Source organism: Malaclemys terrapin, chromosome 5 (genome assembly GCF_027887155.1).
Source record: "Malaclemys terrapin pileata isolate rMalTer1 chromosome 5, rMalTer1.hap1, whole genome shotgun sequence".
Taxonomy (NCBI): domain Eukaryota; kingdom Metazoa; phylum Chordata; order Testudines; family Emydidae; genus Malaclemys; species Malaclemys terrapin.
The window spans coordinates 98,299,626-98,370,247 of record NC_071509.1 but is presented as its reverse complement, the minus strand read 5'-3'; the positions used below and the strand labels follow the sequence as shown (position 1 = coordinate 98,370,247).

General features: G+C 50.8%; 3 long non-coding RNA genes and 1 pseudogene across 3 annotated transcripts in view; 2 read left to right on the top strand and 2 right to left on the bottom strand.

Moving 5' to 3' along the window:
- The window catches only part of LOC128838699 (uncharacterized), a 21,982-nt gene extending 14,221 nt beyond the window's left edge, over positions 1-7,761 (top strand). The window contains exon 3 of the long non-coding RNA XR_008445244.1: positions 7,329-7,761. This is a non-coding gene — a long non-coding RNA (uncharacterized LOC128838699). The remainder of the gene's footprint in view (positions 1-7,328) is intronic.
- An 11,777-nt stretch (positions 7,762-19,538) lies between these two features.
- On the top strand, positions 19,539-23,121 carry LOC128838698 (uncharacterized). Its single transcript, XR_008445243.1, has 3 exons — positions 19,539-19,797; positions 20,219-21,627; positions 22,049-23,121. It is a non-coding gene; the product is annotated as an uncharacterized LOC128838698 (long non-coding RNA).
- Positions 23,122-39,514: 16,393 nt separating this feature from the next.
- On the bottom strand, positions 39,515-41,182 carry LOC128838526 (interferon kappa-like; annotated as a pseudogene).
- A 21,347-nt stretch (positions 41,183-62,529) lies between these two features.
- On the bottom strand, positions 62,530-64,632 carry LOC128837732 (uncharacterized). The gene is made up of 3 exons (XR_008445025.1): positions 64,582-64,632; positions 64,323-64,412; positions 62,530-62,685 (listed from the first exon to the last, which is right to left on the bottom strand). It is a non-coding gene; the product is annotated as an uncharacterized LOC128837732 (long non-coding RNA).
- Positions 64,633-70,622: the final 5,990 nt, after the last annotated feature.

Here is a 70,622-nt window from a genome sequence, read left to right as displayed (position 1 = left end):
TCACCAAGGGCTACAGGCAAGTACCTTTTGGATCCGGATGCTGGGCAGAAATCTGCTTTTATCACCCCTCTGGGGTTATAAGAGTTCCTGGTCCTACCTTTTGGGCCTAAATGGGGCACCTGCCACCTTCCAGCGTCTGGTGGACCAGTTCCTCATTCAGATGGAGAATTTTGCCTTGGCATATAGTGATGATATCTGCATTTTTAGCCAGACCTGGGAGGACCATGTGGCCCAGGTTAAACAAGGGCTGAACTGGCTCCAGGACACAGGTCTGACTATAAAAGCTGGGAAGTGCAAAGGTGGGGGGGGGGAGGGGCGGGAGTTGTGAGAGATGTCAGACCTGGGCCACAAAATGGGGGGCTGCTGCCTAAAGCCAGAGCCGGCTCAGGTGGAGGTGATCAGAGATGGGCCCGTTCCCCAGATTAAAAAGCAAGTCCAGGCGTTCATTGGGATGGCGGGCTACTAGCGGAGATTCGTTCCCCACTTTAGCTTCATAGCCACCCGAATCACTAAGGTATGTATGAAGGGTAATCCAGATGAGGTGGTCTGGCCCAAGCAGTGGCAGAGGCGTCTCTGTGCTCTGAAAGAGGCTCTGGTCAAGGGCTCAGTGCTGTTAAAGCAGGACTTTGACAAGCTCTTTCCGGTGTTCACTGACGCTTCAGAAGAGGGCTGGGTGTGGTGCCAACGCAGATTGACGGGAAGGGGGAGAGACATCCCATCGGGTATGTGAGCAGAAAGCTGCTGTCCCAGAAGCAGAACTCTCCAGCCCTAGAAAAGGAATGCCTGGCCAGGGCGGCTGGGCCTTAAAAAGCTGCAGCCATATGGCTTTTGGTCGGCTTTCCGCCAGGCCAGAGGGGGGCGCCCGCCGATGGCCGCCAGGCCAGAGGGGGGCGCCCGCCGATGGCCGCCAGGCCAGAGGGGGGCGCCCGCCGATGGCCGCCAGGCCAGAGGGGGGCGCCCGCCGATGGCCGCCAGGCCAGAGGGGGGCGCCCGCCGATGGCCGCCAGGCCAGAGGGGGGCGCCCGCCGATGGCCGCCAGGCCAGAGGGGGGCGCCCGCCGATGGCCGCCAGGCCAGAGGGGGGCGCCCGCCGATGGCCGCCAGGCCAGAGGGGGGCGCCCGCCGATGGCCGCCAGGCCAGAGGGGGGCGCCCGCCGATGGCCGCCAGGCCAGAGGGGGGCGCCCGCCGATGGCCGCCAGGCCAGAGGGGGGCGCCCGCCGATGGCCGCCAGGCCAGAGGGGGGCGCCCGCCGATGGCCGCCAGGCCAGAGGGGGGCGCCCGCCGATGGCCGCCAGGCCAGAGGGGGGCGCCCGCCGATGGCCGCCAGGCCAGAGGGGGGCGCCCGCCGATGGCCGCCAGGCCAGAGGGGGGCGCCCGCCGATGGCCGCCAGGCCAGAGGGGGGCGCCCGCCGATGGCCGCCAGGCCAGAGGGGGGCGCCCGCCGATGGCCGCCAGGCCAGAGGGGGGCGCCCGCCGATGGCCGCCAGGCCAGAGGGGGGCGCCCGCCGATGGCCGCCAGGCCAGAGGGGGGCGCCCGCCGATGGCCGCCAGGCCAGAGGGGGGCGCCCGCCGATGGCCGCCAGGCCAGAGGGGGGCGCCCGCCGATGGCCGCCAGGCCAGAGGGGGGCGCCCGCCGATGGCCGCCAGGCCAGAGGGGGGCGCCCGCCGATGGCCGCCAGGCCAGAGGGGGGCGCCCGCCGATGGCCGCCAGGCCAGAGGGGGGCGCCCGCCGATGGCCGCCAGGCCAGAGGGGGGCGCCCGCCGATGGCCGCCAGGCCAGAGGGGGGCGCCCGCCGATGGCCGCCAGGCCAGAGGGGGGCGCCCGCCGATGGCCGCCAGGCCAGAGGGGGGCGCCCGCCGATGGCCGCCAGGCCAGAGGGGGGCGCCCGCCGATGGCCGCCAGGCCAGAGGGGGGCGCCCGCCGATGGCCGCCAGGCCAGAGGGGGGCGCCCGCCGATGGCCGCCAGGCCAGAGGGGGGCGCCCGCCGATGGCCGCCAGGCCAGAGGGGGGCGCCCGCCGATGGCCGCCAGGCCAGAGGGGGGCGCCCGCCGATGGCCGCCAGGCCAGAGGGGGGCGCCCGCCGATGGCCGCCAGGCCAGAGGGGGGCGCCCGCCGATGGCCGCCAGGCCAGAGGGGGGCGCCCGCCGATGGCCGCCAGGCCAGAGGGGGGCGCCCGCCGATGGCCGCCAGGCCAGAGGGGGGCGCCCGCCGATGGCCGCCAGGCCAGAGGGGGGCGCCCGCCGATGGCCGCCAGGCCAGAGGGGGGCGCCCGCCGATGGCCGCCAGGCCAGAGGGGGGCGCCCGCCGATGGCCGCCAGGCCAGAGGGGGGCGCCCGCCGATGGCCGCCAGGCCAGAGGGGGGCGCCCGCCGATGGCCGCCAGGCCAGAGGGGGGCGCCCGCCGATGGCCGCCAGGCCAGAGGGGGGCGCCCGCCGATGGCCGCCAGGCCAGAGGGGGGCGCCCGCCGATGGCCGCCAGGCCAGAGGGGGGCGCCCGCCGATGGCCGCCAGGCCAGAGGGGGGCGCCCGCCGATGGCCGCCAGGCCAGAGGGGGGCGCCCGCCGATGGCCGCCAGGCCAGAGGGGGGCGCCCGCCGATGGCCGCCAGGCCAGAGGGGGGCGCCCGCCGATGGCCGCCAGGCCAGAGGGGGGCGCCCGCCGATGGCCGCCAGGCCAGAGGGGGGCGCCCGCCGATGGCCGCCAGGCCAGAGGGGGGCGCCCGCCGATGGCCGCCAGGCCAGAGGGGGGCGCCCGCCGATGGCCGCCAGGCCAGAGGGGGGCGCCCGCCGATGGCCGCCAGGCCAGAGGGGGGCGCCCGCCGATGGCCGCCAGGCCAGAGGGGGGCGCCCGCCGATGGCCGCCAGGCCAGAGGGGGGCGCCCGCCGATGGCCGCCAGGCCAGAGGGGGGCGCCCGCCGATGGCCGCCAGGCCAGAGGGGGGCGCCCGCCGATGGCCGCCAGGCCAGAGGGGGGCGCCCGCCGATGGCCGCCAGGCCAGAGGGGGGCGCCCGCCGATGGCCGCCAGGCCAGAGGGGGGCGCCCGCCGATGGCCGCCAGGCCAGAGGGGGGCGCCCGCCGATGGCCGCCAGGCCAGAGGGGGGCGCCCGCCGATGGCCGCCAGGCCAGAGGGGGGCGCCCGCCGATGGCCGCCAGGCCAGAGGGGGGCGCCCGCCGATGGCCGCCAGGCCAGAGGGGGGCGCCCGCCGATGGCCGCCAGGCCAGAGGGGGGCGCCCGCCGATGGCCGCCAGGCCAGAGGGGGGCGCCCGCCGATGGCCGCCAGGCCAGAGGGGGGCGCCCGCCGATGGCCGCCAGGCCAGAGGGGGGCGCCCGCCGATGGCCGCCAGGCCAGAGGGGGGCGCCCGCCGATGGCCGCCAGGCCAGAGGGGGGCGCCCGCCGATGGCCGCCAGGCCAGAGGGGGGCGCCCGCCGATGGCCGCCAGGCCAGAGGGGGGCGCCCGCCGATGGCCGCCAGGCCAGAGGGGGGCGCCCGCCGATGGCCGCCAGGCCAGAGGGGGGCGCCCGCCGATGGCCGCCAGGCCAGAGGGGGGCGCCCGCCGATGGCCGCCAGGCCAGAGGGGGGCGCCCGCCGATGGCCGCCAGGCCAGAGGGGGGCGCCCGCCGATGGCCGCCAGGCCAGAGGGGGGCGCCCGCCGATGGCCGCCAGGCCAGAGGGGGGCGCCCGCCGATGGCCGCCAGGCCAGAGGGGGGCGCCCGCCGATGGCCGCCAGGCCAGAGGGGGGCGCCCGCCGATGGCCGCCAGGCCAGAGGGGGGCGCCCGCCGATGGCCGCCAGGCCAGAGGGGGGCGCCCGCCGATGGCCGCCAGGCCAGAGGGGGGCGCCCGCCGATGGCCGCCAGGCCAGAGGGGGGCGCCCGCCGATGGCCGCCAGGCCAGAGGGGGGCGCCCGCCGATGGCCGCCAGGCCAGAGGGGGGCGCCCGCCGATGGCCGCCAGGCCAGAGGGGGGCGCCCGCCGATGGCCGCCAGGCCAGAGGGGGGCGCCCGCCGATGGCCGCCAGGCCAGAGGGGGGCGCCCGCCGATGGCCGCCAGGCCAGAGGGGGGCGCCCGCCGATGGCCGCCAGGCCAGAGGGGGGCGCCCGCCGATGGCCGCCAGGCCAGAGGGGGGCGCCCGCCGATGGCCGCCAGGCCAGAGGGGGGCGCCCGCCGATGGCCGCCAGGCCAGAGGGGGGCGCCCGCCGATGGCCGCCAGGCCAGAGGGGGGCGCCCGCCGATGGCCGCCAGGCCAGAGGGGGGCGCCCGCCGATGGCCGCCAGGCCAGAGGGGGGCGCCCGCCGATGGCCGCCAGGCCAGAGGGGGGCGCCCGCCGATGGCCGCCAGGCCAGAGGGGGGCGCCCGCCGATGGCCGCCAGGCCAGAGGGGGGCGCCCGCCGATGGCCGCCAGGCCAGAGGGGGGCGCCCGCCGATGGCCGCCAGGCCAGAGGGGGGCGCCCGCCGATGGCCGCCAGGCCAGAGGGGGGCGCCCGCCGATGGCCGCCAGGCCAGAGGGGGGCGCCCGCCGATGGCCGCCAGGCCAGAGGGGGGCGCCCGCCGATGGCCGCCAGGCCAGAGGGGGGCGCCCGCCGATGGCCGCCAGGCCAGAGGGGGGCGCCCGCCGATGGCCGCCAGGCCAGAGGGGGGCGCCCGCCGATGGCCGCCAGGCCAGAGGGGGGCGCCCGCCGATGGCCGCCAGGCCAGAGGGGGGCGCCCGCCGATGGCCGCCAGGCCAGAGGGGGGCGCCCGCCGATGGCCGCCAGGCCAGAGGGGGGCGCCCGCCGATGGCCGCCAGGCCAGAGGGGGGCGCCCGCCGATGGCCGCCAGGCCAGAGGGGGGCGCCCGCCGATGGCCGCCAGGCCAGAGGGGGGCGCCCGCCGATGGCCGCCAGGCCAGAGGGGGGCGCCCGCCGATGGCCGCCAGGCCAGAGGGGGGCGCCCGCCGATGGCCGCCAGGCCAGAGGGGGGCGCCCGCCGATGGCCGCCAGGCCAGAGGGGGGCGCCCGCCGATGGCCGCCAGGCCAGAGGGGGGCGCCCGCCGATGGCCGCCAGGCCAGAGGGGGGCGCCCGCCGATGGCCGCCAGGCCAGAGGGGGGCGCCCGCCGATGGCCGCCAGGCCAGAGGGGGGCGCCCGCCGATGGCCGCCAGGCCAGAGGGGGGCGCCCGCCGATGGCCGCCAGGCCAGAGGGGGGCGCCCGCCGATGGCCGCCAGGCCAGAGGGGGGCGCCCGCCGATGGCCGCCAGGCCAGAGGGGGGCGCCCGCCGATGGCCGCCAGGCCAGAGGGGGGCGCCCGCCGATGGCCGCCAGGCCAGAGGGGGGCGCCCGCCGATGGCCGCCAGGCCAGAGGGGGGCGCCCGCCGATGGCCGCCAGGCCAGAGGGGGGCGCCCGCCGATGGCCGCCAGGCCAGAGGGGGGCGCCCGCCGATGGCCGCCAGGCCAGAGGGGGGCGCCCGCCGATGGCCGCCAGGCCAGAGGGGGGCGCCCGCCGATGGCCGCCAGGCCAGAGGGGGGCGCCCGCCGATGGCCGCCAGGCCAGAGGGGGGCGCCCGCCGATGGCCGCCAGGCCAGAGGGGGGCGCCCGCCGATGGCCGCCAGGCCAGAGGGGGGCGCCCGCCGATGGCCGCCAGGCCAGAGGGGGGCGCCCGCCGATGGCCGCCAGGCCAGAGGGGGGCGCCCGCCGATGGCCGCCAGGCCAGAGGGGGGCGCCCGCCGATGGCCGCCAGGCCAGAGGGGGGCGCCCGCCGATGGCCGCCAGGCCAGAGGGGGGCGCCCGCCGATGGCCGCCAGGCCAGAGGGGGGCGCCCGCCGATGGCCGCCAGGCCAGAGGGGGGCGCCCGCCGATGGCCGCCAGGCCAGAGGGGGGCGCCCGCCGATGGCCGCCAGGCCAGAGGGGGGCGCCCGCCGATGGCCGCCAGGCCAGAGGGGGGCGCCCGCCGATGGCCGCCAGGCCAGAGGGGGGCGCCCGCCGATGGCCGCCAGGCCAGAGGGGGGCGCCCGCCGATGGCCGCCAGGCCAGAGGGGGGCGCCCGCCGATGGCCGCCAGGCCAGAGGGGGGCGCCCGCCGATGGCCGCCAGGCCAGAGGGGGGCGCCCGCCGATGGCCGCCAGGCCAGAGGGGGGCGCCCGCCGATGGCCGCCAGGCCAGAGGGGGGCGCCCGCCGATGGCCGCCAGGCCAGAGGGGGGCGCCCGCCGATGGCCGCCAGGCCAGAGGGGGGCGCCCGCCGATGGCCGCCAGGCCAGAGGGGGGCGCCCGCCGATGGCCGCCAGGCCAGAGGGGGGCGCCCGCCGATGGCCGCCAGGCCAGAGGGGGGCGCCCGCCGATGGCCGCCAGGCCAGAGGGGGGCGCCCGCCGATGGCCGCCAGGCCAGAGGGGGGCGCCCGCCGATGGCCGCCAGGCCAGAGGGGGGCGCCCGCCGATGGCCGCCAGGCCAGAGGGGGGCGCCCGCCGATGGCCGCCAGGCCAGAGGGGGGCGCCCGCCGATGGCCGCCAGGCCAGAGGGGGGCGCCCGCCGATGGCCGCCAGGCCAGAGGGGGGCGCCCGCCGATGGCCGCCAGGCCAGAGGGGGGCGCCCGCCGATGGCCGCCAGGCCAGAGGGGGGCGCCCGCCGATGGCCGCCAGGCCAGAGGGGGGCGCCCGCCGATGGCCGCCAGGCCAGAGGGGGGCGCCCGCCGATGGCCGCCAGGCCAGAGGGGGGCGCCCGCCGATGGCCGCCAGGCCAGAGGGGGGCGCCCGCCGATGGCCGCCAGGCCAGAGGGGGGCGCCCGCCGATGGCCGCCAGGCCAGAGGGGGGCGCCCGCCGATGGCCGCCAGGCCAGAGGGGGGCGCCCGCCGATGGCCGCCAGGCCAGAGGGGGGCGCCCGCCGATGGCCGCCAGGCCAGAGGGGGGCGCCCGCCGATGGCCGCCAGGCCAGAGGGGGGCGCCCGCCGATGGCCGCCAGGCCAGAGGGGGGCGCCCGCCGATGGCCGCCAGGCCAGAGGGGGGCGCCCGCCGATGGCCGCCAGGCCAGAGGGGGGCGCCCGCCGATGGCCGCCAGGCCAGAGGGGGGCGCCCGCCGATGGCCGCCAGGCCAGAGGGGGGCGCCCGCCGATGGCCGCCAGGCCAGAGGGGGGCGCCCGCCGATGGCCGCCAGGCCAGAGGGGGGCGCCCGCCGATGGCCGGTTTCCGAAAGATGGTGCTCAGCTAGCGAGGGTCTAATATTGCCCGAAGAAATATGCAGACTGTCTGCAGATGCGGAAAGGAACAGTGTATCAGTAGAATACACTGAGTTTGCGTGCGGCACGTGGCATTGTCGGTTCTCACTTACCCACGCCTTGTGCTCTCTCTCTCTCTCTGTTTCAGACATCATGAAGCACAAGTGAAGAAGAAGGAAGTGTCAGGAATGCCACACACAGAGGAGAAAAGAAGATGGAGGAAAAGGAAAGGAACTCTGGGCACAGTAACCAACCTCAAATCAGGCCTCAGGTCATGTAATTAGACTGTAGGGGAATCTCGAGCCTCTTAATACCTTGAGCAGCGTGACTGCCCTGTCATCAGGGTGCACGTCACCTCCCCCTGTCTTTGGAGGGGCATTGAGCTCTTTGTTAATCTGAGCAATGTGACCGCTCTGTATCTGGGGTCTGGGTCTCTGCCCTCTTGCTCATTTGGCTTTACGCCGTGCTCTGCCCCATTAGTCAGCGTGACAACCCTGTAATTAGGGTCTATGTCACAAGCCTCTCTAGGATAGGACATATTGAGCTCTTTGGTACTTTGAGAGCTTGAGCTTCCTGTCATTCAGGTTATGGTCTCTCCTCTTTGGCTAATGCCAGCGACCACGCTGTAATCAGGGTACAGGTTGCATCTCGCTTTTGAAATCTGGGTAATTAGAATCATTTCCGTTATGTGGGCAGCTTGGCCTCCCTGTAACTAGGGTGTGCGTCTCCGAGGCCCTCTGGGTCTCTTGGCCTCGTGCTGTATTCACAACCTGTTGCGAACGACTTCCCTGTAATCAGGGATCGGGTCTGTGCCCTCTAGTCTCTTGGCACTTGGCCAAATGCAGCCACTGCCCTGAATGAGCACCCTGTAAACAGGGTACAGGTCTTATCTACTACTATTTCTGGCGCCCCCATGAGACTGTGTCCAGAGTTCCGGCCCATCCAACAGCGCTTCCAACATGCCTGGAATTCTGCAGCCAAGTCTCCTGCTTTCTACTCACTTCTTGGACTCTTCGAGACCTGACATGCTATTGGTGGTACGATCCGAAAGTGAGTGTCCGGGGCGGTTTTGGACCGTTGTCGAAAGCGGTTCTCATTTACACACGCCTTGTGCTCCCTCTCTCTGATTCAGGCATCATGAAGCAGAAGTGGAGAAGAAGGCCTAACTTGTGTATTTCTCACACATTTCTAAAAGGAAGCAAACAAAACTAAATGTTCTGGCAACTGGCAGTTACTCTCCGCACTTCACAACTTTCAAACACCTACTCTACTTAAACGGTCACACCAACCAAAGTGTACCACACATTCAATATTAACTTTGCACCTATTGTGTCAGAAGTGAGAGTGTTTTTAGTAGTTGTGTCCATTGGTGGAAGTGGCAGTCGTGGTGTTTTAGTAGTCTTTTACGCTTATTGAATTCAAAGGATGATGATGTGGATGTTTTAGGTAGGTATGTTTCTGTTAAGTCTTGGTATTTGGGTAGAGGTGCAGTATTTTGTGATTATGACTGTTTTTCTGGTATTGGTTTAGTGTGAATTGTTGGCAATTTTAGATGTTTTTGTATCCGTACATTAGTAGATGTCTTTAGAGGGGAAAGCTGAGGTTGCCTGTTTGGTGCAATTTGATTGGTGTGAAAGTTAATTTCGGGTAGGTGTTTGAAAGCACTGAGGTTTGAATTTTTAGCTCAACAGGGATGCAGGACCCACCTGGCTACCTCAGTTCTTACTGTCATTCCTAATTCCAAAATCTTGGATGAAGATGACCAGGCAGAATAAAGATATCTCCAGAGACTTTCAAGAGGGTAGCATTTCTGCAGCTTTAGGGGATCCTTTAAACCTTATTGAGCGTTTCAAAGTGTAATAATTGTGGAAAACTTCCACTTCTGCCAATTCCATGTTGAACAATGACCTGTATTAAAGGACTTACACTGGTAGTTAATTCTGTTCTGTATTAAGATGATTTTGCTAAAATCGCCGCTTTCTGATGTGTGAAATGAATTATCTAGGTCTGATTATACCTATTTGATAAAAGTGTGATAACGACCCCATGTTAAATGCATGGATTGAACTTTGATTGTCATATCACATTGCTTTGCTTTCTGTAACTCCTTATTTATGAATGTATTTGTTACTATTTATGTAATTCAATTAATAAAATGTATACATTCAAGTATAGTCTCAGTTCTTTCTTTGGCTAAACAAAAAGGAATCTGATAAACTTGTGAAGAATTTTGGTATTGTTACGTTTAATTTAATTAACATCTTTTTACCCTTTTCATGCGGTCGTTGGAAGTAACTACCCTGTAGTGGTGCAAGTTTGATTTTTCTCTTGGATCACACGTTTTGGGCAGACTGCAGTGTGATCTTGAGGATGGAGATCGCACTGCCACTTAGGTGCATAAGGTTGCCCTCCTAAAGCTTCTAAGGTGCACAAGAATAGGCCTTTGTTTGGTTCCTTCACTGTTCCCAGGCTTATAGATTGCTTGAGATCTGCAGGCCCTAGAGCTCACTTCCTGAGCACAATATATGATTGTGGCTATGATAAGATTGGACTAAAACTAGCAAGGTCCCCTGGTTTCTGCACCTTTCCCGTTCAGACATTTTTTAAAAAGTAGATTAATGTAATATTTTTATATTTAATTCAATCCCAAGTTTCTCAGAAATTGACTTTTACGGTGCACTCAATTTTCAATATGCTAATACATGTGAGGTAGTGTGGTCTAGTGGTTTAGAGCACTGGCCTGGGATTCAGGCGACCTGGTTTCTATTCCTGCCTCTGCTGCTGGGTCACTGGCTGTTCTTGGGTCACTTGGTGGTCACTTTGCCTCCCTGTGCCAGTGTCCCCCTCCATTTAAAAAAAAAAAAAAGTGGGGGAGGGGAGATGATTGTACTGACCTCATTTGTAAAGTGTTTTGAGATCTACAAGCACTAAACAGAATTTTTACTAAAAATGAGATTCTATAGGGGTGGGAGAGAACTAGAGATTAACTTTGGTAGGGTGCATGAAGATATAATTCACTATGGAGGCATTAATTTTGCTAATGCTGTGAAGAAAACTCTCTTGTGCATAATGAATTGAAACAGCCTCTCTCTCTTTGCATTTGTTAATTCATTTCTCCTATACCAGGTGCTTTTTGTTCCATTGAAATATGCATGGGGATGTGCTTTTTATTTATTACCCTTGCCCTATGATTTATTATTCAAAAGTGGGCAACTTGGAAAGCAAATACTCAATATTAGGTGATTGTTCGCCTGCTGTAGAAAAAGCCCGTGAAGAAGTGTGCAGCAGCTGCAGTTACACTAGGGGAACTCCATGACTTCAATAGATTCAATAGTCGTCTTTTCTCTGTTTACAGGTACTCTGACTTGCCCCTTTCCCCCTTCACTTAAACCCAATTCAGAGGCAGCTGATGAGTCGCAGGTGCACTGGCTTCTTCCTTCTTAGAGGATGAATGGCCCGCTATGAGAGACCTGAAACCCGATGGTATGATGATGAGGGCTTTAATTCAGCAAAGTACCATTCTAGCATACCTCAGCCAGAGTCATCATGCGTACCTAGAAAAAGAAAGGGCTTCCACAGCTAAACAAAAGATCTGTCAGGACTGACTATTCAATAGAATAGGTTGCTGCTAGTTAACCTGGTGTAAAGTTGGTTAAACCTCTCAAAGACTGCATTGGTGCAGGTTGCATTTCCACTGAATAATTACCATACCTTCTGCCTATTCAAAAATTATCTTCCCTGCTGTTTGATTTGTCTATAATGACCTTATTGTTTAAAACTATTGTGTCGTGTTGCTCTCCACTGCTAATTAGCGGAGCTTGTTAGAGAAAAACAATTGCCAGAGTTTGCTCTTTTGTTGAAATTGAAACACACTGCAGGACTGTGTCAATTCTGAAAGAATCCAACAGAAACCAAGCATGTTTCCAATGGAATTTTGCCGGCCAGGCAGAATTCCATCAGAAACTTGCTTGGCTTCCTGACAGCTCAGCTGCCGGGCTCCTTGATAGACCATGTGGCACGCTGCTGGGGAACCTGGGTTTCCAGGCTCCCAGCTCCTCAGCTGCCTGCCTGGTGGGCTGATGGGAAGCTGGGAGCCTGAAAGTTGCGGGAGCCCCAGCTGCCAGGCTCGTGACTCCTCGCCAGGTAGGGCTCTTAGGGTCCATGACTCCAGGACAGCCCACCAGGTGTGCTACCCTGGAGCTAGGTCTTGTAAGGCTCCAAGGATCTCCAGCTTTGGGGCAGCCTACAAGGCTGCTTTAGAGCTCAGTGGAGATCAGCAATTCCATTTCACACAGAATTTCAAAATTTTTGAATATGATTCCAAATCAGAATGAAATCTGATTTTGAAATAGCAAACTCCTCTACAAAATAGAATTACCGTTCTCCCCCCAGTTCTTTCCGACTGTGATACTAGTGGGGCCTTGTAATGAATGAAATCCTGTCTTACTGCTTCCCACATCTTTCCCCCTGTTATTTTTCTTCTTTCATCCCTGTGGAAACAAATATTTCCCTTTCCTATATTCTTCCAGTGTGTGTGTGTGTGTGTGTGTGTGTTCACTCTGGCGGGGTTGGAACAGATGCCCCTGGGGTAGAAGGATCTTTCCCTGCTGCGTTCCCACGTGGCCCTTTTCTTGGTCAGAGCTGCCTGCAGAGCAGACTCCATCTTGGCTATGAGGATGCTAAAGATACATAAACATAAACATAATGGCTGTGGTGACTCTGAAGGGGGTGGGTCAGAGCCTGGGCGGGAAACGCTGAGGTGACTCTGAACTGGGGATGGGGAGGTGAGAGCTGGATGGGAAACACTGAGGTGAATCTTAAGTGGTTGGGGAGCGGGGGTCACAACCTGGGCGGGAAAGTCTGTGGTGACGCTGAAAGGGGGTAAGGTCGGAGCATTGGCAGTAAAGGCTGAGGTAACTCCGAAAGAGTCGGGGATCGGAGCCTGGGCAGGAAAGTCTGACGTGGCAGAGGAGGAGGAGTCCAGCACTTGGGCGGGAAACGCTGAGGTGACCCTAAGGGGGTGGGGAGGTGGGAGCCTGGGCAGCAATTGCTGTAGTGATTCTGAAGAGGGGGAGGTGTCAGAGCGTGGGCTGGAAAGGCTGAGGTGACTCTGAAGGCAGGAGGCCAGAGCCTGGGTAACACCAGAGGAGGAACTTGGAGTCTGGGCAGGAAAGTCTGAGGTGGCTGAGGAGGAGGAGACCAGCACACTAAGGTGAATTTGAAGTGGTTGGGGAGTGGAGGTCACAGCCTGGGCGGGAAAGTCTGTGGTGACTCTGAAGGGGGGTGAGGTCAGAGCATTGGCGGGAAAGGCTGAGGTAACTCGGAAAGAGTCGGAGGTCGGAGCCTGGGCAGGAAAGTCTGAGGTGGCAGAGGAGGAGGAGTCCAGCATTTGGGCGGGAAACGCTGAGGTAACCCTAAGGGGGTGGGGAGGTGGGAGCCTGGGCGGGAAATGCTGTATTGATTCTGAAGAGGGGGAGGTGTCAGAGCGTGGGCTGGAAATGCTGAGGTGACTCTGAAGGGGCTGGTTCAAAGCCTGGGTGGGAAAAGCTGAGGAGACCCTAAGAGGGTGGAGAGGTTGGAGCCTGGGCGGGAAATGCTGTGGTGATTCTGAAGAGTGGGAGGTGTCAGAGCCTGGGCAAGAAAACACTGAGGTGACTCTGAAGGGGCTGGGTCAGAGCCTGGGCGGGAAAGGCTGAGGTGACTCTGAAGTGGGTGGGTCAGAGCCAGGTTGGGAAAAGCTCAGGTGACTATGAAAGGGTGGGTTGGAGCCGGGGCAGAAAAGGCTGTGGTGACTCAGAATGGGGTGGGTCAGAGCCTGGGCGGGAAATGCTGAGGTGACCCTAAGGGGGGGAGGTGTCGGAGCCTGGGCAAAAAAACTCAGGTGACTCTGAACTGGGGACGGGGGTGGGGGGGTGAGAGCTGGATGGAAAACACTGAGGTGAATCTGAAGTGGTTGGGGAGTGGGGGTTACAGCCTGGGCGGGAAAGTCTGTGGTGACTCTGAAGGGGGGTGAGGTCAGAGCATTGGCGGGAAAGGCTGAGGTGACTCTGAAGGGGCTGGTTCAAAGCCTGGGTGGGAAAAGCTGAGGAGACCCTAAGAGGGTGGAGGTGTCAGAGCCTGGGCAAGAAAACACTGAGGTGACTCTGAAGGGGCTGGGTCAGAGCCTGGGCGGGAAAGGCTGAGGTGACTCTGAAGGGGCTGTGTCAGAGCCTGGGTGGGAAATGCTGAGGTGACCCTAAGGGGGGGAGGTGTCGGAGCCTGGGCAAAAAAACTCAGGTGACTCTGAACTGGGGACGGGGGGCGGGGTGAGAGCTGGATGGGAAACACTGAGGTGAATCTGAAGTGGTTGGGGAGTAGGGGTCACAGCCTGGGCGGGAAAGTCTGTGGTGACTCTGAAGGGGGGTGAGGTCGGAGCATTGGCAGTAAAGGCTGAGGTAACTCCGAAAGAGTCGGGGATCGGAGCCTGGGCAGGAAAGTCTGAGGTGGCAGAGGAGGAGGAGTCCAGCACTTGGGCGGGAAACGCTGAGGTAACCCTAAGGGGGTGGGGAGGTGGGAGCCTGGGCGGGAAATGCTGTGGTGATTCTGAAGAGTGGGAGGTGTCAGAGCGTGGGCTGGAAAGGCTGAGGTGACTCTGAAGGGGCTGGTTCAGAGCCTGGGTGGGAAAAGCTGAGGAGACCCTAAGAGGGTGGAGAGGTTGGAGCCTGGGCGGGAAATGCTGTGGTGATTCTGAAGAGTGGGAGGTGTCATAGCCTGGGCAAGAAAACACTGAGGTGACTCTGAAGGGGCTGGGTCAGAGCCTGGGCGGGAAAGGCTGAGGTGACTCTGAAGGGGCTGTGTCAGAGCCTGGGCGGGAAAGGCTGAGGTGACTCTGAAGTGGGTGGGTCAGAGCCAGGTTGGGAAAAGCTCAGGTGACTATGAAAGGGTGGGTTGGAGCCGGGGCAGAAAAGGCTGTGGTGACTCAGAATGGGGTGGGTCAGAGCCTGGGCGGGAAATGCTGAGGTGACCCTAAGGGGGGGAGGTGTCGGAGCCTAGGCAAAAAAACTCAGGTGACTCTGAACTGGGGACGGGGGTGGGGGGGTGAGAGCTGGATGGGAAACACTGAGGTGAATCTGAAGTGGTTGGGGAGTGGGGGTTACAGCCTGGGCGGGAAAGTCTGTGGTGACTCTGAAGGGGCTGGGTCAGAGCCTGGGTGGGAAAAGCTGAGGTGACCCTAAGAGGGTGGAGGTGTCAGAGCCTGGGCAAGAAAACACTGAGGTGACTCTGAACGGCGGGGGGGGGGGGGGACCGGGGGCGGTGAGAGTCTGGATGCGAAAAACTGAGGTGAAAATGAAGTGGTTGGGGAGGGGGGGAGTCAGAGCCTGGGCGGGAAAGTCTGTGGTGACTCTGAAGGGGGGTGAGGTCAGAGTATTGGTGGGAAAGTCTGAGGTAACTCCGAAAGAGTTGGGGTCGGAGCCTGGGCAGGAAAGTCTGAGGTGGCAGAGGAGTAGGAGTCCAGCACTTGGGTGGGAAAAGCTGAGGTGACCCTAAGGGAGTGGGGAGGTGGGAGCCTGGGTGGGAAATGCTGTGGTGATTCTGAAGAGGGAGAGGTGTCAGAGCATGGGCTGGAAAGGCTGAGGTGACTCTGAAGTGGGTGGGATCAGAGCCAGGGTGGAAAAGGCTCAGGTGACTCTGAAAGGGTGGGTTGGAGCCAGGCAGGAAAGGCTGTGGTGACTCTGAATGGTGAGGGTCAGAGCCTGGGTCGGAAACGCTGAGGTGACCTAAGGGGGGGAGGGTCGAAGCCTGGGAGGGAAATGCTGTGGTGATTCTGAAGAGGGGGTGGTGTCAGAGCATGGGCTGGAAAGGCTGAGGTGACTCTGAAGTGGCTGGGTCAGAGCCAGAGTGGGAAAAGCTCAGGTGACTCTGAAAGGGTGGGTTGGAGCTGGGGCAGGAAAGGCTGTGGTGACTCTGAATGGGGTGGGTCAGAGCCTGGGCGGGAAACGCTGAGGTGACCCTAAGGGGGGGAGGTGTCGGAGCCTAGGCAAAAAAACTCAGGTGACTCTGAACTGGGGACGGGGGTGGGGGGGTGAGAGCTGGATGGGAAACACTGAGGTGAATCTGAAGTGGTTGGGGAGTGGGGGTTACAGCCTGGGCGGGAAAGTCTGTGGTGACTCTGAAGGGGCTGGGTCAGAGCCTGGGTGGGAAAAGCTGAGGTGACCCTAAGAGGGTGGAGGTGTCAGAGCCTGGGCAAGAAAACACTGAGGTGACTCTGAACGGCGGGGGGGGGGGGGGGGGACCGGGGGCGGTGAGAGTCTGGATGCGAAAAACTGAGGTGAAAATGAAGTGGTTGGGGAGGGGGGGAGTCAGAGCCTGGGCGGGAAAGTCTGTGGTGACTCTGAAGGGGGGTGAGGTCAGAGTATTGGTGGGAAAGTCTGAGGTAACTCCGAAAGAGTTGGGGTCGGAGCCTGGGCAGGAAAGTCTGAGGTGGCAGAGGAGTAGGAGTCCAGCACTTGGGTGGGAAAAGCTGAGGTGACCCTAAGGGAGTGGGGAGGTGGGAGCCTGGGTGGGAAATGCTGTGGTGATTCTGAAGAGGGAGAGGTGTCAGAGCATGGGCTGGAAAGGCTGAGGTGACTCTGAAGTGGGTGGGATCAGAGCCAGGGTGGAAAAGGCTCAGGTGACTCTGAAAGGGTGGGTTGGAGCCAGGCAGGAAAGGCTGTGGTGACTCTGAATGGTGAGGGTCAGAGCCTGGGTCGGAAACGCTGAGGTGACCTAAGGGGGGGAGGGTCGAAGCCTGGGAGGGAAATGCTGTGGTGATTCTGAAGAGGGGGTGGTGTCAGAGCATGGGCTGGAAAGGCTGAGGTGACTCTGAAGTGGCTGGGTCAGAGCCAGAGTGGGAAAAGCTCAGGTGACTCTGAAAGGGTGGGTTGGAGCTGGGGCAGGAAAGGCTGTGGTGACTCTGAATGGGGTGGGTCAGAGCCTGGGCGGGAAACGCTGAGGTGACCCTAAGGGGGGGAGGGGTCGGAGCCTGGGAGGGAAATGCTGTGGTGACTCTGAAGACGGGGAGGTGTCAGAGCCTGGGCAAGAAAACACTGAGGTGACTCTGAACTGCGGGTGGGGGCGGGGTGAGAGCCTGGATGGGAAACACAGAGGTGAATCTGAAGTGGTTGGGGAGTGGGGGTCACAGCCTGGGTGGAAAAGTCTGTGGTGACTCTGAAGGGGGGTGAGGTCAGAGCATTGGCGGGAAAGGCTGAGGTAACTCCGAAAGAGTCGGGAGTCAGAGCCTGGGCAGGAAAGTCTGAGGTGGCACAGGAGGAGGAGTCCAGCACTTGGGCGGGAAACGCTGAGGTGACCCTAAGGGGGTGGGGAGGTGGGGGCCTGGGCGGGAAATGCTGTGGTGATTCTGAAGACGGGGAGGTGTCAGTGCCTGGGCAAGAAAACACTGAGGTGACTCTGAACTGGGTCTGGGGGCGTGAGAGCTGGATGGGAAACACTGAGGTGAATCTGAAGTGGTTGGGGAGTGGGGGTCAGCCTGGGTGGAAAAGTCTGTGGTGACTCTGAAGGGGGGTGAGGTCAGAGCATTGGCGGGAAAGGCTGAGGTAACTCCGAAAGAGTCGGGGGTCGGAGCCTGGGCAGGAAAGTCTGAGGTGGCACAGGAGGAGGAGTCCAGCACTTGGGCGGGAAACGCTGAGGTGACCCTAAGGGGGTGGGGAGGTGGGGGCCTGGGCGGGAAATGCTGTGGTGATTCTGAAGAGGGGGAGGTGTCAGAGCGTGGGCTGGAAAGGCTGAGGTGACTCTGAACGGGCTGGGTCAGAGCCTGAGCGGGAAAGGCTCAGGTGACTCTGAAGTGGGTGGGTCAGAGCCAGGGTGGGAAAGGCTGTGGTGACTCTGAATTGCGGGGGGTTGCAGAGCCTGGATGGGAAAATCTGTGGTGACTCTGAACGGGGGTGGGTTCGGAGCCTGGGTAACACCAGAGGAGGAACCTGGAGTCTGGGCAGGAAAGTCTGAGGTGGCTGGGGAGGAGGAGTCCGGCACTTGGGTGGGAAAAGCTGAGGTGACCCTAAGGGGGTGGGGAGGTTGGAGCCTGGGCGGGAAATGTTGTGGTTATTCTGAAGAGTGGGAGGTGTCAGAGCCTGGGCAAGAAAACACTGAGGTGACTCTGAACTGCGGGTGGGGCGGGGTGAGAGCCTGGATGGGAAACACTGAGGTGAATCTGAAGTGGTTGGGGAAGGGGAGTCAGAGCCTGGGCGCGAAAGTCTGTGGTGACTCTGAATGGGGTGGGTCAGAGCCTGGGCGGGAAACACTGAGGTGACCCTAACGGGGGGAGCGTTCGGAGCCTGGGCGGGAAATGCTGTGGAGACTCTGAATTGCGGGGGGTGTCAGAGCCTGGGCAGGAAAGGCTGAGGTGTCTCTGAAGGGGTGGGCCGGAATGGCTGAGGTGATGCAGGTGAGGAGCTCAGCGCGAAAGATTTGGTACTTTTCTGACTCAGGAGGGGAAAATTTTATCTGAGAGTTGTGGAGTTGTTGTAAGGGTGTCTGACTAACACATGCTTCTGTGCTCCCTCTCTCTGTTTCAGGCATCTTCAAACACAAGTGGACAAGAAGAAAGGTTGAGGAATGTCAAGCCAAGGGGAAGAAAGAAGAGAAGTCACTGAAGCTGGAGGCAAAGGAAAGGGACTCTGAGCACAGTAAACTGCCTGTAATCAGGCCTCCAGTCATCTTATTACACTGTATGGGGATCTCAAGCCTTTTAATCCCTTGAATAGTATGACCCCCCTGTAAGCAGGATCCAGGTCTTATGCCTTTTCCCTTTTTTTTGGAGGGGAGGAAGCTTGGTCAAGTTTAACACTGTGGGTCAAGTGACCTATTGCAGTGAGCTCTCTTTCTGTTCTGGGAAGTCCCCCTTTCTTTTGTATGTATGTGTATGTGAGTGCATGTGATACAAATGGGTGTGAACATCTGTATTTATTTATTTATTTTGAGTTCTTTCAGTTAAATCACTGCAGTGCTTTTTCTTTACTCTCCTCAGAATTGGAAAAAGAGCTGAATGTGTATTAATATATTTATCCTCCTCCTCCCCACAAAAGGGAACAGTAACAGCTCAGATATCATCTTTTAGTGCATAGGAGAATCTCTCTCCACTTCTGCTTTCTTTAGGTTGAATTTCTATTAGTGGGTTGATGGCAATGAATGGCCTTTAATGAGCGTGATTGAGGTCAAAGGAAGTAAAGCATGTGCTAGAACCTGGACAACATGACCACTCTGTATCAAGGATTTTGGTACCTGCCCTTCATTCTTTTGACAGCATGCCACATCAGCAGGTTGCTGGAAGGCCTCATTTTGTAATTAGGGGAGAGACTGAGTCTCTCTCTCTTCTGGGGGGTATCGATCTCTGTGGAAACCTATGAAGACTGACCGCCCTGTAAGCTGGGTCCCGGTATGTGCCATTGTGTCCTTCTGACATTCTGCTGCGTTATCTGGCTAGTGTGAGTGACTGCCCTGTAATCAGGGTGCAAGTCACCTCCCCGTGTCTTTGGAGGGGCATTGAGCTCTTTGTTAAACTGAGCAATGTGACCGCCCTGTAACTGGGGTCTGGGTCTCTGCCCTCTTGCTCATTTGGCTTTACGCCATGCTCTGCCCCATTAGTCAGCGTGACAACCCTGTAATAAGGGTCCATGTCACAAGCCTCTCTAGCATGGGACATATCGAGCTCTTTGGTACTTTGACAGCTTGACCTTCCTGTAATTCAGGTTATGGTCACTCCTCTTTGGCTAATGCCAGCGACCACCCTGTAGTCAGGGTACAGGTTGCATCTTGCTTTTGAAATCTGGGGGATTTGAATCATGACCATAACATGGGCAGCTTGACCTCCCTGTAACTAGGGTTTGCGTCTCCGAGGCCCTTTGGGTCTCCGTTAACAGGTTGGTGAATGTGACTGCCCTGTAACCAGGGTGCAAGTCACCTCCCCCTGTCTTTGGAGGGGCATTGAGCTCTTTGTTAAACTGAGCAATGTGACCGCCCTGTAACTGGGGTCTGGGTCTCTGCCCTCTTGCTCATTTGGCTTTACGCCATGCTCTGCCCCATTAGTCAGCGTGACAACCCTGTAATTAGGGTCCATGTCACAAGCCTCTCTAGCATGGGACATATCGAGCTCTTTGGTACTTTGACAGCTTGATCTTTCTGTAATTCAGGTTCCGGTCTCTCCTCTTTGGCTAATGCCAGCAACCTCCCTGTAATCAGGGTACAGGTTGCATCTTGCTTTTGAAATCTGGGTAATTAGAATCATTTCCGTTATGTGGGCAGCTTGACCTCCCTGTAACTAGGGTGTGCGTCTCCGAGGCCCTCTGGGTCTCTTGGCCTCGTGCTGTGTTCACAGCCTGCTGCCAACGACCGCCCTGTAATCAGGGATCTGGTCTTTGCCCTCTAGTCTCTTGGCAGTTGGCCAAATGCAGCCACTGCCCTGAATGAGCACCCTGTAAACAGGGTACAGGTCTCATCTGCTACTATTTATGGCACCCCCATGACACTGTGTCCAGAGTTCCGGCCCTTCAAACAGCGCTTCCAACTTGCCTGGAATTCTGCAGCCAAGTCTCCTGCTTTCTACTCACTTTTTGGACTCTCGGAGATCTGACATGCTACTGGTGGTAAGATCCGAAAGGGAGTGTCTGGGGCTGTTTTGGACTACGTCATTCCAGGCAGTATACCTTGTCACATTGATTTAAGAATACTTGTCAATTAATTCCTTACCCCCCTTCATCATTTTATTCCTCCTGATTTTGTATGGAGGCTGCCTGGTGAAATAATTGTCAAAGGGAAATCTGGAGATTGTGGCTTTAGAGGGGAATGGGCCCAGTAGTTTTCTCACCCAGTGCAGCTTGGGAGGAGCGGGAAATGCTTGTGGAAGTGTCTGAGGACCACAAAGAACTGTCTTGGACCTAAATATCCAGACTGTCTGCAGATGCGGAAAGGAACAGTGTATCAGTAGATTACACTGAGTTTGCGTGCGGGACATGGCAGTGTCGGTTCTCACTAACACACGCCTTGTGCTCTCTCTCTCCGTTTCAGACATCATGAAGCACAAGTGGAGAAGAAGGAAGTGTCAGGAATGACACACACAGAGGAGAAAAGAAGATGGAGGAAAAGGAAAGGAACTCTGGGCACAGTAACCAACCTCAAATCAGGCCTCAGGTCATGTAATTAGACTGTAGGGGAATCTCGAGCCTCTTAATACCTTGAGCAGCGTGACCGCCCTGTAAGCTGGGTCCCGGTCTGTGCTATTGTGTCGTTTTGACATTCTGCTCCGATATCTGGCTATTGAGGGTGACTGCCCTGTAATCAGGGTGTAAGTCACTTCCCTCTGTCTCTGGAGGGGCATTGAGCTTTTCGTTAAACTGAGCAATGTGACCGCCCTGTATCTGGGGTCCGGGTCTCTGCCCTCTTGTTCATTTGGCTTTACGCCTTGCTCTGCCCCATTAGTCAGCGTGACAACCCTGTAATTAGGGTCTATGTCACAAGCCTCTCTAGGATGGGACATATTGAGCTCTTTGGTACTTTGACAGCTTGACCTTCCTGTAATTCAGGTTATGGTCTCCCCTATTTGGCTAATGCCAGCGACCACCCTGTAATCAGGGTACAGGTTGCACCTCGCTTTTGAAATCTGGGGGATTAGAATCATGACCATAACATGGGCAGCTTGACCTCCCTGTAACTAGGGTTTGCGTCTCCGAGGCCCTTTGGGTCTCCGTTATAGAGTTGGTGAATGTGACTGCCCTGTAATCAGGGTGCAAGTCACCTCCCCCTGTCTTTGGAGGGGCATTGAGCTCTTTGTTCAACTGAGCAATGTGACCGCCCTGTAACTGGGGTCTGGGTCTCTGCCCTCTTGCTCATTTGGCTTTACGCCGTGCTCTGCCCCATTAGTCAGCGTGACAACCCTGTAATTAGGGTCCATGTCACAAGCCTCTCTAGCATGGGACATATTGAGATCTTTGGTACTTTGACAGCTTGACCTTCCTGTAATTCAGGTTATGGTCTCTCCTCTTTGGCTAATGCCAGCGACCACCCTGTAATCAGGGTACAGGTTGCATCTCGCTTTTGAAATCTGGGGGATTAGAATCATGACCATAACATGGGCAGCTTGACCTCCCTGTAACTAGGGTGTGCGTCTCCGAGGCCCTCTGGGTCTCTTGGCCTCGTGCTGTCTTCACAGCCTGCTGCCAACGACCGCCCTGTAATCAGGGATCTGGTCTTTGCCCTCTAGTCTCTTGGCACTTGGCCAAATGCAGCCACTGCCCTGAATGAGCACCCTGTAAACAGGGTACGGGTCTCATCTGCTACTATTTATGGCACCCCCATGACACTGTGTCCAGAGTTCCGGCCCTTCAAACAGCGCTTCCAACTTGCCTGGAATTCTGCAGCCAAGTCTCCTGCTTTCTACTCACTTTTTGGACTCTCGGAGATCTGACATGCTACTGGTGGTAAGATCCGAAAGGGAGTGTCCGGGGCTGTTTTGGACTAAGTCATTCCAGGCAGTATACCTTGTCACATTGATTTAAGAATACTTGTCAATTAATTCCTTACCCCCCTTCATCATTTTATTCCTCCTGATTTTGTATGGAGGCTGCCTGGTGAAATAATTGTCAAGGGGAAATCTGGAGATTGTGGCTTTAGAGGGGAATGGGCCCAGTAGTTTTCTCACCCAGTGCAGCTTGGGAGGAGCGGGAAATGCTTGTGGAAGTGTCTGAGGACCACAAAGAACGGTCTTGGACCTAAATATCCAGACTGTCTGCAGATGCGGAAAGGAACAGTGTATCAGTAGATTACACTGAGTTTGCGTGCGGGACATGGCATTGTCGGTTCTCACTTACACACGCCTTGTGCTCTCTCTCTCTGTTTCAGACATCATGAAGCACAAGTGGAGAAGAAGGAAGTGTCAGGAATGACACACACAGAGGAGAAAAGAAGATGGAGGAAAAGGAAAGGAACTCTGGGCACAGTAACCAACCTCAAATCAGGCCTCAGGTCATGTAATTAGACTGTAGGGGAATCTCGAGCCTCTTAATACCTTGAGCAGCGTGACCGCCCTGTAAGCTGGGTCCCGGTCTGTGCTATTGTGTCGTTTTGACATTCTGCTCCGATATCTGGCTATTGAGGGTGACTGCCCTGTAATCAGGGTGTAAGTCACTTCCCTCTGTCTTTGGAGGGGCATTGAGCTTTTCGTTAAACTGAGCAATGTGACCGCCCTGTATCTGGGGTCCGGGTCTCTGCCCTCTTGTTCATTTGGCTTTACGCCGTGCTCTGCCCCATTAGTCAGCGTGACAACCCTGTAATTAGGGTCTATGTCACAAGCCTCTCTAGGATGGGACATATTGAGCTCTTTGGTACTTTGACAGCTTGACCTTCCTGTAATTCAGGTTATGGTCTCCCCTATTTGGCTAATGCCAGCGACCACCCTGTAATCAGGGTACAGGTTGCACCTCGCTTTTGAAATCTGGGGGATTAGAATCATGACCATAACATGGGCAGCTTGACCTCCCTGTAACTAGGGTTTGCGTCTCCGAGGCCCTTTGGGTCTCCGTTATAGAGTTGGTGAATGTGACTGCCCTGTAATCAGGGTGCAAGTCACCTCCCCCTGTCTTTGGAGGGGCATTGAGCTCTTTGTTCAACTGAGCAATGTGACCGCCCTGTAACTGGGGTCTGGGTCTCTGCCCTCTTGCTCATTTGGCTTTACGCCGTGCTCTGCCCCATTAGTCAGCGTGACAACCCTGTAATTAGGGTCCATGTCACAAGCCTCTCTAGCATGGGACATATTGAGATCTTTGGTACTTTGACAGCTTGACCTTCCTGTAATTCAGGTTATGGTCTCTCCTCTTTGGCTAATGCCAGCGACCACCCTGTAATCAGGGTACAGGTTGCATCTCGCTTTTGAAATCTGGGGGATTAGAATCATGACCATAACGTGGGCAGCTTGACCTCCCTGTAACTAGGGTTTGCGTCTAAGAGGCCCTTTGGGTCTCTTGGCCTCGTGCTGTCTTCACAGCCTGCTGCCAACGACCGCCCTGTAATCAGGGATCTGGTCTTTTCCCTCTAGTCTCTTGGCACTTGGCCAAATGCAGCCACTGCCCTGAATGAGCACCCTGTAAACAGGGTACAGGTCTCATCTGCTACTATTTATGGCACCCCCATGACACTGTGTCCAGAGTTCCGGCCCTTCAAACAGCGCTTCCAACTTGCCTGGAATTCTGCAGCCAAGTCTCCTGCTTTCTACTCACTTTTTGGACTCTTGGAGATCTGACATGCTACTGGTGGTAAGATCCGAAAGGGAGTGTCTGGGGCTGTTTTGGACTACGTCATTCCAGGCAGTATACCTTGTCACATTGATTTAAGAATACTTGTCAATTAATTCCTTACCCCCCTTCATCATTTTATTCCTCCTGATTTTGTATGGAGGCTGCCTGGTGAAATAATTGTCAAGGGGAAATCTGGAGATTGTGGCTTTAGAGGGGAATGGGCCCAGTAGTTTTCTCACCCAGTGCAGCTTGGGAGGAGCGGGAAATGCTTGTGGAAGTGTCTGAGGACCACAAAGAACGGTCTTGGACCTAAATATCCAGACTGTCTGCAGATGCGGAAAGGAACAGTGTATCAGTAGATTACACTGAGTTTGCGTGCGGGACATGGCACTGTCGGTTCTCACTTACACACGCCTTGTGCTCTCTCTCTCTGTTTCAGACATCATGAAGCACAAGTGGAGAAGAAGGAAGTGTCAGGAATGACACACACAGAGGAGAAAAGAAGATGGAGGAAAAGGAAAGGAACTCTGGGCACAGTAACCAACCTCAAATCAGGCCTCAGGTCATGTAATTAGACTGTAGGGGAATCTCGAGCCTCTTAATACCTTGAGCAGCGTGACCGCCCTGTAAGCTGGGTCCCGGTCTGTGCTATTGTGTCGTTTTGACATTCTGCTCCGTTATCTGGCTATTGAGGGTGACTGCCCTGTAATCAGGGTGCAAGTCACCTCCCTCTGTCTTTGGAGGGGCATTGAGCTCTTTGTTAAACTGAGCAATGTGACCGCCCTGTATCTGGGGTCCGGGTCTCTGCCCTCTTGCTCATTTGGCTTTACGCCGTGCTCTGCCCCATTAGTCAGCGTGACAACCCTGTAATTAGGGTCTATGTCACAAGCCTCTCTAGGATGGGACATATCGAGCTCTTTGGTACTTTGACAGCTTGACCTTCCTGTAATTCAGGTTATGGTCTCCCCTATTTGGCTAATGCCAGCGACCACCCTGTAATCAGGGTACAGGTTGCACCTCGCTTTTGAAATCTGGGGGATTAGAATCATGACCATAACATGGGCAGCTTGACGTCCCTGTAACTAGGGTTTGCGTCTCCGAGGCCCTTTGGGTCTCCGTTATAGGGTTGGTGAATGTGACTGCCCTGTAATCAGGGTGCAAGTCACCTCCCCTTGTCTTTGGAGGGGCATTGAGCTCTTTGTTCAACTGAGCAATGTGACCGCCCTGTAACTGGGGTCCGGGTCTCTGCCCTCTTGCTCATTTGGCTTTACGCCGTGCTCTGCCCCATTAGTCAGCGTGACAACCCTGTAATTAGGGTCTATGTCACAAGCCTCTCTAGGATGGGACATATCGAGCTCTTTGGTACTTTGACAGCTTGACCTTCCTGTAATTCAGGTTATGGTCTCTCCTCTTTGGCTAATGCCAGCGACCTCCCTGTAATCAGGGTACAGGTTGCATCTTGGTTTTGAAGTCTGGGTAATTAGAATAATTTCCGTTATGTGGGCAGCTTGACCTCCCTGTAACTAGGGTGTGCGTCTCCGAGGCCCTCTGGGTCTCTTGGCCTCGTGCTGTCTTCACAGCCTGCTGCCAACGACCGCCCTGTAATCAGGGATCCGGTCTTTGCCCTCTAGTCTCTTGGCACTTGGCCAAATGCAGCCACTGCCCTGAATGAGCACCCTGTAAACAGGGTACAGGTCTCATCTGCTACTATTTATGGCACCCCCATGACACTGTGTCCAGAGTTCCGGCCCTTCAAACAGCGCTTCCAACTTGCCTGGAATTCTGCAGCCAAGTCTCCTGCTTTCTATTCACTTCTTGGACTCTTGGAGACCTGACATGCTATTGGTGGTAAGATCCGAAAGGGAGTGTCCGGGGCGGTTTTGGACCATTTTCGAAAGCGGTTCTCATTTACACACGCCTTGTGCTCCCTCTCTCTGATTCAGGCATCATGAAGCAGAAGTGGAGAAGAAGGAAGTGTCAGTACCATGGCATAACTGTGAATCTGAAATGCATGGACCTTAAACACTCAAGTTGTATAGAATTATAACTTCGTATTATTAAGAAATCATCATTTCCTACTGGAAGTGCAAAGATGTGACTTAAGGGACGGTATACATTTGAATCCTCCCCTCCCCTCCAATTCTCCCCCCAAAACTCTTCAAATAAAGTTAAGGTTCAGAAAATTAACATTTACTCCAGGTAACGCATAACTTGTGTATTTCTCACACATTTCTAAAAGGAAGCAAACAAAACTAAATGTTTTGGCAACTGGCAGTTACTCTCCGCACTTCACAACCTTCAAACACCTGCTCTACTTAAACGGTCACACCAACCAAAGTGTACCACACATTCAAAATTAACTTTGCACCTATTGTGTCAGAAGTGAGAGTGTTTTTAGTAGTTGTGTCCATTGGTGGAAGTGGCAGTAGTGGTGTTTTAGTAGTCCTTTACGCTTATTGAATTCAAAGGATGATGATGTGGATGTTTTAGGTAGGTATTTTTCTGTTAAGTCTTGGTATTTGGGTAGAGGTGCAGTATTTTGTGATTATGACTGTTTTTCTGGTATTGGTTTAGTGTGAATTGTTGGCAATTCTAGATGTTTTTGTATCCGTACATTAGTAGATGTATTTAGAGGGCAAAGCTGAGGTTGCCTGTTTGGTGCAATTTAATTGGTGTGAAAGTTAATTTCGGGTAGGTGTTTGAAAGCACTGAGGTTTGAATTTTTAGCTCAACAAGGATGCAGGACCCACCTGGCTACCTCAGTTCTTACTGTCATTCCTAATTCCAAAATCTTGGATGAAGATGACCAGGCAGAATAAAGATATCTCCAGAGACTTTCAAGAGGGTAGCATTTCTGCAGCTTTAGGGGATCCCTTAAACCTTATTGAGCTTTTCAAAGTGTAATAATTGTGGGAAACTTCTACTTCTGCCAATTCCGTGTTGAACAATGACCTGTATTAAAGGACTTACACTGGGTAGTTAATTCTGTTCTGTATTAAGATGATTTTGCTAAAATCGCCGCTTTCTGATGTGTGAAATGAATTATCTAGCTCTGATTATACCTATTTGATAAAAGTGTGATAACGACCCCATGTTAAATGCATGGATTGAACTTTGATTGTCATATCGCATTGCTTTGCTTTCTGTAACTCCTTATTTATGAATGTATTTGTTACTATTTATGTAATTCAATTAATAAAATGTATACATTCAAGTATAGTCTCAGTTCTTTCTTTGGCTAAACAAAAAGGAATCTGATAAACTTGTGAAGAATTTTGGTATTGTTACGTTTAATTTAATTAACATCTTTTTACCCTTTAAATGCGGTCGTTGGAAGTAACTACCCTTTAGTGGTGCAAGTTTGATTTTTCTCTTGGATCACACGTTTTGGGCAGACTGCAGTGTGATCTTGAGGATGGAGATCGCACTGCCACTTAGGTGCATAAGGTTGCCCTCCTAAAGCTTCTAAGGTGCACAAGAATAGGCCTTTGTTTGGTTCCTTCACTGTTCCCAGGCTTATAGATTGCTTGAGATCTGCAGGCCCTAAAGCTCACTTCCTGAGCACAATATATGATTGTGGCTATGATAAGATTGGACTAAAACTAGCAAGGTCCCCTGGTTTCTGCACCTTTCCCGTTCAGACATTTTTAAAAAAGTAGATTAATGTAATATTTTTATATTCAATTCAATCTCAAGTTTCTCAGAAATTGACTTTTACGGTGCACTAAATTTTCAATATGCTAATACATGTGAGATAGTGTGGTCTAGTGGTTTAGAGCACTGGCCAGGGATTCAGGCGACCTGGTTTCTATTCCTGCCTCTGCTGCTGGGTCACTTGGTGGTCACTTTGCCTCCCTGTGCCAGTGTCCCCCTCCATTTAAAAAAAAAAAAGTGGGAGAGGGGAGATGATTGTACTGACCTCATTTGTAAAGTGTTTTGAGATCTACAAGCACTAAACAGAATTTTTACTAAAAATGAGATTCTATAGGGGTGGGAGAGAACTAGAGATTAACTTTGGTAGGGTGCATGAAGATATAATTCACTATGGAGGCATTAATTTTGCTAATGCTGTGAAGAAAACTCTCTTGTGCATAATGAATTGAAACAGCCTCTCTCTCTTTGCATTTGTTAATTCATTTCTCCTATACCAGGTGCTTTTTGTTCCATTGAAATATGCATGGGGATGTGCTTTTTATTTATTACCCTTGCCCTATGATTTATTTTTCAAAAGTGGGCAACTTGGAAAGCAAATACTCAATATTAGGTGATTGTTCGCCTGCTGTAGAAAAAGCCCGTGAAGAAGTGTGCAGCAGCTGCAGTTACACTAGGGGAACTCCATGACTTCAATAGATTCAATAGTCGTCTTTTCTCTGTTTACAGGTACTCTGACTTGCCCCTTTCCCCCTTCACTTAAACCCAATTCAGAGGCAGCTGATGAGTCGCAGGTGCACTGGCTTCTTCCTTCTTAGAGGATGAATGGCCCGCTATGAGAGACCTGAAACCCGATGGTATGATGATGAGGGCTTTAATTCAGCAAAGTACCATTCTAGCATACCTCAGCCAGAGTCATCATGCGTACCTGGAAAAAGAAAGGGCTTCCACAGCTAAACAAAAGATCTGTCAGGACTGACTATTCAATAGAATAGATTGCTGCTAGTTAACCTGATGTAAAGTTGGCTAAACCTCTCAAAGACTGCGTTGGTGCAGGTTGCATTTCCACTGAATAATTACCATACCTTCTGCCTATTTAAAAATTATCTTCCCTGCTGTTTGATTTGTCTATGATGGTCTTATTGTTTAAAACTACTGTGTCGTGTTGCTCTCCATTGCTAATTAGCGGAGCTTGTTAGAAAAAAACAATTGCCAGAGTTTGCTCTTTTGTTGAAATTGAAACACACTGCAGGACTGTGTCAATTCTGACAGAATCCACCAGAAACCAAGCATGTTTCCAATGGAACTTTGCCGGCCAGGCAGAATTCCATCAGAAACTTGCTTGGCTTCCTGACAGCTCAGCTGCCGGGCTCCTTGATAGACCATGTGGCACGCTGCTGGGGAACCTGGGTTTCCAGGCTCCCAGCTCCTCAGCTGCCTGCCTGGTGGGCTGATGGGAAGCTGGGAGCCTGAAAGTTGCGGGAGCCCCAGCTGCCAGGCTCGTGACTCCTCGCCAGGTAGGGCTCTTAGGGTCCATGGCTCCAGGACAGCCCACCAGGTGTGCTACCGTGGAGCTAGGTCTTGTAAGGCTCCAAGGATCTCCAGCTTTGGGGCAGCCTACAAGGCTGCTTTAGAGCTCAGTGGAGATCAGCAATTCCATTTCACACAGAATTTCAAAATTTTTGAATATGATTCCAAATCAGAATGAAATCTGATTTTGAAATAGCAAAATCCTCTATAAAATAGAATTACCGTTCTCCCCCCAGCTCTTTCCGACTGTGGTACTAGTGGGGCCTTGTAATGAACGCAACCCTGTTTTACCGCTTCCCCCATCTTTCCCCCTGTTATCTTTCTCCTTTCATCTCCGTGGAAAGAAATATTTCCCTTTCCTATATTCTTCCGGTATATGTATATATGTGTGTGTGTGTGTGTGTTCACTCTGGGGGGTTTGGAACAGTTGCCCCAGGGGTAGAAGGATCTTTCCCTGCTGCATTCCTGAGCGGCCCTTTTCTTGGTCAGAGGTGCCTGTCTACTGGGATTATTATCGCTAAAGATTCAAACACACATACAAACCCTATATATTCGGTTTCTTCAGGGGGAATAAAGAACAGAATTTCCATGTAACTCTAGAATGGTTTAAAGTTTAAGGTACTGGGTTATGACATTTGGTCTCTTGTAGATAGAATTGTAAAATTACAAGCTCTTTATTTTTGTGTACTATAAAACACATCCCTATAATTAAATCAAGGTTGAAAGTGCTTTGCCTAGAAGATTAATTTAAACCTCTATGGATAAAAAGAAGAACCTCCAGGACTCAATATACTGATGTGTAGATAGCACCTCAGCACATTTCAGTGTGCGGGTCATTTCCTTTCTGATGCCTGTGCAGGGGATGTCTCTTTACACTAGAAGCTTTTGCTGTATCTTTTGGCTATATTGGCCCAGCTCCTCCAAGGTACATAGCCATTATGGGAGTGAAGGGCCCAAACATCTTTGAGGATGTGGGTCGCTATCTCCTGGTTTCTCTTTCCTGTCAATGGAGTCGGGCTGTGCAAATGGGAAGTCACTGCCTAAGGCTGGGAGTGGCCCAACTCCTCCCTGGGCTGGTGGTGGGCTCTGCCAAAGAGTCTGGGATGGCTCCGCGCTGCTGGGGACGAGGGAAGCCATGGTGGGCTTGGTGCTAAAGCCTGAGCAGCAGGGATGGGGCCAAGCTTGGCACAGTGGGGAAGCAGGGGCAGGCAGGCTCTGTGCACTGCTGAGGGACAGCAGGGGATGGTTTGGTTCCCCCTGCCCCGTAGGAAGAGGCCAGGGCAGGCTCAGTGCGGGGGCTGCCATGGGAAGCCTGACAGGTGAGATCCGCCCCTCGCACCTCTGGAGGCAGCTCTGTGCATCGCTGCCCTGCCGCCATGGCACCAGGACTCCAAAACTTAGTCGCAGACACAAGGGCTGGACGGAGCCCACAGGGGGCTCCACCAGGGGGCGGGGCTCAGACTGGGCGGGAATTGGTTCAAGAGGGAGGGCGTTCGGTGTGAGAGAGAGGCTGAGGCGAGACTTCAGGTTAGAGGACGGCGAGCGCCGACTGTGAGGTGGGCCCGAGAGAACCTCTGAGGTGGCACGATCCGGGGGCGGGGCTTAGGAGCAGAGGGCCACATGCCCAGGCGGGGGCCCTGGTCTTTGAAATTCTGACACTGCTCCAGGCCCTCAGGGAAAGGGGGGCTCAATGGGGAGAAGCGGCACTAGGAGCTGCCCACAGCCAGTAGAACCCCGCTACCCCGGGAACATCAGAATGGTTGGGACCAGATGAAGCAAGCACCTCAGAGGCGGGGGGCTCGGTCCAGGCTTCCACATGGCGGCATGAGAGGGACTGCGGCTGAGGCTAAAAGCGGTGCAGGCACCGTGAGGAGGGCGGATGGGAAGCAGCGACAGGCACTGCCTGAGAAAGAGGAGCGGGTGGCCGGTTGTGAGTTGGCAGGAGGGGCAAAGCAGAGGCTGGAGCGCCGCGATGAGATATGTATGTAAGAAGGGTAATCCAGATAAGGTGGTCTGGACCAAGCAGTGGCAGAGGGGTCTCTGTGCTCTGAAAGAGGCTCTGGTCAAGGGCTCGGTGCTGGTAAAGCAGGACTTTGACAAGCTCTTTCCGGTGTTCACTGACGCTTCAGAAGAGGGCTGGGTGTGGTGCCAATGCAGATTGACGGAAAGGGGGAGAGACATCCCATCGGGTATGTGAGCAGAAAGCTGCTGCCCCAGAAGCAGAACTCTCCAGCCATAGAAAAGGAATGCCTGGCCAGGGCGGGTGGGCCTTAAAAAGCTGCAGCCATATGGCTTTTGGTCGGCTTTCCGCCAGGCCAGAGCGGGGCGCCCGCCGATGGCCGCCAGGCCAGAGCGGGGCGCCCGCCGATGGCCGCCAGGCCAGAGCGGGGCGCCCGCCGATGGCCGCCAGGCCAGAGCGGGGCGCCCGCCGATGGCCGCCAGGCCAGAGCGGGGCGCCCGCCGATGGCCGCCAGGCCAGAGCGGGGCGCCCGCCGATGGCCGCCAGGCCAGAGCGGGGCGCCCGCCGATGGCCGGTTTCCGAAAGATGGTGCTCAGCTAGCAAGGGTCTAATTCTGCCCGAAGAAACATAACATTTTCATGCTGTGACGTTCTGTACCTCCACCACTCTGGCCGACTTACCAGACCCCCCAGATAGCCATGGCTGCAATGTTTCCCATTCTCCGGTTACTTTCTGTGAGTGTTGGAGATGTGTATTCCCCACCAGGGTGAAGTTCAGGGGAAGCTGTTGAGGAGAGAGGGAAATAAGTAGTGTGAATACTAGGACAGGCTAAGGTGACAAAATAAACACAGGGTAATGGGAGGGGAGCCAAATCACCTTTTTCAGGAAATCTGTACAGTAACAGCCACAGGTGCCGGATTCCTCTGGGTTCCAGGGCTACTCAACCCCCCCCACTCTGCCCACGGCCCCACCCGCCCCCATCCCCTAAGCTCCCACCCCCGCCCCGCCTCTTGCCGCCCCCGCTGCTCCCCAGGTCCTGCCCTCACCCCTTCCCCAACCCCCGCCCTGCCTTTTCCCATCCCACCCCACCCCCTCCTCACCTCGTCTGACCCCCTTCTGTCCCCTCCTTCGAGTGTGCCTCATCCCTGCTCCTCTTTCTGCCTCCCAGCGCCTCCTGCACGCCGTGGAACAGCTGATTGTGGCGGGTGGGAGGCACTGGGAGGGAGGGAGCTGTCTGCCGGTGGGTGCTAAGCACCCACTAATTTTTTTCAGTGGGCGCTCCAGCCCTGGAGCCCCCAAGGGGTTGGCACCTATGGTGACAGCAATTCAGGGGTCTGGAACAATTTTTATAGTGGGGATGCTGAAAGCCATTGAACAACACTGTAAACCCCATGTTTGATGGAAACCGTGCATTCGCTTGCTAATATTACTTCATGCTGGGCACCCCAGTGCCCCTAGTTCCAGCTCCCCTGCAGCATATATGCAAACAGCTAGTCTCTTGCTTGAGGGAAGTTACTTACAAACTGCTCAGAGTCTGCTGCAGAGGATTCGTGCAGTGATAGAGCCATCTGCACGGGACTCTTACTTGTGCCACATGGAAGTGAGATGAGGTGCCATGGAGTAAAATGCTTTTGCACATACTTCTCTCTTGGGTTGTTCCTTGTACAGTTGTGATCCACGTGGGGGGCCTTTAGCGAGCATGCACACATTGGGCTGGGGCAGTGCTAGTACATCTCTAGTGGGTGTAGCTTGCGATATCAGTGGCACGAAAATGACATTGTGTGGAAACACCTTGTGTTCTGTACAGAAACCAGAGCCTCATCTGTTTCTATGATGAAAGCTGGAGACAAACCTGTCACTATTTCCTCCTGCCTACCAATGGAAGGATAATGGTGAGCTTAAGTGGGGATCTATTAGTAGCATATTCCTCCCTTTTTATTCCCCTAAGGTTGGCTTTCCCACAGGAAGGCCTAAAATCCTAGATGATAGAAATCACCCAATGGCTTCTTAAGGAAATGAATTGATTTGTTATATGTAGCCCAGCTTAAAAATAGTGTGATGGAATGATTGGCCTGAGGTTCCCCTTTGCACGATAGGGGTAATGATTTAGTTAGACTTTGAAGAAGAATGGAAGTACTTGTGGCACCTTAGAGACTAACAAATTTATTAGAGCATAAGCTTTCGTGGACTACAGCCCACTTCTTCGGATGCATATAGAATGGAACATATAATGAGGAGATATATATACACACATACAGAGAGCATAAACAGGTGGGAGTTGTCTTACTAACTCTGAGAGGCCAATTAATTAAGAGAAAAAAAAAAAAAAAAAACTTTTGAAGTGATAATCAAGCTAGCCGAGTACAGACAGTGTGATAAGAAGTGTGAGAGTACTTACAAGGGGAGATAGTCAACGTTTGTAATGGCTCAGCCATTCCCAGTCCTTATTCAAACCGGAGTTAATTGTGTCTAGTTTGCATATCAATTCTAGCTCTGCAGTCTCTCTTTGGAGTCTGTTTTTGAAGTTTTTCTGTTGTAATATAGCCACCCGCAGGTCTGTCACTGAATGACCAGACAGGTTAAAGTGTTCTCCCACTGGTTTTTGAGTATTTTGATTCCTGATGTCAGATTTGTGTCCATTAATTCTTTTGCGTAGAGACTGTCCGGTTTGGCCAATGTACATGGCAGAGGGGCATTGCTGGCACATGATGGCATAGATCACATTGGTAGATGTGCAGGTGAACGAGCCCCTGATGGTATGGCTGATGTGATTAGGTCCTATGATGATGTCACTTGAATAGATATGTGGACAGAGTTGGCATCGGGGTTTGTTACAAGGATAGGTTCCTGGGTTAGTGGTTTTGTTCAGTGATGTGTGGTTGCTGGTGAGTATTTGCTTTAGGTTGGGGGGTTGTCTGTAAGCGAGGACAGGTCTGTCTCCCAAGATCTGTGAGAGTAAAGGATCATCTTTCAGGATAGGTTGTAGATCTCTGATGATGCGCTGGAGAGGTTTTAGTTGGGGGCTGAAGGTGACAGCTAGTGGTGTTCTGTTATTTTCTTTGTTGGGCCTGTCTTGTAGGAGGTGACTTCTGGGTACTCGTCTGGCTCTGTCAATCTGTTTTTTCACTTCAGCAGGTGGGTATTGTAGTTTTAAGAATGCTTGATAGAGATCTTGTAGGTGCTTGTCTCTATCCGAGGGATTGGAGCAAATGCGGTTATATCTTAGAGCTTGGCTGTAGACAATGGATCGTGTGGTGTGTCCTGGATGGAAGCTGGAGGCATGTAGGTAAGTGTAGCGGTCAGTAGGTTTCCGGTATAGGGTGGTATTGATGTGACCATCGCTTATTAGCACAGTAGTGTCCAGGAAATGGACCGCTTGTGTGGATTGATCTAGGCTGAGGTTGATGGTGGGATGGAAATTATTGAAATCATGGTGAAATTCCTCAAGGGCTTCTTTTCCATGGGTCCAGATGATGAAGATGTCATCAATGTAGCGCAAGTAGAGTAGGGGCGTTAGGGGACGAGAGCTAAGGAAGCGTTGTTCTAAGTCAGCCATAAAAATGTTGGCATATTGTGGGGCCATGCGGGTACCCATAGCAGTGCCGCTGACTTGAAGGTATATATTGTCCCCAAATGTGAAATAGTTGTGGGTGAGGACAAAATCACAAAGTTCAGCCACCAGGTTAGCTGTGACATTATCAGGGATACTGTTCCTGATAGCTTGTAGTCCATCTTTGTGTGGAATATTGGTGTAGAGGGCTTCTACGTCCATAGTGGCCAGGATGGTGTTTTCTGGAAGATCACCGATGGATTGTAGTTTCCTCAGGAAGTCAGTGGTGTCTCGAAGATAGCTGGGAGTGCTGGTAGCGTAGGGTCTTAGGACAGAGTCTACATAACCAGACAAGCCTGATGTTAGGGTGCCAATGCCTGAGATGATGGGGCGTCCAGGATATCCAGGTTTATGGATCTTGGGTAGCAAATAGAATACCCCTGGTCGGGGTTCTAGGCATGTATATGTTCCATTCTATATGCATCCGAAGAAGTGGGCTGTAGTCCACGAAAGCTTATGCTCTAATAAATTTGTTAGTCTCTAAGGTGCCACAAGTACTCCTGTTCTTCTTTTTGCGGATACAGACTAACACGGCTGTTACTCTGAAATTTGAAGAAGAATGTGTATGTCTCCCAAATGCTCTGTTACTGCCACGTACCACCGGAGAGGGGGATACGTCTTGGAGGTTGTGAACCAATCTGTTTATAATCCTTGACTTGTTTATACAGTCTATTGTTTTTGTTTTTTGCTCTCATTTTAATGTAATTGTGTTTTGTCAATATAACCTGTAGGTTTCCACTCCACCAAGGAATGAAAGAAGGCAGAGAGACTTGAGCAGGAAAGTACTACTACTACCGATAGGCACAGCTACTGAAAAAACCTGCACCATAAGAAAGGATAGGCATTTGTTGTAAGAGTTAACTCCTTGTACGTGCCTCTAAACCAGCAGGTCCCAAGTTGAGGTTTATGTATCGATGGTGGCACATGGAGGACCTGATGGTGGTCTTCAGTGAGCAGGCAGATCTCACGTTCCTAGTACTGAAATTACTGTCAATATGTTCCTAGTACTACTTTTCTTTGGAAGCATTTGCTGTACCTGCCACAAAGGTGTTACCTGATCTCGAAGAGGTGAGGAAAGGGTCCATAGAACAATTTTTGTAAGATTAGGCCCACATCAGAACTGTTTTAGAACCTCAGAGGAAAGACAAGCAAAGGCTTCTGCAGTGGCGCCATCTGTTGACTTTGAATGTACAGAGGCTCCTATTAGCAACTCTGTATTTTCGGTTGCATTATAAAAGGGATTGCCCGTGGGGAATATGTTCCTGTTTTTTCTCTAAAGGGAGATTGACAATCATTGTGAGAATTCACACCCAATTTGTTTTTATACTATTGGAACATTTAATGTAGTGGCTGTTTGACTTCTTTTAAAAACTTTTAAATAAGAAATCTCCAGTTTTAGTGTCTGGCTTAAATTTGTCCTAGGCAGTGCTATGGTTGAGTAGCAACTCTTCAGAATACTATCTACGTACCCAGATTTGGTAGAGAGGTAGATCCTCACTAGGTCCGGTCTAAGGGCTAGTTTTGTTTTGTTTTTCAAATAGTTTTAAATTATTGGGTTTAGGGTAACTTTTAGTCATTATTCACATTACAACTGAAATTTTGACGCACTGTGCTCATAAAACTGGCTGTTGGTGGAACATGCAGTCCATGAGCACACAAGCTTGATTTTAGGCCGGTAGGGGGAGGGCAAAAGGGTTAGCCCCCATAGGCGCCGACTGTATTGGCGCTGGTAGGTGCTCAAGCCCCCTCTACTGCTAGCCCCGCCCCGACTCCACCCCTGCCCTGCCTTTCTTATCCCCATTCCAACCCCTTCCCCCAGGGTCTCCACCCCCATTCAAACCCCTTCCCCAAATACCTGGCCCCGCCTGTTCTCCACCTCCTCTCCTGAGCGCGCCACATTCCTGCTCCTCCCCCCTCCGTCCCGGAGCTTGCTACAGCTGTTTGGTGGCGGCAAGTGCTGGGAGGTAGGCGGAGGAGCAGGGATGCGGCACAGTCAGGGGAGGAGGTGGAGGCATTAGAGGAGGAGGTGAGGTGGGGCAGGGGGATTGGGAGGGGAGCTTGGCCAGAGGGTGGCCAGGGCACCCACTAATTTTTCCCATGGGTGCTCCAGCCCTGGAGCACCCACGGAGTCGGCGCCTATGGTAGCCCCATGTGCTTACAAACCTTAGCAGGAGGGACTGGGTACATGCAAGCTTGATTGATGTCAATTGTGAGGCAAGTGCACCCAAGTCTGACTGATGGAGGGGGTAAATTAGGCCCACACAAGTCTGAAAGGTGGTGGATAGGGAGGCTGTGTATATGGAAACCTGACTAATTGGGAGGAAGTTCATACGCACATCTCATTAGTGGGAGGGAGGGGCAAGCAATTTTGTATTGTGACAGTCTGAAGTCTTCCCCTTGGAATACCAATCTCTTTATCACTCCTTTTTTTCACCAGGGCCCAAACCCGCTCCCGGCAGCCCTGACCATACCTATTTTCCTATGGAATCACTTCTGAATCGGAGTTTATGTTTACAAGGTACTTCCACACGTAGGGTGACCAGACATCCCGATTTTATCGGGACTGTCCCGATATTTCCTTGTTTGTCCCGCGTCCTGACTGACGTGCGGTCAGGACATTGGACAAACAAGGAAATGCGCCGGAGCCTGGAGCCCGGAAGTGCTCGCACCCCCCCCCCCCCCCGCGTCACCCTCCCCCCGCGTCCCGATATTTGACTTGGGTGATCTGGTCACCCTATCCACACGTGAACATAAGACTCGTGCACTTAACCTTAGCCAAATGTTGACAGATCCTTTGCTGAACTGGAGTCTTAAGGCAGAACAAGATAAGATTTTTATTGGATCTTTGCTGTTTTAAATATAGAATGAATAAAAATCACTACTGCGGTAGGCTGCTATTTTGTATAAATAAATATTTATACAATAAATATTATAAAATACATCTGAAAATGATAAATAAGAGCAATAAATAAATATTATCAATAAATAAAAGTAGATCAGCACCAAAATACTGTTTCAAATCCAGTAAAATGATCTGAAAATATTTTCACAGTGCAAGAGGAGACTATATAGTAGCAATAGTTTATAATTCCAGTGCTCTTAATTATACATGACCTAGAATTTGGGATGCTCTTGTTTGCTTTTTATGCTTGAAGCAAAACAGTCCTCCAGAAGCTCCACTTGCTTATGAGTCCATGTTCGGATCTTTGAATGGGACTGTCATTCCAGGCAGCTTAAGAAGGAATTTGACACGAGATGTAGCAAATCTGTTCGAGGATTTCCTGGATGGCCACTTGGCAGTCTCTTTCTGCCAAGGCTTGAGAACCTTTTTGGGCCACATAAAGTCCCTCTCTTCTTTCTGACTTTACAGGAAAATTACCCTTCTGTTTTGTCTGGAAGTTGACCTGGTTCACATCTGTTATGCTGAAGTGAAGCTTGTTATAGTTCAGAGGTGAGATTTCATTTTTAAGAGCAGCCCAAGGAAAATTCACAGCAAACAGCTAACATCAACGATTTGGAAATCATAAGGTTTTTCTCCTTCGGTTCAAAGGGTATGTTGTCTTCTGGCATATTTTCAGCAATATCTTTTGTTTTACATTTTCTCATGTGAGTAAATCAATCTGATAATGGCAAGTAGTATATGAATTGTGCAATTGGAATTCTGTAGGAGTCGATCCCTTGTTTAATGCAAGACAGACTGATAAGAGTCTAGAAAGGAACTGCTTGTAGAATCAACTTAGAGACAAACCACTCCAGTGGAGGTGTAGTTTCATTCAGCTGTTTTCATAACATCATTACATGAAGCATCATGTGCTGAAATGAAAAAGGGGAATGGTTCAAACATGGAGAGTTTCAAATTCCAAATATAGACCATCTTTTTCTAACCAGATGTCAAATCATAAATCCTTACTACACTTATGATCTTGTGACTTTTTTTTCCCCCCCAAAGTTGTTGAAATGTAAACAGAACAAAGAAAAGCAGAATAAGTAGCCTTGGCCAAGAGAATTCGATGGTGGGATAGAAGTGTGTGCACACAGCCGGTCAATTTTCTGGTGTCCTGATTGGAATTTTCTCTTACTAGGCAGTTGTTAAAAGTGGGCTTGTTGCTGTTCTTTTCCCCAGCTAAGATGTTGTAATGGGGTGGTTACTGGCTCCTGCCCTGAGGGGTTTAAAACAGCCTTGGAAGGGCAAGATGCCTGGGCTGATTGGGAGGAAGCAGGCTCAGCTGGGGCCACGACCCAATCAGGGCCAAGCTGGCCCTATAAAGGCTTGAGCCAGGAGCTCAAGCAGACAGTCTCTCTCTGCGTTCAGAGAGAGAAGGGCTTGGCTGTAGGGAGCTTAACTAAGTGCCTAGAGTGGAGCAGGGCTGGGGAAAGGCCAAGGGAGCTGGGGAGCTCTGGCCTAGGAAAGCCCCAGGCTGCAGGCCTAGGGTAAGGCCTATTAGGTACTGGGTTGCAGGCAGGGCCGGCTCCAGCATTTCTGCCGCCCCAAGCAAAAAAAAAAAAACCACAATCGCGACCGGCGGCGGCAATTGGGGGGTGGTGGGAAGCCACGATCGGCAGCAGGTCCTTCGCTCCTAGAGGGAGTGAGGGACCTGCCACCCTGAATTGCCGCAGGTGCCGCCCCTCTCCCTTGGCAGCCCCAAGCACCTGCTTGTTAAGCTGGTGCCTGGAGCCGGCCCTGGTTGCAGGGGGCAGCCCCTGGGTAGGCAGAGGCAGCAGGTCTGAACCCCTTTGCCTGTGATGAGTGGCTTATACTGCAATCTGCCCCAGTGAACGGGGGCTAGATGGAGACTGGGCAGTAGCCAAGACTGAGGCAAAGTGGGGATAGTGGGTGGGGGTTCCCCTGGGAGTGGGAGACCCTAAGGGGGGGTACTGCCAGGGGGCAGCACCCCAGGTAAAAGGGCATCGGGGTCCAGGGAGGGACACGGGGGCCAGAGGACAGGCGGATCGCTGCCCTGCAGAGGGCGCTCCGGAGCTGGAACAAGCTAATTCCCGGAAGTCACCAGCAGGAGGCACTGCAGGGGTGAGTCCGCTCCTCTACAGATGCTTACTGGGCAAAGTTCTATTTGGTATGGTTAATTATCAACGGATGATATTTTGTCATTAGTTATCAATTATGATATATTTGTATATTTTTCATATAGAACATTGTGTGTGTGGTAAGGAAGCACTAAACTATATGCTACTCTAAAACAGTTTTATTAACATGAGTTTGAAATAGCTGTGTTGGTAAAATTCCTATGGGAGAAAGATTGGGCCCTATGTAATAAGAATTATAAAATTATGACCCATCTCTCTTCAGCTGTTTTATTCATAGAATATTATTTGAGTTTCTCTAGGAAAAAGTCTTTTTCCTAGAGAATGTCGAGAATTAGAAGACATCTGGATATTTCTGCACGGATGATCTCCCAGGCATATAGGCTGTATTGCTTTTCTTTCAGGAAATCGTCTATTGTCTGGAAGTATCTCTTCAGTTTCAGGCTAGTGAGCAGGAGGTTCTCATTTCCTGGGTAGGTTATCTCCTTTTCCATCTCAGCACTCAAACACATCTCCAGCTTCTCAATCTGCTGGTGAAGTCCATTTTGGAATTCCTTTATGGAAGTCCCATTCCAGGGAGCTTGGGTGAGATTGTTGTTAAAGATATGGAAGCGCTCTTGGAGGATCTTGGATGGCTACTGTCGGAGAAAAACAGAGTTCTCACTATTTGTTTAGGTACAGCAAGTCAGATGCTTTATTAACTCTCACAATTGCGCAGAGGGAGAGAGCTAAGCAGGTCTCTCAACAGGTAAACAATTACAGCAAGCATTTATACCTTTTGTTACAGACAATAATGAGCAACAGTTGCATTTTGTTTATACATAGGTCATTCTGATATCTTGTTTTGCTCACTAATGTAGACTCTTAGTCTACATTCCATATTATCTACACAAGGTCGCAGCAACTTCTCACACAGTTCTTTCCCACTCGCCTCACACATTCCTCACTTCTACAAATCTCGCGTTATTAGGGTTACAGTTAGCCTAACTCTTGCTAACGAACTGTCATGCATTGCATCTCCTTCCTGTCAGTTCTTTCTCTGCTTCCACACTACCTTGTGTAATGATGTGGTTCTGGCGGGACCCAACTGAGACTGCCAATTCAGGACAAATTGCTCAAACAGGGCAGTTACAGCCCTAGGCTGGGGTTTTTCCACCTCTAAGGCAAACCAAACCAGCCAGACAGTGACAACTTTGGTCTCACCCCACTAGCTAACCACAAGTCACACAAGCAATTCCCTAAGACACTCCAGTTTCCCAGTATCCCCACCAGTGCCACTTGTTATGGGGACAAATGGTTATGAAAACCAATACCCCAATAAAAGAAAAACGGTTCTCTTGATCCCAAAGAACCAAGCCCCAGATCCAGGTCAATATACAAATCAGATCTTGCCCATAAATCACGCTGTTGCCAATCCTTCAGAATCTAAAGGTTTCTTAATGGGCCATCAAGCAGGCTAGGCAGAGCTAGGCAGAGCTAACACCAACTTGTCTGGGATGTCTCCCAGAAGCATAGCATAAGTTTGAAATACAGACAGTATAGAGCCAATATTCATAACTTCAACTACAAAATTGTTACTACACATGTATAGACAGCATAATCCTAACCAGCGAACTATACCCTTTTCTAAGACACCTCATTTGAGCCCCTTTATACAAGATTTGGTGCCACTACAGGACCGTGGTTGCAACCATATTCTATATGGTCCCTGATTATATCAATAATGTCACACCTTGGTATTCTTTTGCTGGGACAGTCAGATCTCTGGGCTTGAAAGCTGTCCTTTCATTTAGACATTGGAAGGGAAAGTTTCCACCCATTTTCTCCAGACGCTCTAAACTCTCACTGTTCATTCTGGTTTGTAGAACATGAAGCCTGTTACAATCTGGACATGAGATTTCAATGGAGAAGACCAGCATAAGCCAAAATTGCAGCAAACTCCTCCTGATCATGATGATGTCTTAGATTCCCTGTGTTAGTGCAGAATTTGAGCAACTGGTGCCCGTTCAAGGTCTTTCATAGAATTCTGTGTTTTAGACCCATGTCTCTGAATGGAAGTATTCTGTAGGAGAAGGTTTTTCTTTCCTCACTTTCTAGTTTTCTTTTTACTTTCAGTTTCCTACTTTTTAGTTAAGGAAGTGAATATCCAATCAGAAGATCAAAATCAAAAAGAATCCCTTTTTAAATATTAATAAAACCGTACATTTCTTTCTTTAGGTTCCTCCCTTCCCCATTAGATAAAAAAAATGTAAAGGGTAAGAAGAGTATGATGACTCACAGTTGTCAGACAGTTACAGGTTAGAGTAGGGACCTGTCTGTCTACTCCCAAGTACCTGTAACTAGCATTGTTGGGTATGACTGTCTGTTACCTTAGTAAGAATATCCGTGCATTGAAGTGATGATAATGAATTTGGGAAGATGCGGGGAGGGGGTGAACTAATGCAGAGCTGCTTCTTGCTAGACCCTGCAGACAAGAGCAGTGGAGTGATGTGTAAAGCTGCTGTTCCTTCATTTTGCCAGAAGATGGAAAACTTTCCCCATCTTGACAGATTTCAGCGTGGTAGCTGTGTTAGTCTGTATCAGTCACCATAAGTACGCCTCGTTCTTTTCCCTATCTTGTGTGACACTGAAAATCCTAAAAACCTGCTATGTTCTAGCTGTCTCCTTCCTTCCTTCCAAGCTTTAAGAGGGAGTAATGCTGTAGGGACCCCTGAAAATTTGATAAGGCATGGAAATAATTCCTGTGGGAGATTGGGGCCAGACAGCTATTAATCTCATGCAATTTCCTGACCATTTGAAAAATGAGGGAGGAAAAACCTTGTTTGTAGGGATTACCAGAGGATGGACAGAGGACACTGAGCAGGGCCGGCTCTAGGTATCAGCACTCCAAGCATGTGCTTGGGGCGGCACTTTCGAAGGGGCGGCACTCCGCCACCCTGCGCTTTTTTTTTTTTTTTTTTGGCTGGGAGCCCGTGTGAGGACAGGAATAGCAACCCTCCCCTTTTGCAACTAGGTGCACTTTTTGCCATGCGACCATCAAAGTAGGGCGCCATGCGACTGGGTGAAGAACTGGCTGGTGGAGCGCGCGCAGAGGGGGATAATCCCCCAGCACCTCTGTGCCGGGCAGGAGGATGGGGCACAGCTGTGCCTCTGTGCTCCCATCATGGCAGCAGCTGCTGCTGGGAGAGGCTTTGCCACTGCAGCTTCTCCTCCTGCTGCTCTTGCAAGTGGCGGAGGCTCCTCCAGCCTCTGTCAGTGCAGAGAAGAGCCTGGTTTGGAGTCCGGAAGCGGAGCTCATGATGCCCGTCAGGTATTTCTACATCCAGGCGATTCGCGCCCGCTGGACAGAACTTCACCCACTCCTCCCCCCCTCCCCCGCACTGTGCACACATCTGCTCTTTAGCCCCGTCCCTGGTTGTGGCTTTTGTTCTCCAGGCTGTGATCTGAGCCACAAGCCTGGCTCAGGGGGGCGGTCTGGGGCTGAGAAAACGGTCACCGGAAGGAGTTGACTCAGGATGAGAAGCGGATCCAAAGAGCCTTAAGTTTTTCTCCCTACGCTTTCCCCTTTCTAGCACCCGAGGTGCTTTGGTGTGCTCCAGTAACCCAGGATCAATCTCTGCTGCTTTTTCATCTTGCAACGTCAGAGGCATCTCACAATAATACACGTACGTTTAAACACAGAAAGTCTCACTCTGTGATAAGCTCACCGACAACATTAAAATCCTACATTACTCTTCTACTGACCAGTGTCTTTCCATGCAACCCTGCATCTTCTCTCCAGTTTCCTAAATAATAGGAACAAAACAAAAAAAATTGCAAAGAGCAAATGTGTAAAAGACAAAAAAGGGGGCAGCCAAAATTTTTTTTTGCTTGGGGCAGCAAAAAACCTAGAGCCAGTGCTGGCACTGAGAAATGGGGAGCTTTACTTAGGAACCTGATACCAGCTGTGGAAAAAGCTGAGGAACAGGTTCGGTTGAATTGTATGAACATGTTGTCTTGTTGGGCACTTCTGAGTAGTTCCCAATGATGTAGTGTAGTGACATGGAAGGGAGTTGTCCAAAAATGATGTGGTAGGTAATAAATATGCTAGAGAGCCTGAGATAAATGAATGAGGTTTATAGTTTCAAATGTAATTGACTTTTCACCATTTGTGCTTTTTTCTTATTTCAATGTGTGTGTTTTTAGGCTTAAACACTGAAACTTAAGTGGTCTGTTGAATGAGCTACACATTATGTAGCCAGTTTCACTTTCTTTTTTTCATGCCATAGCACTAGGCTGTCATGTTGGAGTTTCCATCAGTAAAGGGGGAATGATTTTCAATCCAAAAATTGAAAATGTTTATATTAATTTTAAAAAAGGAAAGGAAGAAAATATAATAAGAATATTTCTGTTTATTAATTCTGTCACATCTCTCCCCCATCTCCTCAGGTGCTTTCTTTTATCATAATGCAGAGTTTGTGCCCAAACTACTTGGAAGTGTCACTTTAAAGAATGACGTGTGTGTGTGTGTGTGTGTATATATATAGAAACACTGAATACAGGACCCATGGCTTATACACCCCAGTCTCCCATGGGAGTTTTTCATGTGCATTTCATGGCAAGTTGAAGCTTAGGAGGGAATATTTATGAGCGAGAGAGAAATTTAAAAATCTGAACCCTAATAAGAAAAGTTAAAGTAAGAAAACAATGGAAGTAAAGACAGTCTTTCGGTATACTTGCTTCAGCAATTAGCCTGGTTTCTGGGAAAGATTAGATACAGACTCAGCTGTGTGAAATATTTACTAGAATTTGATGAAATACTGTATATTTAAATTTCAATTAAAAAGAGCAGAAAACTTTTTTGGGATTTTTTTTCTCCTCTATATGTCAGCCATCTTTATTTGAATGTATAATTAGAGATTAATTTGGCACCTTTTCCTATTTGCAAATAATCTGCAAATTCAGATTTTGTTAATGTGTTTATTTAATATGATTTGACAAATGGCTTGCATTCTGCTCTCTGATTGCTCAGGATCTTCTCACCACATATTTGCTATGACTATTCCCTATTCATAATTTACTACTTGTTCTGTATGATGGTTCACCTGAGTCAATGTAATTGTCTCTTCCCTGATTTGTTGCCTTTGAATTCCAAACTGCTTTCAAGATGACTACGTGAACTTTTCTGGAGAGAATCCTCTTTAAAATGTGTAGTTACAAATGTACTCGTTAAACTTTGTCTCTACCCAAATATTCTTTTTGAACAAAAACTCACACGTACAAATATTTCTGAAAATGTTTACAAAGGGACAGACATTTTTCATAAGCCTCCGATGTTTAGGCTATGGCTGAAATTTGTGTTGTAGTGCTATTGTTGACTGATAGCTCTCCATAAACACTATCTACCTACCGAAAACGTGGGGGAAAGGTGGATCCTCACTAGATCTGATCCAGCAGGCAGCTTTAGTGCCATGTTTTTAAATTTTGGAGTTAGGGTAATTTTTAGTCAATACTTGTGTTTAGTCAGTATAAGTGATGCACTGCAACAGAAGGATGTAGGGTGGCCCCAAGTGACCATGATCCAGGCCCATAAAATGGCCTGAAGTGTGGAGGAAACTGAGACAGGGAGTTTCATGTCGGGTTTACTATTTTTGTATAAATCTCTGCATTTCTCGTGTCATTAAGAAAAGAGCAATAGGGTGTTAGAATCCTGTGCAAAGTGCCTGGGTCTTCTAGGCTACACCTACCATATGGTCCTTTGAAGAGGTAAACAAGAAGGCTCACACCTATAGGTGTATTTCTGATAGAAGACATGTTAAGCTATGAAAATATTTTGGGTGTCATGCTGGTCCTGAGGGCCTAGGGTGACCAGATGTCCCGATTTTATAGGGACTCCTGATTTTTGGGTCTTTTTCTTATATAGGCTCCTATCGCCCCCACCCCATCCCGATTTTTCACACTTGCTGTCTGGTCGCCCTATGAGGGCCTAAGGCTGATAGGCTGCAGGATTCTATTTCCATGAAGAAGTAATAGAGTGAGAGTCAGGGCCTAGGAAATGTGCCAGGGAGGCCAAGGGAAGAAATAGTTCTGCCACCTACTGAGACCCAGGGAATCTGAAAGTCCAAGGGGGATTCAGTGTCTGGTGAACTGCCAAGAAGGGGAGCTCAGAGAGATTTGTGACATAGGGATAAATGGGCTAATGTTTACAAGCCTGGGAGTTGAAATTTGTCAGCTGAGTGTACACAAGCTTGATTGACAGGGATAAAGGGACAGGTGCATGCAAGCCTGATTGATGGAGGGGGGTAAAGCAGGCCCTTGCAAGCTTGATTAGTGGGGGAGAGTGAGACTGGGCACACTGAAACCTGCTTGATGGTGGGGATTTGAAGGGCTGATGGCTGCAGCAACCTTTATGGAACTGGGAGGGAGGAGCACAGGTTGCAGGAGGGATGTTTAGAGGTGGCGATGGGAAGCCAGTCTGTGTGCACATGGCTGGAATGCTATCTGCAGTTACAGCAATCAGGGAGTCCCCACATGTTAATACCAGGGGCGGCTCTATGTATTTTGCCACCCCAAGCACGGCAGTCAGGCAGCTGTGGGAGGTCTGGCTGGTAACGCGGATTTGGCGGCATGACTGCGGGAGGTCCGCCGGTCCTGCGGCTTCGGCGTACCCGCCGCCGAATTGCTGCCAAAGCCGCGGGACCGGCGGACCTCCCGCAGGCTTGCCGCCGAAGGCTCCCTCCCTGACTACTGGCCTCACGGCGACCGGCAGGCCGCCCCCCCGTGGCTTGCCGCCCCAGGCACGCACTTGGTGTGCTGGTGCCTAGAGCCGCCCCTGCTTAGGGCTCCCACTGACCTCCGTGGGACTTCTTCAGAGGGAGCCTTATGTACTTATACAGAAAGAATTGGGTTCAAATATATTTGTTTGTGTTAGGAATTTGTAATTCATAGTTTGGAGGTTTTGGCTACACTTTTATTCATAAACTGTGCAGGAAGTTTGCCCTTTGCAGGTTGTGAAATCCATATCACCACATGGTAAATGGAATACTATGTAAGACCAAAGTATAAAAGCTTTCCCTTCCCCCCCCCCCCACTTGTGCCCTGTATCTCTATTTAAAATGTGATCTTTGACCTCAGATGTAAATTGATGTTGGACATCCTTATGTCTGACATGTGAACTTGCAGACCTCATGGAGCACTTTTATTAGGTCTGTCTCTATAAAGAATACAGTCATTCCCAGCTTGAGTCAGTGTGCTGGGGCTGGACTATTTTGTTGCACTCGGCTATTTTGTAGAACTTAATTTTTTTTGTTAAGATAATAGGATTTATTACTAATTGGAAATGTTTCTTATTTTGTATTTTTGTTAAGCAAAAATTGGTATTTTCTCACCGCTCTGATGATAAAATCCTTTTGCATTTGTCAAGCTGTCTGGAGTAGCTGACGAGCATGAGTGACAACCTCAGGGCAGACTGTGAGGAAGCAGGGCTCAAACCCCAAATTGGTTGGGAGTTCTACACTTAGATTTCACCAACCAAGAAGCATGAACTCCAAGCGCTATAGCAACCTACCCATGGAGTTACAGATAGTCTCCTGGCGTAACCCAGTCTGTAGTGCCACTTGGGCAAACTTGCCTTTGTGATAGATGGTCCCTTACACTAAAAAAATCACAAGCAATATTCAGGTTACGACCAGTCACTTACCTCAGGTCAATTGCACCTTAGACCTCACACCAAAAGACAATACTTGTAGCCAATCCTATAATAAGCTAACTAAAGGTTTATTAACTAAAAAAAGAAATGTTATTTACAAAGTTAAAGCAGGTGAACAAATGAGTTACCATCTTCGGTTCCAAAGGGCAATAGACGCGGCTGTGATCTGCATTCTGTGTTCTTGAGAGCTAATCCAAGCTAAGCAGCTTGAGGATCCCTTGCTTATGTGTAGAAATATTGCCCTCTCTGAATGCCAAGCACCAGAGTGATGCAGTTCCTTCTGGTCAGGGATTTTTATATCTTTCTCCCTGAGTTCAGACTCATAGGACAAGTGTTTGTACCCATCTCTTCTTCATGGGTGGGCGTGTGAGAGGAGGACACAGTCAACAAAGTCTCTGGCCTTTTAATGTTTCACAGTGGCTTATTTGGTTTCAATGGCCCTTCTTGTGTGAAGGACCAGCACTTTACGTTAATTGATGCTGCTTTCCTGTTTGAGTTACGCAGTTAGAGATTTACATGCAAACATTCAATATAACTTTATCCCATGGGATATGGAGGTTATAAGTGAGATCAGTACATCCTACAAACATTTCATCAGGTCTAAAGACATTCTTATAAACTTAACATCTCTTAACACTAACACACAGCTGAGCCGGCCTGGTTTTCAGCTGTGCATTTGTCAGGGTTTGGTGAGGCCTTGGGATGAGCTTGGCAGCATTATATATATATATATATATATATAAAGGCCCAGTCCTGCAAAAACATATACATGCGCTTAACTTGGTGGACTGTGGGCTTGATCCTGCTGCTACTGATGTCAATGGCAATATTCTGCCATGTGAGTCATCCTAGTGCTCTCAATGAGACCAGTCACAGTGTTTAAAGTTAAGCATGTGCTTAAATCTTTGCACGATTGGGGCTAAAGTTGCTTATTTTTTAACGTTGTGGTATTTTCCGTAATTACACTAGCTAGCTTCTATAGTGTGCATGCTTAAAGTCCATTTTAATTTTAGTGATGCTAGTAACCAAGTTTTTCATTGAAAAGTTCTTTAAAAAAAAAAAAAAAAAAATTCCATGCAATCTTTTGACATAGACATTCTTTTTTTCACTAAAAATGTCATGTCTTTCTAATATTTAGACTATTTAATAGGAAGTGTCAAAATAGTCAATTTTTTTCATTTGCTGAAAACCCCCTTTTCAGTAAACAATAAATGTCCATAACCTTTTTGATGATGATTTGAATAATGCTTTAGGTAAAAACTTCAGAAATTTTTAAAAAATAGTGACGGATTTTAATAAAAACAAAGAATCCATTTCAAAATCTTTCAAATTAAAAAAAGTTTGAAACTTTGAAAATGTTAGTTAAACTAGTTTTTTTCCTTTTTTAACCAGCTAATATTTTGAGAGTAATTCCTGGTTCCAGTGGCATTTCCCATTTTAAAAGTCACGCCTATAGGTAGAATCTTTTACAATGGAATGAACTTTTAAAAGTGGAGTAGTCACACTTTAAAAGTCCAAGAGACAATGATATTTAAATTTTAAAAAAGAGGTTTTTTGTTTTTTTTGTGTCAAGTCTACTCTTTCTTTCAAATGAATTTTCATCATTTACAGAAATGTGATTCTGGAAATGTCAGCAGAGAAGTAACTCAGTGACCCCTTTAAACGCAGTTAATTTAAAATATTTAAATATATTTCATGCAGCAAGAATCCTGGATTTAACTTCAAGATCTTATTTTAGGAAAATAAGTATCTTGGGAAACATGACACTTCAATCATTTTTTATAATGGTTCAACATACTGCACATACATTAAAATAGTTTAACATTAATGTATTTCCACTGAATAACCACATCTACTGTAGTTACTAGAAGCTTAATTATTAGTGAATGCACAAGTGGAACAATAAAGATGGAAAAGGTTCAAATATAAAGTAGTGAGTTAAAACAATTAAAAAAAAAAACAATAAAAATGTTAAAGGGCTGAGGTAAACGTCACACATTTTAGCCATTCAATAGCTTCAGGGTCAGCAGAATGGAGCCTGGAAAGTCCTGCCGATAGACTAGCATGAGAAGAGCAGCTGTTCAGTAGCTATGCAGATGGCAGTTCCTGAGCCGCACCAGTCTTGTCTTATTAGTTAGATCAAAACTTGAAACTAAGCCTGGTAGAAAAATCAAAGTAGTGTGGCAAAAAAATTCAAAATGTTGAACTTGTTTTCCTTTCAAAATAGAACCATTTTTCCAATTTTTTTAAATGTATTTCAATTTCTCCCCAAAATATTATCAACATTTTATAAAAATAGATAATAAATTTTAAATTTAATATTTGCTTTCAATTTTTAAAATGTTCACATTTTTCATAAAGTGTAAAATATTAACAATATTGACATGTTTTGCACAAACCTTTTTAAATTTTTTTTCCAAATAACTTTTTGTTTGTAAAACTTCCAGCTCTGCCTGAAACTTTTTAGGTTTGTTTTCCTTTATTTTTGTTTCTCCATTTTAAAAAAATCCTAAAGAAATTGCTATTTAAAAAATGTGAAGCCTGCAGATTGGTAAGTGCTCAACTCTCCGACGTGGTGCCAAGGAAAATCTAACATAAATTAGAGTAAGTCAAGTCCAGACTTTGTTTATTCAGTCCTTTTTCACATTAATAGTGCTTCATTCATAAAGTGTGATGTGGAATGCAGGTTAAATTGAACAGGTGCAACTTTATTAAACCCTGTGGACTGCTCTGTCCATGCAGCTGAGTTGCTTCCAGCCTAGCTCCCTGCATTCCCTCTTCCGTTGGTGTCCCTTCAGTAATTTCCCAGTGGAAACATTGGCTGTGTGAGGCCAGTTCCACTGATAATGATGCATCTTCCCTATTTTCCAAACATTTTTATATAAACATTAAAAACAAAGAATTGATGTTCAGACTCCTATCCCACGTCCTTTCAGCCTGAGACTGCTAACATATAGCCGAGCTGGAGTCTTGTTTTTACCACAAACTCAGCTGGTTACATAGTCTGAGATAATTTTGGTCTCCTCGTCAAGGGACCACACAGGACTGACTGTCTCACTGCACATACGTCTGTGGTATTGACGTTTCCATTGTATTCCCCATGTAAGCATCTGTTGGAAATATTATTTATGCGGGGTACTAATTCAGAATACTAATGTAAGCATTAATTCCTTTATTAAATCCAAAGGATGAATGGTATTTATAAAATTGATCTAAATAAGGAACAATTTACTACATCCAAACAGTAACAAAACATTTATAAGCATTTGATCAAGATATTTACAAACAGGCTAAAGTCCTGGGTGCTTAGACCCATAGTGATTGACTCCAAGTTGGTCAGGCAGGTATTACCAATGAACCCTTTAAGAGCTGTTACTTTTTTTATATCTACCTTTTAACAAACAAGCCATATCATTGCCAATTGTTGGACCTTAGCTAAGGCCAAATGAAGGAGTTTATGTAGCTGATTATTGCACCTGGTACCCAATTAACCGTGTTTTATTTCTATTCCCTTATTTAAGGTTTGGGCTAAAATAACACTAGTATTTCCAAGGGCCACTACAAGTTTCATACTTTTCTTTCTCATGATCTCATCCTTTTTGGTCATGTGCTTTGGGCCTATTCATGCTAATATCCCCACTCAATTTAAAACCATAATTCACACAAATCTAATGTGGACCTACATTACTATAGTGTCTGTCTAATGTGAGATTGCCTTCCCAGAGCAGCTGCTCTCACAGGTGGTGATCATAAGTGCCGTGGACCATCCCATCCTGAATCAGGGAGTCTGTCAAGTTCCCCAAAATTGCATGTAGCAGCCATTGTGCATAAGGCAATTACATAGCGGGTCTATCCCCTGCCCCTCATTGGTCTCTGTGGAAAACCTCTGTCACGCCCCAGTTTTGTTGTGCTTTTGGAAGCAATAGTTTCCCAGGGCTCCTTGAACTGCTGTGAGGCCTGGGGAAGTGATGAGCTTCAGAGTGGTACAAATCTCCTCTGCCTTGTTTCCCAATAAGGTAACGTAACACTTTTGCTTTCCTGCTGTTGTCATCCTCCAGCACAGCCAGGTCTGTGTACAGCTCAAACTCCTCCTTCCATCACTGTAAAATCAAGGGCTCTGGGGGGCTGCAGACCATGTTCCGTGGCACATGCTACTGGCTGCTACACTGCAGAGAACTCTCAGCTCTGACGCCATATTTCGTTAGCAAACAATGAAGCTGAGCACGTATTAAATTGAACAAGTGGAACTTTCATGTAAACTGTGGGATTACTCTGTCCATGTGGCTGAGCGGCTTCCAACCTAATTCCCCACATTCCTTGTTCTCCTGGTGTCCTGCCAAGAACAGTCCCTCCGGGAAATGTTGTTTCACTGACCCTGCTACAACTAGCATCAAAGATCTTTATTTTTCTGTCTTCTCCTCATTTAGTAAGGTCAGAAGTTGATGGAAGAATTCCATATTTTCTCATGCCACTTTTCAGTTTAGAAATTCCCCCAAGGACAAACCTGCCCAAGCCCAAGGGGAGGAGCCAGATGCTGTCCTTGCTCAGTGTTCTTGCCCTGCAAGAGCAGCCAGGAGCAGCGTTAACCTGATTTACGTAAGGCTAGTTTTGTTCTAGTGTCTAGTCCCTGATCTACGTGCAGAGCAGCAGCAGAGGTGTGGCCTTTACGAGGGTAGGAGAGAAAAACAAACACAGAAAAAAAGTGGGAAGAAAGTGAGCAAACAAAAAACTAGGAGCACAGAAGTGAGGAAGAGCCCCACTCAGTGAGTGAGAAGAAACCAACAAAACAAGGCACGAGGGAGACGCAACAATGGTTTTGCATCAATCGATCTACATTTGGGGACTGAATTTGGTTTCTGGTTTGCTGATCCACGTGTTGTAATTGTTCTAATGTGGGTGCAACTGTTCGCATTTGCAAAGGGCTAGCTCAACTGCATGCATATTATATACCAATGAGCCCCAGTCAGGGACTGAAAATCGAAACCTTTAACATCTTCCTATTATAAATAAGTGGGGCTGCAGGGAGAGCCTCCTTCCAAACGGGAGATAAAGTGCCTGATTTCTTAAATGATGAAAAGAAGTAGAGAGAGAGGATCTAAAAATGGGTTATTTTGGCTGGGTTCGACAGTTAGAACCCTGAAGCTGTATCTGAACTTCTCCTCCTGAATAATTTTACCAACAAAATTTGTCCTAAGTTTGTTTTTAACTTACTTGTATAGTATTTTGCAAATATGTTTTGCAAGGTTCCTGCCAAAGAATTAAAATAAACAAAATATGGGGGAAAGGAGGGCAACATACAATTTAGTTGCTAAGTAGTTGGTTATATTTACCATGGGTTTTGTTAGGGGTGTGTGTGTGTGTGTGTATTTTTGGATGCAATTTTTTAAAGAGAAGAGTGGGGTTTATAGGCTGCATGGATATGGATATTGGAGGAATAGGTCAAAGCCTCAAATGTGAAATTTGTCTGTGCAGAAGACAAAGCTTTCTCAGCAACTGACTATGAATCTGGAATTCATTCTTTGGTGATATCATGATGACCTCAGCACCTTTAGCTACTGCATTTTGACCTAGCCTGACCACCATGACATCACAGTTTGGGGGGGGGAGGAGGCAATACCTCCCACCAAAACAAGAAACCATAGAACTACTTGCTAGGGGGAGGTGAGAGAAAAATCACTATCTTGTCTATGCTATAATACTGGGAGATGTTCAGAAATCTTGTTGATGAGGGCCATCTGAGACAGAAAGCTGGTAAAAAAGGAGTGCTATGAGCTAGAAAAATTGTTATACGGTATCTTCTTTCAGTGTATCCTCTCACTTATGCAGAATGACTCGATCCTGCGTTCTTGGTAGTACTCCCAAAACCAATATACACTCAAGACTTCACTGGGAGTTTTGATTACAAAAAAAGGAATGCAGGATCTGACCCAGTGTCAGTAATTTTGTACACATGTAAACCCAGACTGGAGTTTGCCAGCTCCTGGAGTGCCAGACTCACACCTCTGAAGCTGCAGACTCTAAAATGTGGGACAGTGACCTTCAAAATGAGAGACAACGCACCTTCAAATGAGGAACGCTATAAGAGACATTAAGTTTTTATTTAAAATAGCCTGGAACTTTCTATAATGAAAATAAACGGTGACTCTGTGTACTAAAGCCATACTTTGTTGCCAGCCCAGACTGAGCTGAGCTGTTCCCTCTTATACTGAAGTTCCAGTCGGAGCATGCCCAACAGGTGTGAAGGGGCATGGCTACCTCAGCCCATAGCATGGGATTAACCCCCTCCAGCCCAGTGTGGGGCAGGTATTCCCCGTCACGGGACCAAATCAAGAAATTGCCTTCAAAAAGAAAAAAAAAAAAAATCTCAACAGCTCCCATTCTCAAGTACAACAATGTTAACAAACGCACAATGGTCAGTATGTATACAAGCAGTTATGGCCTAGGTGGTGAATTGTTGCAACAACATGGCTCTGAAACCGGTTGCATTTTGCTCTTGCACACTCTCAGAAGCATAAAAATGATATGCGCAAGCATATGAGAACTTTTACAAATCTCGTGCAAACTTGATTTCTTTACACTGATAAGACAATAAACCACTTGTAACATTCATTAATGGAAAAGACCTGGATCAAGCACTGCTGAAATGCCATCTGTTGCTAAGGTTAATGAGATTTAACCCAATAGCTAAGTGTTTTCTGGGAAAAATTTGGTAGTAGCAGACACTCAGTCATGGAGCCCAGTATCACATTCAACTGCCCATGAGCTCGAAGATGACGTAGAAGCATACATGGGTGCTGTGAACACACATAGGCCAGTGTCAGAAGAGAGACTACTCAAGCTACAAAAAGCAATCTTGACAGACATACAACTTCAGGAAGTTCTAAGTTACATTAGGGGCAGCTGACTCAAGTATCTAAAAGAAACTAAGGAATTAACAGGAGACTACTTTGCAGTGCGTGTACAAGTAAGTGAGTCAAGTGGACTCAAAATTAAAGGGAATTGCAATTCCAAATGAAATAAAAGGAGAAATCCTAAACCTCATCCATGAAGGACATCGAGGAATAACTAAATGTTGTGAACGGGCCAACCAGTCAGTGTGATGGCTGGGCATCAGCAAGGACTTAAAGAATAAAGCATCTGTATGTGAACACTGGAGAACTAACAGACCAATGTGACACAAAGAACCTTTAATAACACGACCTTTACCAGGCAGATGTTGGAAGAGACTAGCTGCAGATTTATGCAAATTCAGAGGACGTCATTACCTGGTCATCATGGAATATTTTTTCCATGTATATAGAAAGAATATACTTGAAAGGCATACCACGTCACCGTGTTATCGAGAAACTGAAGTTCGCTTTTGCTCACTTTGGTATTCCAGAGCAACTAGTGATGGACAACAAACCACAATTCACTGCAGCAGAATTTAAGTTGTTCCAAACAAAATATAATTTTGATCCTATTACTAGCAGCCTACATTATCCATAAGCAGATAGAAAGGCTGAGAGATCTGTGTAGACAGCCAAGACAATCCTACAGCAGGAAGAGCCATTCCTTGCTCAAGAGTAGCCAGATTGGATGAAAAGGCCAAAAGAGCTTATGAACACTTTTAGAACAAATGTCACTCAGAGAATTGCTGGGTCTAGAACTTGGTGACTATGTTTATATCAAATTGGATGGAGAAAAAGGATGGACAACTGCATCTGTCATAAAGAAAAAGAATTCAGTACCAAGATCATATGTGATCAAGACTGACAGTGGAGAGTTCAGCATAACCCATCAACGTCTGCAGTTTGTTCCTCAGAAAGAACAATCAACAGAGAAAACCTTACAGATGGTGGATGCAGAAGATGACTCAAAAATTCCAAACCAACCACAGCCACTCATTGCAACTAATGGACAGACAGATGACAAAGTAGTTATGCCTTTGAGTCACATAATTTAGAAAACCAGTATGATTCAGAGACACCTAACTGTACTTAAGACAGTGTGATAGTGTAGGACTCTGACCAGGAAGCCAGGAGAGGAGCCTGCCTGACCCAGCATGAGGACACAAGAGGACCCTTTTTGTTTAAGCCAGCCACTGTTCACAGGGCTGCTGTACATGTCCCCAGACTCATCTCTAGCATACCATCTTCTGGGGAAGGTGCCTGGAAGGGAGTTAGGGGTGGTGAAGATTTGAGTGTTAGTAGGTGGAGAATTGGTTGATTTGCTGATGTTTTAATACTTAATTAACCCCAACTTTTTTCTTCCCCAGATCCTATTTTCCAGCTCCAAATAAAGTCCCCTTTTGTGTTGTTGTTATTTTTGGGTGTGTCATTCCTTTGCTGGAATGTATTGTTTATTGTGTACTGGGCGTAACTGTAATGCCCTCGTGGCCCAGATGGAGTCTGCTTTGTGGGACGGGTTCTGGCCAAGAACAGGCCCCTGCACGAATGCAGCAGGGAAACTCCCTTCCACCCCAGAGACACTTGTTCTACCCCTTTCTTCTCCCCCCTCCCCCACACACTAAACACACGCACAGTGGAATAGTACAATGAATATAGGAAAGGGAAATATTTATTTATAGAAGGATGAATGGAGGAAAAACAAGGGAAAATATAGGGGGAGAAGTAAAATGATTACATCCAATACAAAGATCCGGCAGCCCAGTGCTATCACAATATAAAAGGACAGATGTTGAGCACTGCGTCCAGACTCAGAGTTCAGGAATACTTGGCAGAGTTCCAGTGCAGCAGTGAATCTTGAGTGTTCCTGGTCATCTTCAGCACCAGTAAACTTTCCCCTCTGGTGCCCTCTTCTACCTCTCTCACAGAGCGACAATCCTCCCACTTAACTGGCTACAACCTTTCTCCATATTCTCAGTGTAGTCATAAGCCTCAGTACTCATGGCCCTATACAGTCTGTCTGAGTGACAGCGATACTAGGTGCAGCTCTGCTTTGTCCTTCTGAGGTGATTCCTTACTGGCATGGTGGTCCTCCTGGCTCCCATTCTGGGATGTCCCAAGTCAGCAGTTCTGTCTCTTGCATGCATCAGGCTGGTTCTCAGCTGCTTCGCTATGTGGGGGTCTGCTTGCTGTACAGACACCCACATGTCCCTGTCCTCTTTCAGCTCCCTCTCCCTTGGACAATCAGCACTTCCTCTGCCTCAGGACAAGGTTTTAAAGCAGCCATACTGTCTAAATCTGAAGGGGTTACATAGGTTTTATACCGCTTACCAGCAGAGATAGCATTATTCATTTTTCCAAGGGACAAGGTGAAGAGTCACCTGGGGTGAAGGCACCAGGTGTCAGAAAAAGAACCCAAGACCCAACCCTGGTGAGTAGAGGGGAGAAGCAACTCTTAAGTACAAAGCACCAGGGAGGAGGCTTGAGCCACACCTTGGGGAAGGTGCTACATACACAAATGCCATTTTGTTTTCCTTGCTGTTTTCATAGGTCATTAAATGCAAAGCCGCTGTTGCCTGGGAGCCTAAGAAACCATGAAGTTAAGTTCGCATTAAGGTAGGAAAAAGATGAACTTTGTAAATTACATACTGTAGCGGTGCCAGTTATGTTTGTGCTATAGAAATGTAGGGCTTGATCTTACAAATATTGCCACCAGAGTGGTTGCTATCTGATGAACTCGTATTGAATTATGCAGGCTATTTAAAACTGCTGTGTTGGTTCCAGAATATTAGAGAGACAAGCTGGATGAGGTAATATCTTCTATTGGACCAACTTTTGTTGGTGAAAGACACAAGCTTTCAACTACACGGACCCAAAAAAGAGTAAAGATTTATGGAAGAGTGTGGCGGATGACAAAGGCCATAACTTGCTGTGCAAAAACACTAAAAGTTATGATCTCTGTCTGATAAATAAGCAGTCTTAGGGATCATGTCTTAGGTTTATTATGGTTATACTCACTTCTCTGGATACAAAATATATCATATCATACAGGTAAAAGCTGAAAAATTGGTTCCTTACGTATTGAAATATTCTTTGTTTTCCCTACAGATTTTGGCCACAGGGATCTGTCGCTCAGATGACCATGTCATGAGTGGTGCATTAACTGTGGCTTTTCCAATAATTCTTGGCCACGAAGCAGCTGGTATTGTAGAGAGCGTTGGAGAAGGGGTGACTTGTGTGAAACCAGGTATAAGAAAGCATCAAGCACTAACCAATGATAAGTAGTTCTCACCTAGCATTCACATACCCTGCTCCAATATCAAAAAGTCTTTCTTGCTATACTCCCAAGTGATCTTTCCTATTTCAAAAGTTTTTGCCTGTTCACTTCTATTTTTATGTGATTATGAAGTGCTCTCCCCTTCCCCAGCATTCAAAAGAGGTGCTTATTTGTATTTCACTCAAAGGGAACCAAATGTGAGCTACCATTTTAACATGCCTAGCTTTGTGCATATAAATAGTCCTATTTATTTCAATGTGACTCCTTTATTAGTCAGGTGCTTAGATAACTTGGGCCCTGATTTAGCAAGGTATCAGACTTTCAGTACTATCAAAGTTCCTGTGCCTATTCTCTCAGAGAACACCGTTTCATTGTTTATTGCGTCTTTCACCATATTCTCTGTGCCATAGAGCTGGTAAATATAAAGCCCCAGGAGGAGGTTCTCATCTTCCTCTGCACATTGCAAGATGGGACACCAACGCCTGTACTCTTTTCCCAGTAACTCTGAACTATGAGGAGAGCTGCACAGAGTGTTTAAGATGAAATATTAAATGAACCAAATCGGTATCTGAATCTTGAACTGAATCCAAACCATTTTTTAAAGATTAAAATATTTATTTTGAGCCTGGCATAGAGTGTGTGACAATTGTTTGGTCCAGAGAATTGATATAAACATAATACTTTTAATTCTAACTACCATGTAATTTCAATGGGGTCAGGCTGTACTTTTGGGCAAATCATCAGAACAACTTTTTACTTTGGAATTCTGTTGTTGCTTTGGGCGCACAGACCTTTGGTGTGGCCTGTGAGACAAAGGAAGAAAGGGAAGTGTCTGTGCTAACTGCAATTCCATCAGGTTGGAGCAACAAAAACTGGAAGGTTTTTTCAGCAGTCTTATTACTAAGTCCAGGTCACAGTTCTGGTTCTGGATGTGCCACCTTGGTGTTGGTTGCTGGGGCTGCCCCACTCTGGAGCCACCTGGGGCACAACCATGGAGGAGCAAGCAACCTGTGAGTTCCCCACCTTCCCAGGGGTTGTGGGGCTCGGGCTTCAGCCCTAGTATGATGGAGTGGTGGGCTTCAAGCTCCTTCCTGGTGCCCCATCCCTCAGGCTTCAGGCTCTAGCTCCTGCTGCCTATCCATCTCCCTATCCAGGGCTTAATTTGTCCCCAGGGCTGCGTAAGTCTGCTGTGAAAAGTATTAATATCCCTTTTCACAGCAGAGACTTGTTAGCTAGCTGGGAGGCTGTGAAATGTGCGTATTTATTTGTTTCTCCTAAAGTTAATTAAATATTTTAGGAAATTTTGTCAGACATTGCAGTAAAATAGTGTCTAATCCTAGTGTTGTTTGCTGGGGTTCCGTTGTGTGTTTCTCCACCATTGAGCTAGATTAAAGAAAATTCAGCTACTGGTTCTGACTTGACTTTGCCAGGATTTATAGTACTGTGGTAGTTACAGCTGCAATAAGAATTTAAGGTTTTATTCTGCAGAGGTCTCACATTTCTTTAGTACAAAGGTATGATTATAACTAAGGTCCAAATTTGCATATATCATTGCTTCCATAACAAGGATTCCTAGTAAATGTATTGCACAAGTAAATGCATAGCACAGGGTTTTATTAATGTGATAAAGGCAAATTTGTGCACCAGTCGAACAGGCGCTCCTGTTTTTGAATCTTCAAATTAGACTAGAAACATGAAAAATATTTGAATTTCATACCTGTGGGGATGTATCATCAATACACCAACCTAACGAAAAGTTCCATGAGGAGGTAAGGGTCACGATGGGACACTTGCCAGGTAAACAAATCATGGCCTTATGTAAGGAACAGTTGAACCAATTGGTGTGGGGCTATACATGTGATAAACCCATGATTCTCCTTCTTGTCCAATCCGTAGATGTGTGATTATAGCCTAATTGTGTTATGTAATGTTGAGAAAAACTATAAAAGAAAGCTTGCAATAAACAGGATTGGATTCAGCCTGCAACCACAGTGGTCGTGTGCTATAAGCGCTAAAAAATTAATTATTTGGTGATTGAATGACAGCTGATCACAAAGATTAGTTAACATTTGCATTCACACACCCACTGTGCAATTGTCCAGAATGGTTTTTCTTCAATAATGGCACAGTAAGCTTTAAGATATTCTGTGCTGGTGTTTGCCCAAGAATTTTTGACTTAAACATAATATGAGAGTGAATTGTTTGGTGAATATATATATATATATATTCAGTGGCAATAAACTGTAAATAAATGAATTGGCTTAAATACCCAGAAGCTGGTGCAGAAAGGATGAGTGATTAAATGATCTAAAGAAGTTTGCTTTACAGGAATTTGGTAAAGGAAGAGGTTAATGACATTTAGAAATTTTGGAATATGCTGCCCTGCCATGTGTCTGACCAAAGTAACGAGACAAACTATATGTATCCAAAGCCGTCCCATGGATATGGCAAATTGAGGGGGCAGCCACCTCTGAGAGGGGCAGTATGTTATGTAGGAAGAGCTTGAAGAGTAGTTCTCAACCTTTCCATACCATGACTCACATTACAACAGAATGTAATGGTTGCATAAACAGTTTTGGGAGGGAATTAATAAAGAGATTCATCTGATGACAAAATGCTGGCTTCCTGGATATCCCCTAACATGTATTTAGTGCTCCAGTAAAGGGTTTTCATTTTAATCAAAACAACAAGTTAATTTTTTTTATTGTTAGCAGCTAGACTTTATCGCACTACAAATGTGGCCAGTCTTGTTAGTGTAACAGTGTGGAACATGTAGCTCTTGCGTAAGCCCCCAAGGGCAATTTATTATTATTCAGGCTATGATTTAGTCACGGGTATTTTTAGTACAAGTCATGGATAGGTCACGGGCAATATACAGTGGTGCACGAGACTTACGGCTCATTTTTAGGAGTAAATAATCTTGCATTTACTGAATTATGAAAAGTAGAGAGAGGCTCCAACTATGGAGGGTTACAAATCCAAATCCCCATGAACTCCAGTTTTATGGCATGTAACTCCATTGATCTCTATTGAAATTAATTGAGTTACACTAGTATGAAGCATAGAGCAATAAAGTAGGTAGAATATTGCAGGTTGGGTAATAAGGGTGAGGAGGCAGATACAGGCCCCCAATATTTATTTGATTTCTAAATCTATATTGATGGGACAAGACAAGACAAGACACGACACGAGACACACACACACACACACACACAGGGAAGAAAAGGCAGCAGAGGGGGGGGGGGGGGGGGAGACAAGGTTTTTTTTTTTTTTCCTCTTTTACTTGCCTCTGGTCACAGGATCCCAGCAGCGCTAAGGTGGAGTTAAGCCAGAAGGTGGGGAATGAAAACCACAGAGAGGAATAATCCTTTACACTGACACCAGCAGGGCTGCCCAGAGGATTCAGGGGGGCCTGGGGCAAAGCAATTTCAGGGGCCCCTTCAATAATAATAATAAAATAAAATAAATATATAAAACCAGGTAGTAAATGAGGTGAGAGAGAAATGAATGTATTACATAATATGCAACCCTGTACTGCAAGAAATTCTGAGGTTGAAGAATTAGACTATTCTATGGGCAAGCTTTAAGTTCTACTTTGAGTTGTTCCCTGGGGAGCCAAGGTGGGGTGAGGCAATTACAAGCTTTATTTTCCTCAACCAGAGAGGGGAGGGATGAGGATCTTCACAATAGTCAAGTTAATGAGAGAGATTTTTAATAAAGGGACTCAAGTCTACTGTCCACACTCATTTAAAATGCCCACATCTTGAATATTTTTCCTTCACACAACCCATTTACTTGAGGAGGTTGATGTGGCTTCAAGACTATGTCCCACTCCCCCTAGTACAGAGATACATGTAAGTGACTAGCTATGAGGGAGGTTGCTACACTTTTAAGCAGAGGTTCTGGAATATGCTTTAGAAGTGTTGCTGCAGTTGAAATCAGAAGAGCTGGGGCAGGTTAGACAGCAAATTCTTACTGAATTCAATGGGTGTCCTTGCCTCCTCCCCTGATCAGGCTAAGTACTTAATTTGAAATTAGTAGGCACCACTGCATGGGGGGAGGGATAGCTCAGTGGTTTGAGCATTGGCCTGCTAAACCCAGGGTGGTGAGTTCAATCCTTGAGGGGGCCACTTGGGGATCTGGGAAAAAATCAGTACTTGGTCCTGCTAGTGAAGGCAGGGGGCTGGACTCGATGACCTTTCAAGGTCCCTTCCAGTTCTAGGAGATGGGATATCTCCATTAATTTAATTTAATTTATAACTGGGGTGGAAATCTCTGTTACAGTGGACAAAAAAAACTTTAGCACTACAAGGGTGGGGAAACTCCTTCCAACCCTGAGAAAGAAAAAAATTGGTCATTTTGTAACTATTCCACAAACAACGTTTTTCTTTACGAGGAGACCATTTTAAAAGGTTCCCAAAAAGCAGCAGAACTGAGGCTCTGTAACTAGTCCCGGTGGCGAGTCACTGCCGCCCCCCCCCACGCTCCCACCCGCGAGCTACAGGCCGGCCCCCGGCATCGCGGCGCGCTCGCGTTGGGGGAGCGGTACCGGTACCTTCCCTGACGTTCAGCAAACGCCGGAGCTCTGGAGCTCTCGGCGGCCCGACCCGGCAGCGAGGCACGCGCCGCTCCGGCTTCTTCCTTGCTCTGGATGCTGGAGCAGCCGCCGCTCTCTCGCCCGGGAGCCGCTTCCGGCTTTGTACCCCGCCCGCGCCTCCCCATTGGGTAGGCAGGCGACCAATGGGACGCTGTTCCCAAATGCGCATGCGCCACTCAGACCGGCTGGTGGCGCCGGAGGCTGGTTGATGTGCGGGGCCTGTGACGTCACGTTCCGCGACCCTCCTGATGAGCTCCAGCCTCGGGCCATTGGTTTGTGCCAGCTGCTGTCCCCGCCTCGCTGAGCTGCATTACACGAGCAACCCGGAGCCAAGCACTGCAGGGACACAGAACAAAAAGACAATATCCCGCCCCTAAAGGGGACTGTGACACGAGAGAGAAATGAGCACACAGCAGCAGACGGGGCAGAGCGCGGGGCAGAGCGCTTAGGGCAGCAATTACCCTTGCTGTGACACCACCACAAGGTGGAGAAGTGTACACCACCAGGTGCAGGTTGCACACGTGAGAGGGGTGCTTTATCACACTGACATTCCCCTGGGTCAGGAGGCTCCTACCACCACCCCTCTTAGCATGAGGAAGTCTTCCTGGGGAGCCCCTCCCTGACCCCTGCTTGTAAGATTCAACTCAGAACCGGCGCTTGGCTTAACCACAGGTGCTGAGATTACAGCAAATAATAAAATTAACAACAAAGAACAGAGTTTAATAAGAATGTTGGAAACCAGTCATCACCTAAACCACCAAAATCATAGCACGCTTTTTAAACACAAACTATCAGGTTAACCTCCTGGCTGAAGACGTTTCTCTCACCCAAAGTCTGCAGCGGCGTTTTCAACCGAGGCTGCCTGCGACCCACGCTGTCCCTTCGCTCGCCAGGTGCAGGAGGAAGGGGTGTCTTCTGTGCCTTCTATATATACCCCCAACGTTCACTGTCTTTACTCAGAGGCAGGATAATCCCCTGGGGCTTGTTTTCACCTGCACGCTCCTTTTCTGTAGAGTTCACATCTCTTTATTACAGAAACTTTGTATGTAAACAGGCGTGTGGTCTCTTCTTTTACAATGCTACATTCACATCCCAACAGAGACATATACCTTTCAGAGTTTAAACACATATTTTCAGTATATATACACACAACTCCTTACATAGTATCTGTACAACATTTCACGTCAATATTAATGACTAGCGTGTCCCCGGCATTCATGTGAGACCTCACCTGAGATGCTTTGGGAGAACCAGAATGGTCATAGCAAACTAAGGAGGTTTCTGTAACCCCTCTACACCCCCCTTGCCAGTTGTCATTAACATACTCTTGTATCACGGACACCAGACCGGTGGCAATGATTCAATGCGGGGATTTGTGACTAGCCACTGAGCCCTTTGTTGACCCATCAAATAAGTAACCCGCTGGCCCCAGGAGGGGGATTGCGGAAGCCCTGGGATGGCTCTGTGTTGTAACCGAAAGGCGGGCAGAACTGAACGCCCGGGCGACACGAAGCAGGTAAGCTACATGTTGCGATAGTGCCGCTTGGCCTGTGACATAAGCAGATAGGTCACTTGTCAAAAATCCAAATACATTTCTATTTTGCCCCGGTACGAACTACAGAGGTACCTTCTGGGGTCAGTACCTGGAATGCTAATATCCAAAACAAGGAGAATGAATGGCATAGAACAAGTGACTCCTGAGGGCGTTCTGCACCAAAAGAATAAAAATTCTGTACACGATATTTTAAAATTCTGCAAGTTTTATTTGTCAAATAAATGTGGAAGCTCCAGCATGGCATTGGGGAGCACAGGCCACCAGCTTCACAGAGGTGGGAGATCACTGTGCAGCTCCCCCTGGGACTCAGCGGTGAGGCTGCACCCAACCCTGACACAGCGCAAGGACAGGGCTTGGCCCAGAAACAGCCCAGGGCCCTGCCCCTCCTTGCTAGGTGCACTAGCCGTGGGCAGGCAGGCTCAGCAAGGCAGGATCTAAGTCTAGAGGGACTTAGTGTGTGGGGATCCAGGTGTGGGTAGAGAGGGTTCTGGGTGGGGCAATCTGGGTGCAGGCAGCTCAGTGGGGGATCTGACTGCAGGGGGAGGACTTGAATCCACTGGGGCTTGTTGGAGGGTTCTGGGTGCAACGGTAATGGGACTCTGGGGGGAGGGGGTAGTGTCCAGGTGAATGTGGTTGGGGCTCAGTGGAAGGGGGAGCCCTGGAGGGGATAGAGCTCAGCAGGGGGGTCTGAGTGTGGGGGGAATCTGTGGAGGGGTAAGTGGGGCTCGTCAGGGGGGTTCTGGGTGTGGGGGGTGAGGCTTGGCGGGAGGGTCTGAGTATGAGGGGGTCTGGATGCACGAGGTTGGGCAGATGGGGGAGCAGCTCCCTCTACAGAGATCCCTCTCCCCCTGCAGCTGAAGAGCAATGGGTGCAGGAAGTGTGTGTGTGGGGGGGAGATGTGCATGCAGCGCTTCCTAAAGCCGGGGGAGAAATCTGGGGGTGGGTCTGACACAACCCTGGATGCCGTGCAGGGGAAGAGGAAGTCCCGTCCTCCCCAGCCCAGATGGCACTAGCAGCTGAGTCCGGCACATGTTAGGAGCTACCAGCAAGGTCTTCGCCAGTCCCGCCCCCTGCCCCACAATGCTTTACCTTTCTGCCGGCTGTCCTGGACACCAAAACGTACTGCTGGGGAAGGTTGCGTGACCGCTCTCGTGGCTTCCTTATCAAAAAGTCATTTTTCTATGGGGAAGCAAAGAAATTTGCGTGAGATGTAAATTCTGCGCACACGCAGTGATGCGGAATTCCCCCAGGAGTACCAAGTGGAAGAATTGGAACAAACTGATGGGCTGGATTTTAGTGACATGTGAAGAGTTTTATAATTTGTAAAATCATCCTAGGAATACACTACCTCCCCTGCAACATGAGGTGCCTCACAATGCCTTGCTGCTGTGGCTCCCGAGCAGGGCCGCTCACAAACAGCCAAACGACTTGCAGGTCACGCCCTGAATGTCTGCGTATTGCCACGGCCCTGGTCCTGCAATTCTGACCCCGGCAGCCTGTTAGCAAACACCGGCCACGCTCTGGCTTCCGACAGCCTCGATCGCTACGTGCGCGGTGATCCCGACGTGCTCCCGGTCTTCCCCGCAGAAATGTCTGTTCGGCACTGTCCAGATATATTCGGTCCTTTGCCTCTGTGAGGGCATCGAGCTACACCACCTTAAATGGAGTTCCCCACACGATTCACAATGCTGGATGATTTGCTATTAAAGAACAAAACAAGTTTATTTAACTACAAAGAGAGTTTTTTTAAAAGTACAAGTTATAATCAGAAATGGTTATAAGACAAACATAAAACGCTTCCTAGTACGCAACTTAAACTAGACGTGATTCAAGGTGAAATCATTAACACAGATTTTCATGAGCATTGCTGACCAAATTACAGGGCAGGAACTGCTCCCGAGGTCCAATGGCTGTTTTCTTTTGTCCACTTAGGTGAAAGAGAGAGTTGGACAAGAAGAGATAACTTGGGATGTTTTTGCCCCTCTTTTATAGCTCAGTCACCCTTTGGAAACCATGTTCCTGAGCATGGCCCCTGGTTAAAAGCTCTTTCCAGCTGAGAGCAAGGAGACACACAGTTTGGTGGGGGAGAGGTTTCGTACTGTCGTTTGCTAAGATCGGATCTGCGTGTTCCTGCCCTGCTTTCTTGCCAAAGAATGACCACTTGATCAGGGCCGGATTAACTCTCCTGTGGGCTTGGGGCTGTTAGATTTTGTGGGGCCTCTGAGGGCTTGGGGTGGGAGAGTGGGCTCAGGGCTGGGGCAAGGGATTAGGGTGCAGGCTGCATCCGGGAAGCGCATTCCTCAGGCAGCTCCTGGGGTCCCCGGCTAATGGGAGCTGCAGAGCCAGCGCTGGGGGCAGCACACAGCGATTCCCTGAATGCCCCTCGCCTTGGTGCTGCAGGGGCACATTGGCGAGCTGGCGCTCGCAGCTCCAGGCCCGAGGGGGGGGCGCGCGGAGGCTCGGGGACTGGCGTCTGGCCAGCGGTGCAGAGACTTGCCACGGGCCGGATGAAAAGAAGCAGTGGGCCGCATCCGGCCGGCAGGCCTGCGGGGCCCCGGGCTGCAGCCCCTAAAGCCCCTGCATTAATCCGGCACTGCACTTGATAGGTGATGATACCTGCCTGGGGTATCAACTTGTCTTTTGTGTTTCAGAAACAGGTTTGCCCACTCCCCAGACATGTCTGGTAAACAAGTATTGATTTTGGCTTATGTTCATAACTTTACATATAATGTTGCTACATACATTTTACCATGATATTATTGACCAGCAAGTTTTACTTCTCACATGGTACCCCAAGCAGGCCTATTCTGTACAAAGATTTTTACAATAGTGTGTCGGATGTGAATACAGGGGTGCGTTCTGTCACGGTATCTTACTGAACTTTTCTTCCTGTACTATGCCACTATTGACTTTCCGCAATAAACCCGACTGATATTGGTTATTTGAGCCCTTCTCTATATTTCATAACAAACCAACGCATAGCCAAGCACTCGATGCTATAATTTATCGACACTGCCCACCAGCCACATAGGCGGTTAATTACAGGCGGGTTCCTTCTTTAAAAAGCTCATCATAGACAGACCAGACCCTGGCACCTCTTAAAGAAGCCGGCCACCCTGGGACATTGGCCTTAAATGGTTGGTACATTCACTGCTTAAATGGTTGCTCCTTCCCACTCTCTTGCCCTTAAGTAAAGGCCACCCTCTCCTCTGACATTTAATACCGCTTTGACTGGAAGGAGATATGCCTTGGTCTCAGCATCTCTCTTCATGCAGAATTATTTCTGTGAATTAAAAAACACCCCCAAAACCTTGGAAATACCGACGGGTTACAAACATATTGTGACAATTCAGCAAAGGGCCCTGGTCCCTGAATGGCTCATGGAGAGACTTGGCTATACAGTGGTCAATGGTGCTCTGATCAGACCCCTGTAAAACCAGAACGACCCAATGGGGAGAGACAGGGTAGGGGGATATCAAGATCAAAATCCAGTCTGAAGTGGAGTCAGCGGGATTACACAGAAGGAATCAAAAGCAGAATCCAGCCCAGGGTCAAACAGCTGCTGGGCTTTCTGAGGGAGCGACCCCTCACTGCACCCTTTAACCCTTTCTGCTCTAGTGACTCCAGCAGTAATACTATCCAGGTGAGCTGTGCTCTTCTGGTGATGTGACTCCTACTGCCCTGGAACTGTAGGGTGCTGATCTGACAGCAGCAATGAGAGAGAAAGATTTGAAGGGGGGGGGGAGAAGGGGGGGGAGGGCAGTGACAGCCAGGAGCCAGCACAGCTTGGTGGCTTGGGATCATTGTTGTGTGAGCTACAGTAGTGCTGACCAAAATCAGGGCATGGGCATTATTAGCAGTATTATGGTAGCACATAGAAGCCCAAAACCAAGGAGGAAACCCTATGATATGCACGTTAGCAGCAGCACATTACAGTAGCACCTGGGAGGAGAGGTGGGCCATTATGAAGTGCACATTAGCAGCAGCACTATGATAGGGCCCGTGGGCTCCCCTTTTTATAGTGCCTGGGGGGAACCCCCTGTATGGGAGCACCTGTCCCAGAACCAAGTGCACATTATCCAGGGACATGCCCAGAAATTTAACTTTGACCCCTTTTGTTGGGGCACTGTGCCCCCACCGCTCTGGCAGAAGCATGCTCTTCCCCCCACCCCAGCTCCAACAGGAGCTTGCTCTCCCCACCACCGCAACCGCAGGGCTGGAGGAGTTCAGTGTCCCTGACAATTACTGGGGAGGGGGCGTGCCTCTTCTTGTCCCCCCTTTTGCATGCCCTGACATTATCATACCACCTGGGAGGTGCCCCAGTATGAAGTAGACATTATTGGCAGCATTAAAGTAACAGCCTCCCCTTTTTATAGTGCACATCGTCAGCAGCATTATGGTAGCGCCAGGGGGCGGAGGGGAATCATGAGGTACATATGATCAGCAACATTATGGCAACTCCTTTGGCCCCTGTGGTTTGCTGTTACTTGGGACTGTGCTGAACTATTTCCATCTGGCACAATCCGAATTACTCATGGAATCCACAGAGTCCTGTTCCTCAAGGGAATCACATCACCCAGGCCCTTTCCTTGCTCTGAAACCCAAGCCTGCTTCTCCGGCCTGCCCCATGTCCAAAGGAGCGGTTTCTCCGCTTCCTTCCAGGGGCCTAAGTTCCTTTACTGTCTGTTAACTTTCTGCCCAGAACGCAGCCGATCCCTCAGCCTCTGCGTATACAACCAGTCCCAAAGACACCCCTCAGCTTCTGATCGGCTGTGCCATGCGGCCCAGTGTTTCGGGTGGTGGCTCCCCATTGCTCACAGCTATCTCTACACAAAGGGGCATTTAATTGCTCCTTCTGCTTAGCTGGAAAGAAAAGTTCTTCACACACTCGGGTCTGTGATTGTCTATAGATCAAAGAGCCATTCTCACCTTCCAGCATAACAACAATTAATGCCCACATATTCTGGAATGGGTTTGAATCCTCAGACCTCTGGGATAGGGCACAGGGGCTGTTTATACAGGGACAACTACAATGCTCAGGGAAACAGCCCATGACTCTTCCAAGAGGAGACTGGAAGAGTGTGGCTTGTTTGGCCTAAAACCAGGGATGTGGTTGCTCCCTGTAAGTAGACCAGGGAAGGGAAGGAGCTAGTGAAGTCAACGGGGATAAACTCACCAGGGCTCAGCTGAGGCTGGAAATGAGAAGACTGTTCCCACCCACCAGCAGATGGGGGGAGGGTCTGGAAAACCCCAAACTAGCTGCAAGCTGGAGCAGTTTCTGAAGAGGATTCTCTGTCATAGCCCTTCCCATAGGAGGGAACCCGGCCTAGATCCAGCCCTTAAATAAACTACCCACTGATCAGCTGCAGGTGGTGACACTCCCTGTCCACCTGGAGATCAGCCTGGCTCCTCCTCCTACTAAGGCATCCACAGCTGATGATGACTGTGGTGTCAGCCCTTACAATGAGCTGCCCTGGGTCTCTGCTGACAGCTCAAGGTTCTCATAGATCCCAAAGCCCAAAGGGATCCCTGTGATCAACTCATCTGTCCCCCCTGTCTGACCCAGGCCCTGAATTAATCCCTGCTTGAACCAGAGCAGCTCTCTTAGGAAAACATCCCATCTTGATTTAAACCTGGCCAGAGCTGGAGAATGCACCGCAGCTCATGGGGGGAGCTGTAAACCAGGATGCCCGTGTTCTATCCCCAGCACTGGGAGGGGATTGAGGTCTAGCGGGGGGCTAGAAGCCAGGACTCCCAGGGCCTGGACAGGGGCTGGAGGTGGATGGGGGGGAAGAGGGGCTTTAGCACAGCCCAGGCTCTTCTCTCCCCTTAATGTCTGGATCTGCCAGTCAAAAGGACCAAGTCCCAGCTGCCTACTCAGCAATGAGCCAGATCGCTGTTCTCCTGTACCCTCCGTGCCTGGGCACTGACCCACAACGCCCTCTCCCGCTTGCCTGAGGCTCTCCCTCCTATAACACTCTCCCACCCTGCTCCTGTTCTTGCTCAGGATGCACCTTGCCCGGGCCGTCTTCAAGGTCTGCGCCTTTAATGGGCACAGCTTTGGAGAGACCAAGTGGCCAATGTGCGGGTGATAAGTGCACCGATTGAGGCACTTGCTGTGGGGGTGGTTCTAAGATCGGCCTGGCTCCACAGGGGGTTTTTAGGGACCCGCCTGGCTCTGGAGGGATGGGGGTTGGGTCTGTCATGGGCTCTGCCTGGGGAGCAGGCGCTGATGAAGCCAGCATGGCGCCTGGCTGCCCACGCCCCCCTCCTCAGCGTGCATCTCTGCAGATCCTGGTGCTCTGTGACATTGCCATGGTGCAGCAGGTCCGAGACAGCACGGGAAACGCTGTCCTGGCCCTAGCGAAGGAACTCACCGAGTACCGGGCCTAGCCAGGATGCCCGGGTTCTATCCCTGGTTCTCAAAGGGGGAATGGGTCTAGTGGGCTAGAGAGCAGGGGAGCTGGGTGCTATCCCTGGCTCAGGTGGGGAAAGGCAGGGGGTGAATGAAGTGATGTTCACAGCTCTTTCCCTGGGCAGGTACAACCTGTGCCATCGCTATGCCCAGTTGGGGAGCCAGAGACTTGGGCACGGGACCTACAAGGAGCCAGTCATCTGTGTGTATCAGTAAATTCCCCCCAAAGCACCCCTCAGTGTCAGGTCCCCATGTCACTTTCCTCACCCCCTTGAGCCAACCAGTCCCCCTGCTTGGGGTCTGGATTGGATCTGGCATCCCCCTACAGAGGAGAGGCCCCGTGTCCCATTTCCCCCTCACGCACACTCCCGAGCCAACCAGTCTGCCTCCCTGCCCTGGGGACGGATCGGAGCTAGCACCCCTGGCAAGGTCATGCTCTCGGCTGGCTGTGACCCTGCTCTCCTGGAAGGTCAGACATGATGTCAGTCACTAATTGGTGCCAGTTTGGGTATGAGGAGACTGAAGAAGCTGGGGACTTTGCCAGGGGGCTCTTTGCTGCCAGATTCCAGGCTTCCAGCACAAGTGGTTCCCCCAGTGACCTCACTGCTGCCCTCCTCAGTGCCCCCTGGTGCCTCTGCTGCTCCCCCACCCCCTCACCCCACCCCACCCTGCAATGCCCCAGTGCACTCTCCTTTCCCCAGACCCCTTCCACACTTAACTACTTCTCCTCCCAGTACCTCCAAACCCAAGGTGCCCCCTCCACCTCTATAACCCCCTCACCCTCTTTCTCCTCCACTCCGCCAAGTCCCTCATGCTCCTTAATCCCCCATGGCCCCTTTCCCCTCCACCCTTTGTGACCCTTCCCATGCCCTCTTTCCTATGATTTCTCTGACCCCCTCCTCCCCATGTTCCCCCAGGCCCAGGCCCTACAGGGATGGAATGGGATCCAGGCATCCGGGAGGATGCCCCTAATG